At 36.4% G+C, this 72089-nt stretch overlaps 3 protein-coding genes and 1 long non-coding RNA gene across 4 annotated transcripts; 3 read left to right on the top strand and 1 right to left on the bottom strand.

The window, feature by feature from the left end:
• Positions 1–34903: 34903 nt before the first annotated feature.
• On the top strand, positions 34904–35501 carry LOC110935204. Its single transcript, XR_002588950.2, has 3 exons — positions 34904–35051; positions 35248–35346; positions 35425–35501. It is a non-coding gene; the product is annotated as an uncharacterized LOC110935204 (long non-coding RNA).
• A 51-nt stretch (positions 35502–35552) lies between these two features.
• LOC118485025 lies at positions 35553–37202 on the top strand. Its single transcript, XM_035981240.1, has 4 exons — positions 35553–35896; positions 35987–36170; positions 36457–36714; positions 36789–37202. Exons 1-4 carry the CDS (start codon positions 35553–35555, stop codon positions 37200–37202), a joined length of 1200 nt encoding a protein of 399 aa, XP_035837133.1.
• Positions 37203–41251: 4049 nt separating this feature from the next.
• On the top strand, positions 41252–52628 carry LOC110943874 (sugar transporter ERD6-like 7). The gene is made up of 19 exons (XM_022185607.2): positions 41252–41506; positions 43638–43793; positions 44374–44436; positions 45105–45194; positions 45314–45373; positions 45471–45536; positions 45637–45702; positions 46215–46290; positions 47127–47191; positions 48268–48360; positions 48450–48530; positions 48653–48737; positions 49733–49776; positions 49843–49905; positions 49994–50053; positions 50139–50192; positions 51111–51170; positions 51433–51547; positions 52396–52628. Exons 2-19 carry the CDS (start codon positions 43656–43658, stop codon positions 52512–52514), a joined length of 1398 nt encoding a protein of 465 aa, XP_022041299.1. The 5' UTR covers positions 41252–41506; positions 43638–43655; the 3' UTR covers positions 52515–52628.
• A 608-nt stretch (positions 52629–53236) lies between these two features.
• On the bottom strand, positions 53237–58890 carry LOC110943879. Its single transcript, XM_022185612.2, has 4 exons — positions 57745–58890; positions 54489–54696; positions 53889–54018; positions 53237–53792 (listed from the first exon to the last, which is right to left on the bottom strand). The coding sequence occupies exons 1-4, from the start codon at positions 58662–58664 to the stop codon at positions 53521–53523; spliced, it is 1530 nt and encodes a 509-aa protein (XP_022041304.1). The 5' UTR covers positions 58665–58890; the 3' UTR covers positions 53237–53520.
• Between the last annotated feature and the right edge of the window lie 13199 nt (positions 58891–72089).

Genomic DNA, 72089 nt, shown 5'->3' with positions numbered 1-72089 from the left:
GAGGGATTCTCCAAAATCGCTGTGCCGCTTACCGCCCTTACTCATAAGGACAAGCCTTTTGTGTGGGGAAACGCACAAGAGACTGCTTTTCAAACCCTCAAGCATATGCTGTGCAACGCTCTGATTCTTACGCTGCCCGACGGAAGCGACAATTTCATTGTCTACTGTGATGCTTCTAACCTTGGTCTTGGCTGTGTCCTCATGCAACGAGACAAGGTTATAGCTTACGCATCTCAACAGCTCAAGATCCACGAGAAGAACTATAAAACCCATGACCTCGAGCTAGGCGCGGTTGTCTTTGCATTGAAGATTTGGCGACACTACCTGTATGGCACTAAGTGTATAATCTACACTGATCACAGTAGTCTACAACACATCTTTAATCAAAGGGAACTTAATATGCGTCAACGCCGATGGGTAGAACTTCTCAACGATTACGACTGTGAGATTCGTTATCACCCAGGCAAGGCGAATGTGGTTGCCGACGCGCTCAGCAGAAAGAGTTACGTGCTCAGTACCAGAAACATCCAAGCCCAGCACAATCTCGAAACCCTTATCCGCGAAGCTCAACATGCTTGCTTTAACGAGCGTACATTGAAGAAATAAAGGATCTATCACGATGGAGCTCAGTTAGTAAGCAAATCCGATGGGATATTCTATTATCTGGACCGAATTTGGATCCCTAGGCGGACCGAATTGCGAAAGATTATCATGAATGAAGCCCACAAATCCCGGTATTCTATTCATCCCGGTGCAGATAAGATGTACCAGGACCTTCGTTATAAGTACTGGTGGCCGGGCATGAATCGAGATATCGCCCTCTACGTTGGAAGTTGCTTAACTTGCGCAAGAGTCAAGGCTGAACATCAAAGACCTTCTGGCTTACTCGAACAACCGCCGATACCTATATGGAAGTGGGAGAGTATAGCTATGGATTTCATAACAAAACTCCCGCCCACGCCATCAGGTCACGACAGTATTTGGGTTATAGTTGATCGTCTAACGAAATCAGCCCACTTTTTTCCGATACGAGAAGACTATAAGGTGGAACGACTAGCCCAAATCTAGACCGACGAGATCATTTGTAATCATGGTACGCCTCGTGACATCATTTCAGATCGTGACGCTCGGTTCACTTCGCGATTGTGGGAAACGTTTCAAGCGGCCCTTGGTACGTCGCTTAATCTGAGTACTGCATTCCATCCTCAAACCGACGGACAGACTGAAAGAACGATCCGTACTCTTGAAGACATGCTCCGAGCGTGTGTCATAGATTTTGGTGGTAGTTGGAACAAACACCTGCCATTGGTGGAATTCTCGTACAATAACAGCTATCATGCCAGCATCCAAATGGCACCTTTCGAGGCTTTGTATGGTAGAAGATGTCGATCGCCTATTGTGTGGCACGAGATCGGTCACTCACAACTAACCGGTCCCGAGATTCTACAAGAAACGACTGACAAAATCCACCAGATTCGAGACAACTTGGTGAAAGCTCGGAACAGACAGAAAAGTTACGCCGATAGGAGACGCAAGCCCCTTGAATTTGACGTTGGCGACTACGTACTCCTAAAGTTATCCCCTTGGAAGGGTGTAGTCAGATTCGGCAAGAAAGGGAAACTGGCGCCTCGATATGTTGGACCTTTTAGGATTCTGGAAAGGATCGGAAAAGTCGCCTACAGACTCGAACTACCGGAGGAACTCAGTAACGTCCACCCGACTTTCCACATCTCTAACCTCCGAAAATGCCTTGCTGATCATGATCTAATCGTGCCACTCGACGATCTTCAGGGCAACGAAACCTTACACTTCGTGGAAAAGCCTGTCGAAATCATGGATCGCCAAACCAAGCAACTCAGGCGCTCACGCATCCCTATCGTGAAAGTCCGATGGGAGGGCAAACGAGGCGCGGAGTTCACTTGGGAACTCGAAGGCGACATGAAGGCCAAGTACCCGCAGTTGTTTAAATAGATCTGAAGCGTCAAATTGGTCAAACGACTCACGGCGATGTGCAGCTTCGAGCCTAATTTCGGGACGAAATTCCCTAAACAAGGGGAGGCTGTAACACCCCGTGTTTTCGAATGTCAAAGTCAAAGTCCAAGTCAACTTTGAATTCTTTGACTGTTAATGTTTCTTTTTACTTTTTGTATTATGTGGAGTAAGTGTTGTCTAAATGAAGTGATCGAATGTTTAATCAATGCGACCGATTTACGACTGTGAATAGTAGGAAGTAACAATGCGATAAAGTTAATCAACCAACAATCAAGTTAATCGATTCATCAATCAAACTCGAGACTCGAATTATGCGAACTCTGGTGTTATTATACGTGTGTGTGTGCCTTATGTGTTACTTGTGCGTGTTTACTTATTTGTTTGGTGTGGAATTCAAGCGAATCAAACGAAAATCGAATCGAAACTCGAAAAGCAATCGAACTCAATCGAAACCGACATCGAAACGTGACTTATAGAAGATTGTATGTTAGATATAGTAGTTGGGACTAAAAGTAATTTGGCTAGGAACTCTATCGTATTCATATCGTCGTCCATCAAAATCGAACATCGAAAATCGTCGCGAAATACTCAAAGTGGGTCGCGGATCGAACAGGAGGCATCCTGAATGAGCAGGCCAGCCGACTGGCTAGCATCTTCCTAGCCGATCGAGCAGCCCATTCGATCGGAGCTCCTGGCCGATCGGCTGCCACTTTCCTCTTTTGGAGCCTATAAATAGGGCTGTCATTGTCACACTTTCTATTTTTGGAAAGCTCTGACCGAACCAGCCTTCTCCTTCACCTTTTTCTCAGATTTCTCTCAAATCCGGTAAGTTTTCACTCTAATTCTTGTACGTTTTTTATCATTGCATGATTCTACACCTTTCTATCTTTCAAAACTTGATTTCTAACCATGAAATCACCAAGATCTAAGTGTTCTTGGGTGATGTCATCATGGTGTTCTTGAAGAACACCAAACTTTGGCCTCATTCAACCATGAATAGCTTAGATCTGACCGGTTTCCACATAAACGAACTAAGATTTGTAAGAATCTTAACATTTTTATGAATGATTTCCAACTTTCTTCAACCTTTTACACTCAAAACCTTACAACCGGTAGAAACGGAGCTTGAACCGGCTAACTAATCATCCTAACAATTAAGAGGTTCAAGATTCGGATTCTATATACAAGGTTCGCCGATTTCTGTGACAACCCTCACTAAACCAGGTATCCGTACGACTTAATTAATAATTAATTACTGCTTGATTACTGTGCTTACTTGAACTTGTGAACAAACTGCTACTTGAATGCTGATACATGCATATTCCTGCATCATACTTTACATACCGTCACTACATTATTTACATACTGAACCTTAGTGACAAACATGATGCACAAAAGCACAGTAGCACCATAAACGGATAACCTATTGAACATGCTGATAAAGCCAGCATCAGGCAGACACTGCCTCTAAGGCCTGTATGAGCCAGAAATATTTTACTACACTAGTGGTGAGTGTAGGGATACAAGGGTTGTAGAACTGCGTCTCTAGGAATAAGTTACAATGACTGGATGTGCCTAAAATGTACACTATGCACAAAACTCAGCACTTTAATAAACAATTCAGCTTCTAGCTAATTAATAAAGTGCCAAAATATGAGAAAAATATTACTAGACACATTCCAAAGTGTCGGGAATAAGTTGTGTCGCTAAAAATGGTATTAACGACACTCTAAAGCTTTGTTAAGCGCTTTAACGGATTACTATCCAACCGAACAACCGGACTATACCCGGAACATGAAAATATTGTCATTAACATTATTTGTCTTTTTCTGAGCCAGTTGGGGTCCCTGAATGCCCTAACACCCGCCATAAAGCACAACGCACTACTAACCGAGTTAATCCCTAACTTAACTAATCTAACCTAACTATTATCTAACTAACACTTGAAATCCAACCAAGAACCCCCCCCCCCTGGCCGATTTCAGTCACATTGTGACCATAACTTGTACCATCTTGATTATAATAATCCCTAATGTTTAATATCAAGGAGACATAAGGACTTGTGGATAAAGCACTTGTTAATTGTCTATAAAAACATAGATTTGCACATATGATCATAACATTCACAACTCAACTCTCAAACACTCCCTCTCTCTCTCAAAGGCTTCGGCCGAGATCCCCTATATCCATCCATCATATTTTCGATTTTGATCTTCACATTCCAAGTCCATACAAGTATCAAGGATCACATATAAGAAGGCTTGGTGCACTCGGAGCTTAAAGGACCTCACTCTCTTGCTTTTATCCACTCTTTTTGTGTCTAGATTCTTCCCTAGCCTCGAGCTAGTAGTAAGTTGCTTAAATCACCTTCTCGAACTATTTTAAGATGGTTAATATGACTTGTAACGGTTAAAACTCGTAATCTTACAAGATGGCACATAAAAGTCCACTAAAAACACTAATATTGATGGTTAAAAGCTTGTTTGTTGTGTAAATCTTGTAGTGTTTGATTTGTGTGGTTATTTGGACCCGATCTATGTTGTGGTAGCTCGGATCATCATTTAACCCGGATTGGTCGTGATCATAGATCATGACATAAGGATGTTTCGGAAGTAACAAGGGTTAAAAGATGAAACTCTACCACACGCGAATCATGAACTTGTGTAAAAGTGATTTTACTTACAAAATAGTGTTTAAAACTAGTAGATCTACGGATCTACAAGTGGTATTTTCAAGGAACCAAGTATAAAAGAAATCATGTTTTCCTAAAGATGGATCTTACGTTAACAAGAATGATTTTTAGAACACACAAGTGTGTAAACACTTGTGTAGCACAAAGTTTCGACAAAATAACAATTTTTGTAAAATTTACAAGAGGATGTAAAGACGAGATTTCTTTAAAAGCAAGGTTTTTACGAGATCTGATTGCTTTATATAAAGATCCGTTAAAAGTGATGGGATTTACACCATAGTTTTGGAAAAACTACAAGTTCATGTAATTTTTGCGATTTACATGTTTAATAACTAGTTGATGCGTTGAATATTGTTTTGATTGAATAAGAAAATTGTTGATTTGATTTATAAAAGAAAATGATACGCTTGAAAGCGTGGCCACCTCCAGTTACAGAGGAAACTCTGGCGAAATTTTTCCAAAAACCTAACACTTAGAATTATTTTCACTATAAGTGTTAGAAATACTTTTCGACATGTTTTCAAAATATAAGTTTCGCCACAACTTTATTTACAAATATGGGGGGTGGGATTTTCACAAAATTAAACGTGATAAATATATATTTAGTAAATACATTTTTCACAACGTCACTTGTCAATTATTTTGTGAAGTGTATAAATATTATTTTTAGGGTAAAAATAATATTATCAAACGTTAACGAATCCAAAATAATATGAACACTTTCACGATAAACATATAAGTTACACCGGTAATTATTATTACCACTCGATCGTTAAAACGTAACTTACGCATTTTACGGAAATATTTATGAACACGTATTTTTGTTAAGGTATTATTTTGGGAAAATCTTATATAATAGAAAATATAATATTTTTGAGAAAAATAATTATATTTTGGAGTTAGGAATAAATATATATTAAGTGAGACTTAATAATATATTTCAAAGATATACGAACACACATGTATTAAATCCCCCATCCTTGGGAAGGAAAAATAATTACCAAGTATGCACAGAATGTAAACACGAAATAGTTGTCTAACTATTTCCCAAAACTTAAACCATAAAGCTAAGGCATGGCCGTCCGTCTAATAGAGTTAGTACATGTAGGTCGTTGCACAGCTGCTTGACTTGGAGACATACTTGGTAGAGACGCACCGCTGTGAGTTCATGTCCCCCTTTTCTCTTAACTGTTTTCAGTTTTCTAAACTGCGGGGGTGAAATACATGTTACTATATTTATGAGTACTTTATACATGGTATGGTTAGCGTAAGGAGGTTTACTACTTAGATCATGTGAGTGGGTAGGCGGAAACTTGAGGCCATTAATCCTCAGGGTAGGACCGAGGGACAGGAGCGGTAGATCTATCTGGGTGTAGCGAGCCCAGCCCCAGGCCCAACAGTACGGACCTCGGGGTGACTTTGTGCCCAACGCATAAATCCGCTAGGTTTGAGTCTTCCTACTTGCACTTCACACATATCAATGGCCTTGCAAACCATTGGTGATCTCTTTTCCTTAATTGCTACATACCAGGATTTTTATACATACAAAGGTTTATTTACTCACTTACGCATGAACTCGCTAAACATTATTGTTGATTTTTCAACTTACATGTATTTCAGGGAATTAAAGGATCTGGCGCGGTATGACACGTTTTCCCGCTGCACTATTTTCGAGGTCATCCGGGTTTAGGGATGTGACTCTTTCCTGGACAAGTCACAGTCCTTAAACTGTGTTTATGTTATGTTTGTTGAACAATGTTTTTAGGATGTGTTTTCGTTAAAACAATGTTGTTGTATTTGGTTTTTAAAACTTAATTAAATGGATGATCTTGCATGATTTTATTTCATATAGCTTTGTTATGATTAAGCTATGGTATTAAGAAGTCACACCAAATTAACCACGCTTCCGCAAAGCCAGGGTGTGACAGCTTGGTATCAGAGCTCTGATCATAGCGAACTAGGATTCCTTCTCGAGTCTAGACTATGATCACTAGGGCTCTCACGAAAACATTTTTACTGCATACCACTTAAGTCCAGATCCAAAACGTTTTTACAAACAAATGTTGAGCACATTTTATATATTATTTTTAGGCTCAGTCTTGGAGGCTGAGGCTCGGTCTTGGAGACCGAGGCTCGATCTAAGAGATCGAGGTAGATGGCTAGTGAGACTAGGAAGAGTAGGCTCAATCTTGGAGGCTGAGGCTCAGTCTTGGAGACCGAGGCTCGATCTAAGAGATCGAGGTAGATGGCTAGTAAGACTAGGCAGAGTAGGCTCAGTCATGGAGGCTGAGGCTCGGTCTTGGAGGCCGAGGCTCGATCTAAGAGGTCGAGGTAGATGATAGAGCAGTCTTAGAGACTGGGAGGAATTTGGCTAGTGGGCCTAGGAGTGTCAGTCTAGGAGACTGGGAGGCTAGTGGGACTAGGAGAATTATGTGATTTCTTACTTGGTGACTAATGTGTTTACCTGATTGTATGACTGATTATTTGTGCATATTTGTGTTTATGTTACAGACACATGGACTCGCCCGGCACTGGCGACTCAGACACCACAGGCCCTAGACCTATAGTATCAGATGACCTAGCATCTTCAGAGCACGAGGTGCACACGTCGGACGTTACTAGCACGGACGAGGACGACTTTCAGCCCTTCGCGCTACCTGACGAGGCTGATGAGCTCGCTGATGGCCCTCTTATTGGGGACTTACCGCTTGTAGAGATCCCTGCTCCCATACCCTTAGTTGTTTATCTTGCTTACGATTTGCTTCTTGACGCCGATGCTGATGGCGATATTGATCTGTTTGACGATGATCTCCTAGAGGACGATGAGGAGGGCGAGGCCCTTATAGCCGACGGAGGACTTTTACTGCTCGCAGATGCTCCCGCTGCGGAGTCACCTGCACACTCACTTGCTCCAGACTCCTTCGAGTCTGTGGCCTCCGCACCTTCCCACACTCTGAGCGCACAGCACTTTTCACATGGTTCAGATCCTGACCAGGCATCCTCTGCTGCCCCTATTCCTAGCTTTGCTTTCGACCACGATGATGTGGAGGATTCCGATCCTATCTTTCCCCCAGGATTCGACCCAGATCAGGATATAGAGTTTATACCTATGGATCAGCTTATGGAGGATCCAGTCGACCCAGCTGATCCCATTGACCCTGAGTTTGATCTTGAGATGGCCTTTGATGATCCCGAGCCTGCCATCACCCCTGAGCAGGCAGCCGCTCTAGACCCTGTGCTTGAGCATGACCCCGTTCATGTTGGCATGCCTATTGAGCCTGTGATTGCTGACCCACCTACTGATGATCACCCTGTGGATGCTCCGTTGTTGGAGGGCGATCATGACATTGCTGCTGATCACGTTGATCCTCCACTTATTGCTGATGCACCTGTTGACCCTCTTGTTGCTCCCCCACCTGATCCCGTTCCACTAGAGCCCGAGCATGCTCTATTCGCGACCCACATGGATCCACGAGATGAGCACGCCCAGCACGGGTGGATTCCTGCTGATGATGAGGTTCCACCTATTCCCCCTCAGATCACTGATACACGTCACGTTGATACCTCTTTTACTTTTCCTCAGTTTACACCTCCAGCTAGACCTGGAGAGGGTTCTTCGGCCCATCCCTTTGGGCATGTGCCGACGTCTGTTCCCCTCATGCCTCAGTTTTCACCTGTTTTACCCCCTGTTTCTCCATTTCATGTGGCACCTTTTGATCCCACCAGTGAGCCATTCCTTTGGTCGTCACCACCTGCCATGCCACCGACCGACCCTTACCATCGTTTCCACATGGGATACTCCATTGAGGATGTTTTGATGTCTTTTGTCGCCCAACACGAGGCACACACACGGCGCATTCAGGAGCTTGAGAGAGCTCAGCCGCCGCCGTGTCAGTGCCAGGGTCAGACCCACACTCCTTTGTAGCCCTCTCGACCCTTACCGTCGGATTATGCTGCACGCCTCTTTGCATTAGAGCAGCAGGTTGCTTCTTTCTTGCGTACTCAGAGAGCCATGGAGGAGGACTGGCTCCAGTTGCATCGTTTGTTTTACACTCACTTTCCCCCTCCTCCACCGCCATCTGTGTAGAGCTCATCAGTACCGTATGGGTAGACGTTGGTGAAAAGACGGCGATTGCTTTTGACTGCACAGCATTTTTGGAGACTACATTATGATTCTAACTTTTGATGACATGTATTTGATGTATTGACACTGATTCGATATAGTTTTTGGACTAGGGTGATGTAGCCCTTAGTCGACTGATGTTGTATGACACTGTGATGTACTTGTACACTTACTATGTGGTCTCGATATATGGCAATCGCAGTATTCTCATCATATTTGATGCTTGATTTGGTTGTTTATATTTTTATGACATGGGATGTTATGTGGATGATATATTGATAACATGAGATGTTATGTACTATTACTATCATTATATACGTACATTCTACTATGGCCTGACCAACGTAAACACATCTTTAGAAGATGCCACCGAGACGTCAACAACCGCAAATGCCTACCAATGAGGCAGAACTCCAGCAAATCATCGCTGCTGCCATCGCACAATACGCCGCCTCTCAAGGAGGGACTAGTGGAAGCAACTCAAGCAATACTGGCAACAACAACAACCCACCTCATGGTAATACTAAGTCGTTAAGACATACCATGACCTAATTGGATATCTGTAGCAAAGATGTTAATGTCGTTCACATGTTATACTGTACGTGCAGGGTGCACCTACAAGCAGTTTCTAGACTGCAAGCCGGTCAACTTTGATGGCACAGGAGGTGCTGTCGCCTTTGTTCGTTGGGCTGAGAAAACTGAATCTGTTCTTCGCATGAGCAAATGCGCACTAGATCAGAAAGTCACCTATATCTCTGGGCTATTCTTGGATGGAGCCCTATCTTGGTGGAATTTGCAAGTACAGACACTTGGTGAAGCTGCTGCCTACGCGCTAACCTGGACCGAATTGAAGGAACTTATGCGCAAAAAGTACTGTTCCCGCGCTGAAATCCAAAGATTGGAAACAGAATTCTGGCATTTAAAGATGGAAGGTCCAAAGATCGCAGAATACGTTCAGAGGTTTCATGACTTATCGCATGTGGTACCCTACATGGTCACTCCAGAGTTCAAAAGGATTGAACGTTTTATTTGGGGATTAGCTCCTCAAATCATAAGCATGGTGACCTCCTCCAAGCCTGCGACTATTACTGAGGCAATTGATTTGAGCGTGGCTCTCACAGAGGAGGCTATTCGCCTGAACAAGTTCGATGATACTGAGCCTAAGAAGAAAGAGACTCATGTGGAGTCATCAGAAGGTAACAAGCGAAAGTTTTCAAACTTCAAGCAGGGCACCAGTGGTGTTGTCAAGAAAGGAGAAGCAAGCATGCCAGCTCAGGTTACAGCTGGTAGCGGAAGGAGAGGAAAAGGATACATGGGCACCCAGCCCAAGTGTAATACCTGCCAGCGCCACCATTCTGGCCGTTGTGGGTTGAAGGTATGTGAAGCTTGTGGGAAATCTGGCCACATGAAGGATTCTTGTTGGGCCATAGCTGGCCAGAGAGGCCAGGGAGGATAACAGAAACACCAACCGGGGCGGAAATGGAAATCGCCCACAAGGGAACAATGGAGGTGATGGAAACCGAGGCAACAATGCTAATCAAGCGGGCGTTGTGAATCGTAATCAGAGGAATAATCAAGCTGGTGGAAACGGGCAGAGATCCGGATGCTTCAACTGTGGTGATCTTGGGCATTACAAGAGGAACTACCCCGAGTTGAACCAAGCTCGTGGAAGAGTGTTTAATATTGAAGCAAGGGAAGCGCGCCAGGATCCCAATGTTGTTACTGGTACGTTCCCTATAAACCAATGCTATGCATCCGTTTTATTTGATACTGGCGCCGATTATAGCTTCGTGTCGTTAGAGTTTAAGAATATGCTTGGTTTAGCCGCTAGTAAATTAGATGTTCCGTACTCAATCGAATTGGCTAATGGAAAGTTGGTAGAAGCCAATGAAGTTATCAGAGGTTGTGTGATCGAATTGGGAGAGCGTGAGTTTGCTCTGGATCTACTACCAGTCCAGTTGGGAAGCTTCGACGTGGTGGTAGGAATGGATTGGTTATCAGGCAACAAGGCTGAGATAGTTTGTCACGAAAAGGTAGTTCGTATCCCAACTAATGATGGTGAGACCATTGTGGTTCACGGAGAGAAGCGTGATACGCCGTTAAGAATTATCAGTTGCTTGAAAGCGCGAAAATGTTTACAGAAGGGATGTGCTGCCTTTCTGGCACACATTGTGGATAAGAAAGCTGAAGAACCGAAGATCGAAGACATCCCTGTCGTGAGGGAATATCCAGAAGTCTTCCCAGAGGACTTGCCTGGATTGCCGCCTCAGAGGCAAGTGGAGTTTCGCATCGACTTAATTCCAGGCGTCGCGCCTGTGGCTAAGGCACCCTATAGACTTGCTCCGTCTGAGATGCAAGAACTGTCGACACAACTTCAAGAGTTGTTAGACAAGGGATTTATCCAACCAAGCTTCTCGCCTTGGGGAGCTCCAGTTTTGTTTGTCAAGAAGAAGGACGGTAGTTTTCGAATGTGTATTGACTATCGGGAGTTGAACAAGCTGACGATCAAGAATAGAAACCCTCTGCCAAGGATTGATGATCTGTTTGACCAACTGCAAGGCTCAAGCTTTTATTCAAAGATCGATCTTCGATCTGGATACCATCAGTTAAGGATACAAGAGGAGAGTATCCCAAAGACAGCCTTCAGAACTCGTTATGGACACTACGAGTTCCTAGTTATGCCGTTTGGGTTAACAAACGCACCTGCAGTGTTCATGGATTTGATGAATAGAGTCTGCAAGCCGTACCTGGATAAGTTCGTGATAGTGTTCATCGACGATATCTTGATTTATTCAAAGACGAAGGCTGAGCACGAACAACATTTAAGAGCTATTTTGGAGCTGCTGAAGAAAGAACAGTTGTACGCCAAGTTCTCTAAGTGCGAGTTTTGGCTACGAGAAGTACAATTCCTTGGGCACGTGGTAAATGGAGATGGAATCCACATGGATCCCACCAAGATCGAAGCGATCAAGAATTGGGAAACGCCAAAGACGCCAACCGAGATTCGACAATTCTTAGGTTTGGCTGGTTATTATCGAAGATTCATTGAGGATTTTTCAAAAATCGCTCAACCATTGACGCTCCTCACGCAGAAAGATAAGAAGTTTGATTGGGGAATCAAACAGGAAGAAGCGTTCCAGATATTGAAGGATAAGCTCTGCAATGCGCCAATCTTAGCACTACCGGAAGGTATAGATGATTTTGTGGTATAATGCGACGCTTCGCGTCAAGGATTGGGTTTCGTGTTGATGCAACGCCAAAAGGTTATAGCTTACGCATCGCGTCAGCTGAAAGTGCATGAAAAGAACTATACCACACATGATTTGGAACTTGGCGCAGTGGTTTTTGCTTTAAAGATCTGGAGACACTACCTTTATGGTACAAAGTGTACAATTTTTACAGATCACAAGAGCCTACAGCACATATTCAACCAGAAGGAGTTGAATATGAGACAAAGACGATGGGTAGAGTTGTTGAATGACTACGACTGCGAGATAAAGTATCACCCAGGGAAGGCGAATGTGGTCGCCGATGCCCTAAGTCGAAAAGAGAGGATCAAGCCCATAAGGGTTAGGGCTTTAGAAATGATAATTCAGACCGATCTTTCCTTGCGCATTCGTGCTGCGCAGAAAGAAGCTCTCAAGGAAGGGAACCTTGAAGAAGAATATCTCCGTGGGATGGAGAAGCTATTGGTACCAAACGAGGAAGGAACGTTATGTTTTGAGAAAAGGATTTGGGTTCCTTTGTTTGGAGGTTTAAGGAAAGTTATCTTTGATGAAGCTCACAAATCGCGGTACTCTATCCATCCAGGAGCGGATAAGATTTACCAAGATCTTAAAGATTATTATTGGTGGCCTAGGATGAAAGGCGATGTTGCGGTTTATGTGAGCAAGTGTTTAACATGCGCTAAGGTGAAAGCGGAATACCAGAAGCCTTCGGGACTTCTGCAACAACCGAAAATTCCCAAGTGGAAGTGGGAACAAATCTCCATGGATTTTGTTACAAAGCTGCCAAGAACGCCAAAAGGCCATGACACTATTTGGGTAATAGTGGACCGATTAACAAAGTCAGCACACTTCTTACCTATCAGGGAGAAGGATAATACGAGTAAGTTGGCCGAAATTTACATAAGAGAGATTGTTACACGCCATGGAGTACCTCTCTCAATCATTTCTGACAGAGACGGAAGGTTCGTATCAAGGATTTGGCAATCCTTCCAAGAAGCTTTTGGCTCGCAATTGAATATGAGCACCGCGTTTCCCCCACAGACTGACGGTCAAAGCGAGCGAACGATACAGACGTTGGAAGACATGCTGAGAGCGTGTGTTATGGATTTGGGCGGTAGCTGGGATAAGCATTTGCCTTTGGTTGAATTTTCATACAACAACAGCTACCGCACCAGCATTGGTGCCGCGCCATTCGAAGCTTTATATGGACGTAAGTGCAGGTCACCGCTTTGTTGGTCTGACGCAGGTGATAGACAGTTGGTTGGTCCTGATGTGGTCCAGGAAACCATAGATAAGATTGCACAGATCCGAGATCGCATCAGTGCGGCTCGTGACCGTCAGAAAGCCTACGCGGATCGAAAAAGGAAACCTCTAGAGTTTGAGGTAGGTGATATGGTTTTGTTGAAGGTATCACCCTGGAAGGGTGTGGCACGCTTCGGGAAGCGTGGGAAGTTGAACCCGCGGTATATTGGTCCGTTCAGAATTTTGGAGAGAATTAGGCTAGTAGCATACAAGCTGGACTTACCTGCTGAACTAAATGGTGTTCACGATACATTTCATGTATCCAATTTGAGGAAGAGTCCAACGCAAGATACCGTTGTCATTCCTACCAACGAAATTCATGTTGATGACACGCTCCACTTCGTTGAAGAACCTGTTGAGGTTACGGATTGGAAAGTGAACAAGACTCGCCGGAGCAGTGTCAAGCTCGTCAAAGTTCGTTGGAATGCCCGACATGGTCCTGAATACACCTGGGAGCGTGAGGACTGGATGAAAGAGAAATACCCCCACTTATTTCCCAAGAACCCTGCGACTAGAAGCAGAACTTAAAATTTCGGGACGAAATTTTTCTAACGGGGGGAGAATGTGACAACCCTCACTAAACCAGGTATCCGTACGACTTAATTAATAATTAATTACTGCTGGATTATTGTGCTTACTTGAACTTGTGAACAAACTGCTACTTGAATGCTGATACATGCATATTCCTGCATCATACTTTACATACCGTCACTACATTATTTACATACTGAACCTTAGTGACAAACATGATGCACAAAAGCACAATAGCACCATAAACGGATAACCTATTGAACATGCTGATAAAGCCAGCATCAGGCAGACACTGCCTCTAAGGCCTGTATGAGCCAGAAATATTTTACTACACTAGTGGTGAGTGTAGGGATACAAGGGTTGTAGAACTGCGTCTCTAGGAATAAGTTACAATGACTGGATGTGCCTAAAACGTACACTATGCACAAAACTCAGCACTTTAATAAACAATTCAGCTTCTAGCTAACTAATAAAGTGCCAAAATATGAGAAAAATATTACTAGACACATTCCAAAGTGTCGGGAATAAGTTGTGTCGCTAAAAATGGTATTAACGACACTCTAAAGCTTTGTTAAGCGCTTTAACGGATTACTATCCAACCGAACAACCGGACTATACCCGGAACATGAAAATATTGTCATTAACATTATTTGTCTTTTTCTGAGCCAGTTGGGGTCCCTGAATGCCCTAACACCCGCCATAAAGCACAACGCACTACTAACCGAGTTAATCCCTAACTTAACTAATCTAACCTAACTATTATCTAACTAACACTTGAAATCCAACCAAGAACCCCCCCCCCCCCCCCTTGGCCGATTTCGGTCACATTGTGACCATAACTTGTACCATCTTGATTATAATAATCCCTAATGTTTAATATCAAGGAGACATAAGGACTTGTGGATAAAGCACTTGTTAATTGTCTATAAAAACATAGATTTGCACATATGATCATAACATTCACAACTCAACTCTCAAACACTCCCTCTCTCTCTCAAAGGCTTCGGCCGAGATCCCCTATATCCATCCATCATATTTTCGATTTTGATCTTCACATTCCAAGTCCATACAAGTATCAAGGATCGCATATAAGAAGGCTTGGTGCACTCGGAGCTTAAAGGACCTCACTCTCTTGCTTTTATCCACTCTTTTCGTGTCTAGATTCTTCCCTAGCCTCGAGCTAGTAGTAAGTTGCTTAAATCACCTTCTCGAACTATTTTAAGATGGTTAATATGACTTGTAACGGTTAAAACTCGTAATCTTACAAGATGGCACATAAAAGTCCACTAAAAACACTAATATTGATGGTTAAAAGCTTGTTTGTTGTGTAAATCTTGTAGTGTTTGATTTGTGTGGTTATTTGGACCCGATCTATGTTGTGGTAGCTCGGATCATCATTTAACCCGGATTGGTCGTGATCATAGATCATGACATAAGGATGTTTCGGAAGTAACAAGGGTTAAAAGATGAAACTCTACCACACGCGAATCATGAACTTGTGTAAAAATGATTTTACTTACAAAATAGTGTTTAAAACTAGTAGATCTACGGATCTACAAGTGGTATTTTCAAGGAACCAAGTATAAAAGAAATCATGTTTTCCTAAAGACGGATCTTACGTTAACAAGAATGATTTTTAGAACACACAAGTGTGTAAACACTTGTGTAGCACAAAGTTTCGACAAAATAACAATTTTTGTAAAATTTACAAGAGGATGTAAAGACGGGATTTCTTTAAAAGCAAGGTTTTTACGAGATCTGATTGCTTTATATAAAGATCCGTTAAAAGTGATGGGATTTACACCATAAGGTTTTGGAAAAACTACAAGTTCATGTAATTTTTGTGATTTACATGTTTATTAACTAGTTGACGCGTTGAATATTGTTTTGATTGAATAAGAAAATTGTTGATTTGATTTATAAAAGAAAATGATACGCTTGAAAGCGTGGCCACCTCCAGTTACAGAGGAAACTCTGGCGAATTTTTTTCCAAAAACCTAACACTTAGAATTATTTTCACTATAAGTGTTAGAAATACTTTTCGACATGTTTTCAAAATATAAGTTTCGCCACAACTTTATTTACAAATATCGGGGGTGGGATTTTCACAAAATTAAACGTGATAAATATATATTTAGTAAATACATTTTTCACAACGTCACTTGTCAATTATTTTGTGAAGTGTATAAATATTATTTTTAGGGTAAAAATAATATTATCGAACGTTAACGAATCCAAAATAATACGAACACTTTCACGATAAACATATAAGTTACACCGGTAATTATTATTACCACTCGATCGTTAAAACGTAACTTACGCATTTTACGGAAATATTTATGAACACGTATTTTTGTTAAGGTATTATTTTGGGAAAATCTTATATAATAGAAAATATAATATTTTTGAGAAAAATAATTATATTTTGGAGTTAGGAATAAATATATATTAAGTGAGACTTAATAATATATTTCAAAGATATACGAACACACATGTATTAAATCCCCCATCCTTGGGAAGGAAAAATAATTACCAAGTATGCACATAATGTAAACACGAAATAGTTGTCTAACTATTTCCCAAAACTTAAACCATAAAGCTAAGGCACGGCCGTCCGTCTAATAGAGTTAGTACATGTAGGTCGTTGCACAGCTGCTTGACTTGGAGACATACTTAGTAGAGACTTACCGCTGTGAGTTCATGTCCCCCTTTTCTCTTAACTGTTTTCAGTTTTCTAAACTGCGGGGGTGAAATACATGTTACTATATTTATGAGTACTTTATACATGGTATGGTTAGCGTAAGGAGGTTTACTACTTAGATCATGTGAGTGGGTAGGCGGAAACTTGAGGCCATTAATCCTCAGGGTAGGACCGAGGGACAGGAGCGGTAGATCTATCTGGGTGTAGCGAGCCCAGCCCCAGGCCCAACAGTACGGACCTCGGGGTGACTTTGTGCCCAACGCATAAATCCGCTAGGTTTGAGTCTTCCTACTTGCACTTCACACATATCAATGGCCTTGCAAACCATTGGTGATCTCTTTTCCTTAATTGCTACATACCAGGATTTTTATACATACAAAGGTTTATTTACTCACTTACGCATGAACTCGCTCAACATTATTGTTGATTTTTCAACTTACATGTATTTCAGGGAATTAAAGGATCTGGCGCGGTATGACACGTTTTCCCGCTGCACTATTTTCGAGGTCATCCGGGTTTAGGGATGTGACTCTTTCCTGGACAAGTCACAGTCCTTAAACTGTGTTTATGTTATGTTTGTTGAACAATGTTTTTAGGATGTGTTTCCGTTAAAACAATGTTGTTGTATTTGGTTTTTAAAACTTAATTAAATGGATGATCTTGCATGATTTTATTTCATATAGCTTTGTTATGATTAAGCTATGGTATTAAGAAGTCACACCAAATTAACCACGCTTCCGCAAAGCCAGGGTGTGACAATTTCGGGTTAAACGTCGACTTACCGTTCCGAGCAGTTCACCGGCCGGATTTGGGTGATTCCTGTCCGAACCGGTGCAACAAGTAAGAACCCACGTTCTACAGTTTAATTCGCCGTCAAGTTACCTTAAAAGCATGACGAATAATCAAAAAGCCAAGTGTTAGACGAAGGCCGACTAGGTCAGAAATGCTGGCCGAACGGCTAGGCTGTTCAAACAGCCCAGCCGATCGGACATACCAGCCGATCGACCGGGCCAACCGATCGGCTAGCACATGGTCTCACATTTTTCAAACTTTACGAAGTATGCTATTGACGAAGTGATGTTTGATCGAGTATGCTACTCGATTGGTAAACATTACTCTTCGGATCATGAGATACTATGCTTCAACACTCAATTGATTTTACAACTCGTTCGTAGTAGGGAATGCCAGCCGATCGAACAGTCTGTTCGATCGAGCGACATCCTGTTGAGAATCACTTCTAAAGTTCCCAGCCGATCGGTTAAGCCGGCCGATCGAACGGACCGATCGATCGATCGACCTGAAAGGTAAGGACATTTTAGTGTTCTCATATACTACAACGAAAACTTCAAAAGTTTAAACCATCATACACAAACACACCAGAGGAAGAAACAATCCACTCGAATGGCCCAGCCAATTGAGCCTACCGGCCGATCGAACAAGACTGTTCAACAGACATACCAGCCGATCGAACAGTCCGTTCGATCGAACCTGCCGTTCGATCGACCAGCATGTTCGATCCATCCGCACTTGTTTACGTTTCCACGTTACTCATTGTTATGCTATCGAACTATTCAGGCTAACCCTACTCCCAGCGCTCCCTTCAATCCACAACCAATCACTGTGAGTATACTCGATCCCCTTTTGCTTTTAGCACTTTTGGGTGTTACATACGTTGCTTATATCAAAATACAATCGATCACCCTACTCAAACTATTTGAATGCTAACCAATATGCATGTATTACGTGACTTAATGAATGCTTGTTGATTTTGTTTACACGTGGAATGCTGTCTACCTGCCTTAGCAACGTAGTACTATAGTTTGGACTCAGCACCCGTTCACACGGGGGTTGTTAAGGACAATTACTTGCATGGATTACGGTGGTAATCATTTATTGCGAACCGTCTCGGACGGTCCACCCGCAGTCATTGGTATCGATAGATCCATGTCGATAATTAACATGCTTCGTTTTCCTTTGTGTACGTGCTGGTTACGCGTAAACTATTCAAACTCTATATGCTATTATCAAACTTGTATGCTCACCTTTACATTATATGTATTGACTTTATTTTAACGTATGTGACAGGTATTTAGGATGCTTATTTGCTAGGAAAGCGAGGCTAGAATAAGTTTCTAGAAGCCCCCAACAAATGGTTGTCTGCCAGGAACAAGCGTCTGGGGCATAATTGTCTGTAGATCTTGTCCTCTGGCAATACAGCCAGAAAGTCAACAGAATAGGGGTCTAGAAGCAGATAAACAATTGCTGTAATAATATTTGAATCTGAGTTGTCGGAACGGAATTTCTTGTTTGGATGTTATCTGTAATGACATATTTGTTTATTCGGGATACGGTATGGGACGTATCATTAACTGGATTGTATGAATAGTTGTTATGGAAACTTCTGAACAATCTGTTTCGCTCAGTGCCATGCCCCGATGATTCCGCCATCGGTTGGGGTGTGACATTAAGTCAGTTAATCGATAACTCGTCTGAGTGGGAGATTGTTGAATATGAGACGTCCGACTCACAATTATCTGAACGTTACTAACGAGGTATGATCTAGAGAGTTACACTTTGGATAACGAACCAAGAATAATATTCATTAGATAAGTATTATTGCTCACACATATGCGTTTTGCAATGGTAATGCGGTTTAGACGTTTACTAATTAATTTTTTGTGAAATAATGATTAGTATTTAGTTGTTTATTTAATTAAATGTCAATTAAATAAATGATGAAAGAATATTATTTATAGGGGTTAGGATCAAATAATAAAAATAAAATAAATAAGAAGGGTAAGAAGGTTTCTAGTCCATTGATCTTAGATTTGGAGGGTTGGGATTAGTTGTAGGGTAAAGAAGATAATAGAAAGGCATAAAGAGAATCTTATATTTATGGATTTTCTCTCTCCACATGCAAGGCACATGTCAATTCCCCCATCGATTTAAAACATCCATAACTTTTTCATGCGACATTTTTTTTAAATTTCACCATAATAACGAGCGTTTTTTTATCTTTAATATGAGTACCATATTACCATATAAAAATAAAATAAAAAATTTCATTTTTACTGGGTTTTTTTTGCATTGTGTTAAAGGTTCACGTCATTGTGTCTTTTAACTGGGTTTTGTTCAGTAAAGTTTCTATACATTGTGCTATTATCAAAACCTATAACACAATGTTAGTTTGGGTTATATCTATTGCGTTTTTATAAGAACCTATAACACAATAAATGACACAATGAAGATGGTGTTATATCTGGGTTTTCTATAAATTGTGTTATTAGTTCAGGTTATTGCGTTTAATATGTTATTCATTGTGTTTTAATATGTTGTCCATTGTGTTTTAATAATTTGTTCAATTTTTTTTATTATCTTTGTTCATTGTGTTTTAGTTTGTTGTGTATTGTGTTTTTAGTTTGTTTTCTATTGTGTCTTCATCTGCTCTCCATTGTGTCTTTTATATGTTGTCATTAATTGTGTCTTTTATCTGTTGTCATCAATTGTGTTTTTATCTAGTCTGATACTTATTGTGTTATATGTTATCGCCATTGTGTTATACGTTATGGTCATTGTGTTTTAGTATCTTGTCCATTGTGTCTTTATCTGTTGTCATTGATTATGTTTTTGATCTACTTTACATTGTGTTTTACATCATGTCCTTGTGTTAATATCAAAACCTATAACACAATGTTAATTTGGGTTCTATCCATTGCGTTTTTATAAGAACCTATAACACAATATATGACACAATGAAGATGGTGTTATATCTGGGTTTTCTATAAATTGTGTTATTAGTTCAGGTCATTGTGTTTAATATGTTATTCATTGTGTTTTAATATATTGTCCATTGTGTTTTAATAATTTGTTCAATTTTTTTATTATCTTTGTTCATTGTGTTTTAGTTTGTTGTGTATTGTGTTTGTAGTTTGTTTTCCATTGTGTCTTCATCTGCTCTCCATTGTGTCTTTTATCTGCTGTCATTAATTGTGTCTTTTATTTGTTGTTATCAATTGTGTTTTTATTTAGTCTGATACTTATTGTGTTATATGTTATCGCCATTGTGTTATACGTTATGGTCATTGTGTTTTAGTATGTTGTCCATTGTGTCTTTATCTGTTGTCATTGATTGTGTTTTTGATCTACTTTACATTGTGTTTTACATCATGTCCATTGTGTAATATGCAACTGGGTTTTTGAATTTTTTTTTTTTTGAAAAATATAACAATATGGTACTCATATTAAAGATAAAAAAACGCTCGATTTTATGGTATAATTTTTTTAAAATACAAATGATGTATAAAAAAAGTTACAGACATTTAAAAATTGAGGGGGAGGATAACATGTGACATGCATGTGCATATTCTCTTTCCTCTTGTAGACAAAATTACCCTTTCCATTTAATTCCTCCTAGGACACTTGTCACTCTCTGGTGGCTTCTTACCCTTCTTATTTTTAAATACTTTAATATATTTTACTAGGTGTAGCACCCGTGTAACCACACGGGTAGGTTTAGTAATGATCGAAATCAAATACTAAAAAACAGATTATAATATATCATTTAAATTTTGGTCTTTATTTCTATATCTTTATAAAGTAATGTTGAAGACAGTATGTGTGACCACACGGGTAGTTTTAATAACCATCGAAATAGATTATAATACATCATTTAAATTGTTTGTATTTAGTTCATGTTTGATATAGAAATTAGCTAACTAACTCAAAATTTCTTCTCTAAACTGAAAGCATGACCTAATTTTATATTGTCTAATAATTAAAGCCGGACCTAATTCAAATAACCAAATGTTATTAAACAGTTCAATAAAGCCCCTTATATTTGATCCAATTAAGCTTACTAATGGATTAGATTTTGTAGGCCAGTTAAAACCCTTCTATCAAATGTGGACTAGATTTGTTAAAGACATGTATGAAATGTCCTTAATACCCTTATCCCTTAATATCCCTTAATATTCCTTAATACCCTTATCGCTTAATACCCGTAACATAGGCAGATTTACATCATAATATAATATATCATTTAAATTTTGGTCTTTAGTTCTATTTATACTATATTAGACCACGTTTTATAGATAAGTATTATTTTAGTTTAATCTTTTCTAATTAATTTAGAGAAAAATGCAATTTGCGTCACTGTGGTATGTCCCAAACATCAACCTGAGCCCCTAAATTAAATTTTTGGTTTTTTGAGCCCCTGACTTTATAAATTCATAACAGTATGAGCCCCTGCTGTCAGTGTTCCGTCAGTTTTACCGTTTGACAGTTGTGAAAAGTCCATAATACCCCCCACCCTTAATATCTACACTTAATAGCAGACAATCAGTTTCATTATCATCATCAATAGCTCTCCCAACTCCCAATACCTCTCCCAACTCCCAAGATCATCATCATCATCATCATCTTCAACAGATCATCTTCATCATCTTCATCAATCATCATCATCATCTTCAACAGATCATCTTCATCGAACATCTTCATCATCGAACAGATCAGGTTCATCTTCATCCTCATACTGATTTTTGGTTTGATTCGATGATTTGAATGTCTTTATATTGTGAAAAAACAGAGGGTTGATTTTGGGTTCTATTCGGTGATTTTGGGTTGATTTTGAATAAAACAGAGGGTTGATTTTGGGTTCCATTAGATGATTTTGGGTTCCATTCGATGAATCTGTTTTGGTTTTGATTCTTGTGGGTTTAGGGTTTAGGGTATCAAAATGCATCAAAACAGAGGTTTTGAATCTGTTTTGTTTTTGATTCTTATGGGTTTAGGGTTTAGGGTATCAAAACAGAGGGTTTGAATGTGGGTTTGAATGTGTTTTGGTTTTGATTCTTGTGGGTTTGAATGTGGGTTTGATGTGTTTTGGTTTTGATTTTTGGTTTGAATGTGTTAACGTATCAAAACAGAGGGTTTGAATGTGGGTTTGAATGTGTTTTGGTTTTGATTCTTGTGGGTTTGAATGTGTTAGGGTATCAAAACAGAGGGTTTGAATGTGGATTTGAATGTGTTTTGGTTTTGATTTTTGGTTTAAATGTGTTAGGGTATCAAAACAGAGGGTTTAAATGTGGGTTTGAATGTGTTTTGGTTTTGATTTTATGTTTGAATGTGTTTTGGTTTTGATTTTTGGTTTGAATGTGTTAGGGTATCAAAACAGAGGGTTTGAATGTGGGTTTGAATGTGTTTTGGTTTTGATTTTTGGTTTGATTCCATGATTTGGGTTCCTCATATTAAGAACTGATCGGATCAGTGGTTTTCAATGTGTTTTGGTTTTGATTCTTGTGTGTTCATCATATTGATTTTTGGTTTGATTCGATGATTTGGGTTCCTCATATTAAGAACTGATCGGATCAGTTTCGGATTGAATGTGTTCCTCATTTGAATGTGTTTTGTTGTATAAAATGGCTGCGAATGTAAAGATACGCAAAACACCAACTACGAAGGCGAAAACACTTGACAACCTCCTAGAAGATGGTTCGGTGCACATAAGGAAGTGATTGATATGAATGAGTATAACCCCAGTGTAGCTCTTCGATTTTCCTTGAAATTCCAGAGCTCGCTAATTACATATCTACCACTTGGGTTATATTCATTCATAACCCCAGTGGCAGATATGTAATTACCTACACTGGGGTTGTATTCATTCATTTCTGCTACATTCCGAAGTGCACCCGTCAGTAAAGATCCACAATTGCTTGTGGATCTTTGACGTTTTGTCTCTGTATTGTATGTTACGATATTTTGTTATCGAGTCTGTAAGTTCCGTCAAGTCTACGAAGTTGGTATGACGTTTTGTCTCTATATTGTATGTATTAAAAGTTTACATTTAATATACAGTTTAGGCTTTAATAATTTGTTATATATAGTATACATTTAATTATTATATTGCATTTATTAAATTGCATTTATTTAAAAATAAAAGAGAATTTAGGCTTTAATAGTTTGTTATATATAGTATACATTTAATTATTATATTGTATTTATTTAAAAAGAGTTAATTATTAGATTGCATTTATTTAAGAATGAAAGAATTAATTTGAATTATTAGATTTCTTAAGAAAGTCGCAAAAATGAATTTAGGGGCTCTCAATGAATGATTAATAGTTATAAGAAAACTCTATAGAGAATACAGTTTGTAATATTTGTTAATGGGCTGCTCTCAATGTTATGATTTGACGATTCAAGTTGTGTGACCATTGAAGATACAAACAATGATAGATTGGTGAATTATACTTAGTGTTGTTAAAAAACTGTTTTGAAAACACTTTTGGTTTAAAACATTAGTTTCAAACACTCTCCTTAAATCAACAGTAGTTTCAAACAGTGTTAACCCAAATATGGTTTCAAAACATATCATTAACAACACTATTTTAACCGAACAGTGACAAACTAAACTACTGCTTCTTCCTTCCATTGTTGCATGTCAAGCACTGATGTTTGACATTCGGTGGTTTCTTCAAAGTTGATCAGTCCTTGAGTGCGCACTACTTTAATCAACAGCAGTACTTATATAGCATCAGTAGATTGAACCAACAGTTTTTAATCGTTAACAGTCTTCAGGGCTTCATCAGCAGTTTGAAGGACAGCAACTGTTGTATTGAGACAGTGGATAGAGGACATCAAATGTTATAAACACTTTCAAGGGGAAAGCCTGGTGTAAACTACTGCTTATGATGAATGATTAATAGTAATAAGAAAACTCTATACACCATACAGTTACTGAATTTAGGCACAAGTTATCAAATCCACCTGAGAAGGTTTCCACGACAGCGCCAAAAAATATCATTAACAACACTATTTTAGCCGAACAGTGGTTTCAAACACTGCTAACTTAACCACTGATTCTATACAATATAAGTGACAAACTAAACTACTGCTTCTTCCTTCCATTGTTGCATGTCAAGCACTGATGTTTGACACCCAGTGGTTTCTTCAAAGTTGATCAGTCCTTAAGTGGGCAGTACTTTAATCAACAGCAGTACTTAGATAGCATCAGTAGATTGAATCACCAGTGTTTAATCCTTAACAGTCTTCAGGACTTCATCAGCAGTTTGAAGGACAACAACTGTTGTATAGAGACAGTGGTTAGATGACATCAGATGTTATAAACACTTTCAAGGGGAAAGCCTGTTGTAAACTACTGCTTATGATAAATCCACTGTTGTGAACCAGTTTTGGCTTTAATTATCTGTTCCTCTAATAGGGTTCAATCCCAACACTCTTTAGATTATTTTTCAGTACTGTAAAACTTATCAAAGTTTGAATTTTCTTCATTCATTCAATAATAAACCATAGTATTACAAAATTATGATTTTGAAAAAGAATAAAAATTAAAAATTAAACATTACAATTAACACTTCCTAGAATATCTCGTTCTCTCGCCTTCTTCCATCCAATTTCATTTTTTGTTTTAATTTGCAGACCAGCTAGCATATCACAGGTCTTCTGATCCTGTTTCAGCAAATTTGTGATAAACTCTTCCACTTTTTCTTTAAATTCTGTTGGAGTAGAAGAGGCAACTTCATCCAGCAGTGCAATGCTACTCCAGGTTTGCTTATAATATTTATCACTAACCGTACCAACTTTTTTGTTGAGTTCTTCAGCGTTTCTCTGTTCTTGGAGTGACCATGTTGAAAATTCGATTTTAAGATCAGTAGTATCCGACCAGTGGTAGAAGGTTTTCCTTGCCATTTACGAAGAATGTGAGTGTTTTTGGACGGTTTGCTTTAGGATGAACGTTTTTTTTTAAATTGAAGTGTTGATGTTTTCAAATAAACTAATAATGATCCTTTATAGTGTTTAAAATGTTTGATAGGATAACTGAAGAGACGTCTCCTAATTATGATGCTTTTTTTTTGAAGGTTTCATTTTGTTCTTTGGTTTTCTAGATATTTAATTTTACTTGTTTTCTCATGAAAACTCATTTTTCAAAGGTTTTGCATTAAAATGTTTGATAGGGTGACTGAACAGGCATCTCCCATATACACGTTTTTTACTGTTAAATCATTAAATGTACATGGTTTTTAAGTATAAATGTTTATTTAATGATTGCATTTAAATCTGACTTTTGGCCTGTTTACATATATTCTATATAATAGCATTGCTAATAAAAAGTTTTTTCATCAAAACAGATTCATTCAGTGAAACAGAAGAATAACTATTATTATTTTGCCTTAATTCTTATAAATATACTAAAATGGAGTCATATACTTCTGCAAAATATGACGATTTCAAGCAACGTTTTATTAAACAAATCGAAGACCAAGTTTTGGCTGATAGGTATACTCTTCAAGAGTTGAAGAGGTGTTTTAACGGTCTGGAAGTTGGTCTGCTGACAAGAGACCAGGTTTCGAGGGACTTGAGGGCAATGCCGACTACTTCCGTTCGTGACCTGTGTGTTGCGAGTAATATAGAATGTGGAGAAAGAGACCTGGAGTTCATGAGAAAGATCAATGAGATACATCGAGAGGTTCTGCGCTCCATGGAGTTGAAGTTAAAGTTTCTTGATTCTTGTTATTAGAGTTACACGTGTCTGATTAGTTTTCTTTTTTGTATGTAATTGCTACCTTCTTAATACTTCATATTTTAATCGTATTAATTTGTCAGCAGTTTTTACATTCCACTGCTTCATTCCAAGCAGGGCTTGCTCTTTAGCAGCACTTGAGTTAGGACAGTAGATTAAGTAGCAGCACCTTGTCTTCAGCAGTTGTTGTACACAAGCAGTACTTAATGGACAGTAGTTGTAGTATACAAACAATGGATGAGGGCCATCAGATGTTATAACCATTTTCAAGGGGATAGTCTAATGCAAACAGCTGCTTATGATGAATCCACTGATGTGAACCAGTTTTGGCTCTTATTATTTGTTCCTCTGATAGGGTTCAATCCAAACAAAAGAGGCGTGTACAAAAGAGGCGCATCAAATTCAGATTATAATATATCATTTAAATTGTGGTCTTATATCTTTATAAAATAATGTTAAATACAGTATGTATTAGTATTATAATAACCATAATGATAAAAGTTTTTGTCTATGTAAACTATCATGTGAACAAATATTTGATGAATTGACATTCGCACAAACTTTCATTAAAAGCAGTCTTATTTGGCCCAAACAAAACTTGTTCTTAGTTAAGTGTAACAAACGGATTTTCTTTAGTGGAAATATCAAAATACATCTAACATTCTATAAAAAAACATCATTAACAACACTATCTCGATGGTTAATAAAAATATTATGATATTGAAAAATAAGATGGTGGTACCTCTTCTTCTAATTTGAAAACTTTAATATTGAGATGCTGATGAAATTGTTCTTTTGCATAACTGCTATATTAGCCATAACATAAGAGTAAATACACCCCAAATAGAACAAAAGCAACAAACAAACTACACAGAAGCCTATACAAAATCCAAGTTTTACAAAATTGTTCCAGCTATCTAAGGTGAGATCCGCAATTTTTCTCCTTTTAACCATCCACCAGTATGATTTCATTCTGCCTTTATACTTTCCAGGAGATGTGTTGATGTATCCATATACTTTAGTTCAAAAACCCTCTCGTCTCGGTTCTTCCAATAAAGCTCTAAAAACATTTCATAAATTCAGCCAATTTCACTACATACAAATAGAAAAAAACGTAAATGGAAAGAACTACGTTGATATGAAACCACCAAATCACAAAACCACTTTATTACCCTTCGCTTCCACGCTTTCAACACATCCAAACACTTTCAACACACATCCAAACAGTGGTTTCAACAACTGTTTTAACCCAACAATGGTTTCAAACCTCCGTTTTAACCGAACAGTAGTTTCAAGCAGTGTTTGAACAAATATTATTTCAATTTTTAAACTCAACTAAAACAAATTAATAACGTTAAAAATTACGATCATTAATATACCTTCATGATGATAGCATACGCATGATTTTTCTTTGCGTTGTGGCATTCATCAAATATTAACACCTTGATAATATCCAACGTTAAGAATCTATGCCTCAATGCATTCCTTAAAATGTCAGGGGTCATGACCAATAGCTGTAAGAATGATGTATAACATATACGTGTGTTCAGTTTAAATTGAAAAATAAAAACTACATGATACAACAAAGGTAAAGAGTAACACAATAAAAGTTTATTACTCAAGACTGCATTTGTCTGCCTCAGAGGTACTTTACGTGTTTGATCATTAGTCAAAATTCTGATGAGATTGTATGTGGTCAACAAAAAAGTCAAATGTTGACTTGTCATACCTGATTCTGATATCGTTGTTTCTTCCAATCAGCAGCATTCCAAAAATCAACACCTTTTTCACCCCAATACTCCTCCACTTTCAAATCAAGGTGCTTTCTCACATACTCCGCTTGCTAATAAGACAGACAAAGCTTCCATTAGTATGCTTTAACCACATGTTGAAAACATGTTCAAGAAACAACTAAGTCAACCGACATACCTGTTTGACCAATACAACAGTGGGTACCAACTACCAAGAACACAGCAATACACAGGGAGGGTTTTTTCAGCAGATAAGCGTAGTGACATAAAAGCATAATCGCGATCAACATCTTGCCTGATCCCGTCTCCAAGAACACTATAGTGTTCTCCTTAATTGCCTGAGCTAATGCTTCTATCTGATAACTGCTATATTAGCCATAACATAAGAACAAATACACCCCAAATAGAACAAAAACAACAAACAAACTACAGAGAAGCCTATACAAAATCCAAGTTTTACAAAATTGTTCCAGCTATCCAAGGTGAGATCCGCAATTTTTCTCCTTTTAACCATCCACCGGTATGATTTCATTCTGCCTTTATACTTTCCAGGAGATGTGTTGATGTATCCATATACTTTAGTTCAAAAACCCTCTCGTCTCGGTTCTTCCAAAAAAGCTCTAAAAACATTTCATAAATTCAGCCAATTTCACTACATACAAATAGAAAAAAACGTAAATGGAAATAACTACATTGATATGAAACCACCAAATCACAAAACCACTTTATTACCCTTCGCTTCCACACTTTCAACACATCCAAACACTTTCAACACACATCCAAACAGTGGTTCCAACCACTGTTTTAACCCAAGGTTTCAAACCTCTGTTTTAACCGAACAGTATTTCAAGCAGGGGTTGGAACAAAACAGTGGTTTGAACCACCGTTATAACCCCAACAGTGGTTTCAACCACCGTTTTAACCCAACAGTGGTTTCAACCACTATTTTCTACACAAAACACTGTTTAACCCAACAGTCATTTGAAACATCTATTTTATATTCTATCATCTGTTCACAACAAACAGAGGTTTCAAACATAAAACAGACCTTTGCCAAATACATGTTTCACAACAAACTTAATTTATACTATCTATTTTTCTGAACCACAAGTGATGATTGCATAAGGATCCAACATTCCATTCAGATTAGCACCAATAAGATTCTTCGCTGCTAACAGTTCCATTGAGAGTAGCATAAGGATCAGTCTTAAATTAACTGAACCTCACAAATTCAGTCTTCATTTAATTTACCTAAACCGCTTTTCTCAACAACTGCTGTTGCTGAACCTCACAAATTCAATCTTCATATTCCTGAACCTCACAAATTCAATCATTTTGGTTTAACAATGGTGAATACAATAAATAATATAATTTCAATCAGTCGATTATTAACTGAACCTCACAAATTCAATCTTCATATTCATGCATCAACAACTAATGCTGCTGAATTTGCCGTTGATTCGGCTGCAACACAACTGGAGGTAGAAACCCAACTGTCTATTTCTTCTCTATTCATGGTGAAGTTGCAAAACATTTATATTTTCAGAGGGTCACGCTCAGATTAGGAGGTCGGTGACATTGTCGAGGGTTGTCAGGAAATGCTATCACTTTGCATTTCCTGACAACCTCGACAACGTCACCGACCCCTCCAAGTTTTCCACCAAAACACTCTCACTGGTTGCTTCTTCAACAAAGTTACATACAGCCTCAAAAACTTGGATTTCTTACAGTTACATCGCTTGCAAGCCTCCACCTCTCCAGCACTTTCCGCTCTACGCCTATAAAATTCAACCAAAACATTAATAACCATTACGTTCTACGCCTATACACCGACACTATAATGATCTATATATCTATATATAAAACTGAAACTCATACCTGAAAGTCTTTCTTCTTGCCACCAGATCTTTCTCCGATAACGTTGTCATCAATTCTAACTTCACCTTTATAAGCAAAAACATATCTTCCTTTATAATAACTAATAACTCTTAAGTTGGTTCTCATACCTGAAACTCTTTCTTCTTCTACCATAGATACATACTGATGACACGGAAATCCCCATAACCTAAAATAAAAATCAACTTGTTACTCACAACCATAGTAATTAGTAATTTCAATAAAAAACTCGTTCACCAAAGAGATGGAATTGTACCTTTGTAACGAAGATTTCGTAAGGATGAAGGACGGCAGACAGAAATAGGGCAGAAGATTTCGATATGAAGAAGAAATTGAAATAATTCCAGATTCTTGCCAAAGAAGAAAGATTTATCTTTCAAAAGAGCGGTCTGCTACTGTGAACCGAATGATTTATCTTTCAAAAGACTGTGAATTTTAGAGAGAGAGAGTTGAGAGAGAAATTGATTAGAGAGGGTAATTGATTGAAGAAGATGATAAGTTATATATCTGGAGCCATAATTTTGAATTTTGAATTTGGAGCCATAATTTTGATTTTGAATCATCAGTGGTTGATTTTGAATAATCATTCGTGACTTTTGGAAAGATTTATACATACATTTCTAATATTGAAAAGGAATTATGACATCAACGATTACATGTGGCATACCTTAGAAATTGACACATAGGCAGTTTTACATCAGCTCATAATCTCTTATTATAGATAGTATAGATTTATTAGATAAATAGAAAATAAAGGAGATACTTATATTAGTTATAATATAATATAACTAATATAATATTATCTTTATGAGTAGGGTTGTTCACGAGTCGAACCGAACCGATCAGACCTTTGCTCGTGCTCGGTTCGTTTACAAACCGATCCGAACCGAACCGAACCAAGCGTTTTTTCAACCGAGCCAAAGTCGAGCGAGCGTCTTTCGATCCGAGCATTTTTCAAACGAACGTCGAGCGAGTATCGAGCGTTGCAGAATAAACAAGGAAAGTGACGATGGGAGTGCTAGTTATTAGAATAAAGCGCAGTTTTCGTCCCTGATGTTTCATTCAATAGAACACATGTAAAAATTTAACAAATAACAAGGAATACAAAAACACTCAACTAGTTCTATCGAGATTAATTATGCGGGAAGATAAATCGTCGACCGATTGAAACATACCCTTGTTCTATCGGAAGTTTGAAATTGAATGGATCGATTGAAGCTAAACACTGGCGAGTTGGCGTCTTGGAGAGTGGCGATGGAGAAATCGAATAATGATGGCCAATGGGGGTTTTGATTAGGGTCTTGCACTTCTGAATCAAATGGCGGGTTGAGACTTGAGTATTGATCAACGTTTCACATTTTAGTATTTGAAATTTTGACTCAATTACTCAAATGGACATTTAAGTATTGGATAATGAACTATTGGTATTGAATTTCAATTCTAATTACCTTAATGAGCTCTATTTGGATCTTGGACCAAATATTGTTTATGTTGGTTTCTAGTCATTTCATTAAAAATGATACACACACAAACACAAATATATATGTATATATATATTAAAAAATAAATCGAGCCAACCGAGCCGAACCGAACTGAGCGGACCTTTGCTCGTGCTCGGTTCGTTTACAAACCGAGCCGATCCGAACCGAGCATTTTTTTAATCAAGCTGAATCGAATGAGCAAATTCCGAGTATTTTCCGAGCAAGCATCGAACGAGCGTCGAGCTCCAAGCAATTTGAACAGCCCTATTTATGAGATAAATAAAGTATTAGAGTTAGATTATAATACATATATAGTGGAGGGTTCAAATGAGAAGAATTTTTTTCTAAGAAGAAAAAAGAAGAAGTTTCAACCAATAAGAATGCTTCATTTTAGTTCATTTAATATTTGTATTTACTTTTAATATAAGGGTATATTGGTAAACTTACTAAATCATTAATGTGTATTCTTCCTATTTAATAACTAGCTAAATTAAATTTGTAACTCCTTTTTAAAATATATTTTTTTTCCAAATTAAAAAAACAACTTAATTTAAAGTGTAGAATAAATTACTAGTTGTGTAGGATAAATCACGAGTTGTGTTGGATATATTTCGAGGTGTGTAGGATAAATTTCGACTGTGTAGGATAAAAATCTATAATGTGTAGGGTATATGTAGAAAAATTTTGATATGTGTAGGTTTTGTAGATTATATGTAGGATAATTAATAATTAGTTGACTAATTAATTAAAGAGAGAAAAATTAATGATATGAGTTATAAATGAAATGACATTTTACTAATATGCCCTTTCTTCTTTTTCTTCTCATATTAAATTTCTTCTCAAATTAACTTTCTCCTATATATATATATATATATATATATATATATAGAGAGAGAGAGAGAGAGAGAGAGGCCGGTTATCATACAAATGCTCTAATCGTACATTATGTACGCTACAACAACAACCGTACGATCATCTCATTAAAAGCGCGTGTTTAAATAATTAAATTAATCAAAATAAAATTAGTAAAAGAAACCGCCAAGGTTAGAATCGTCCATAGCGAGAACAAAACCCCTGATTATCAGCACACAATAACTCAAAATCATACCGTAAACCCAAAATCAAAAGCATTCTCCTTCTCCAAAACATCACCTGCTACTCTCCAATGCTATTACCTGCTACTCTGCATTGCGATTTCAACTACGATTCCATGAATATTGAGAAAAGAAGCAAAGCAAACAACGACAGACCACAATCGAAGAAGATGAATCCAGGTATCAATTTACATTTGCGATTTAAAGTGTAATATATAGGTGCTTTAAAATCAAATGCGATTTTGTTTGTTTATTAACGTTTTAACTAAACATATAAGTTTTATAACATTATATATTGATAACAACATCAATTTTGCTAGGGTTTGTTACTGGTATATTTATTTGTTAGGTTTTGAATTTTTTATGCAGTTGTCTTAATGATACTGATGGATGTGCGATATCATATAGGGTTTTATTGTGCTTTTTTTGATATTTGCGATTTCATATGATAAAAGCTGGTATGTATAAGGTTTTTTGTTTTAGGTTAAATTAGATTTGCGAATTGCTATAAATGCAAATGCGATTTTATATCAGAAGTTAGTTGTATTGTTTTTTTGTTTTAGGTTAAATTAGATTTGCGAATTGATATAAATGCAAATGCGATTTTATATCAGAAGTTAGTTGTATTGTTTAGGTAATGCTTATGTAACAAATGCGAAATCATAACACTTAAAAGCAAATTGATAAAATAAAACGTGCGAATTGATATCTAACACATGCGAACTGATGACTTGTTGTGCATGATTAGCTGACAAATGCGATTTTGTAAGTGTTTTTTAACTATAGCTTGCGATTTTGTAGAAATAGAATCTGATGAAGACTTTGAAGGACCAATATCAAGTCTGATAAAAATTAAAAAGCATAGAAAGAGATTGGTGATTCAAGAAAGTTCAGAAGATGATGAATTTGTTAAACCACCACAAAAAAAGAAAAAGCATGAGAAGAAGGAAGATAAAAAAAAATCAAAGATAGTCACGAAAAAACATTCAAAGAAGGGGCAACAACCAAAAACAGAACATAGAGAGTTTTTCAAATACAGTAATGAAGCAATACTGCTGCGATGCCAACCTAACTCATATATGGATACTGTTAGAAGATTTTCAAAGAAACAGATAGATGATTTTAGGGATATGGGGTTTGGAGCTATTCTTGATATCAACATCAACCATATTTCGACAAGATTGGCGTATTGGCTAGTGAGAAACTTTGATGAAAAGTTGGATAAGCTAAACGTAGGAAACCACCAAATCAAAATAACATCGAACACAATATATGAGGTATTTGGATTACCAAAAGGTCCAAAGAAGGTTGAAATAATAGCCGATAAGAGGAAAGTCAAAAAGCAAGACAAAATTGAAAAAAGTCAAGAACCGGGAAATGCGGTCCGGGATACATTCATCCGCCAGTGGGGACAAAACGCGAGACTTACCCATGGCTTAATAGCAAATACAATGGAAAACCAAAGAGACGGAGGGCATCTGTTTAAATTAAATTTCCTTGTATACTGGATGACTTTCTTTGCAGAAATTACAAAGGCAACACTTGCAAATGATAGATGTTTGCTCGGTGTAGAAGATGTTGAGGAAATAAAAAATCTAGATTGGTGCTCATATCTACTAGAAACCTTGCGCCGGACACGAGCGGGCTGGAAGAACTATAAGATACAGTTCGTAGGACCAGTTGCCTTTCTTACGGTATACATTACTACATTTAATAACACATTTAAAAATACTAGTTTGTTCTTTTATATAATTAAATGATCTTGCGATTTATACAGCTTTTGTACACGCATGAATACAACAAAAAGCTTAACCTGTTTGAGAAAGCCGTGGAGATGCCGGTTATTCGTTATATAACATCTTCAGAGATTGATAAAGTCGAAGAACATATTTCGGATAACGGACCTCTATGGATATCAAGTGAGAGTGAAGAAGAAGAAGAAGAAAGTGAAGAAGAAAATGAAGAAGAAAATGAAGAAAACAAGGAAGAAGAAGAGGGTCCTCCGGATGATGATTATACACTACGACCACCGGTTGACACGACAATAAGCTACAAAAGAAGGACTGCGCGTGCAGTACAAAACGAAGAAACCGGGGCAGAGCCAAAAGATAACGAGAACATCGATGATTTCATGAATTTCAGTTTTGAAATAAATGAAATGTCTCAGATGAACATTGACTTTGAAGTTGGAACGCAGACGCAGAAAATGATGGATTATTGCAACACTCCTGCTCCACTTTCACCGTCAGTAATCTATGACACGGCCCACGAACAACAACTAGAGGCTTCAAGAGCAGCCAAAAAGGTAAGTGTAAAAAAAATACTAAATAAACTTATTTAACTTAATTAATTATATTTAACTTCTATGTTGATATTACAGAATGTGTTGAAAAAGATGAAAGCGAATGTCAAAAAATACCTTAAAATGGTTCGAGATGTTCAAGAGATGAACAACTTAGTGTCAGAGGCAAAAACTAAGTGTTTTTGGGATGTTGAGGTTATGAATGCTTGTAAGGAGTGGGATCAGGCGCTTAAGAATAATCTCATTTGTCTGCCACCTGAACGGGTTCAAGAGGATGAACCTGCAGCCTCTCCTGTTCATCAAGAACCTGAAAACCCAACTTCTGAGGTTCATCATGAAGTTGATACAAACAAAGAAGGTAGAGAGGATGAAGAAGCACAAAAAGTAATATCCAGTGTTTTGGTACAATTGGCATCAGAAGGTAACACATGCGAACTCATATATTAACACATGCGATATAATGTAAAAATTCACTAAAACTTATGCATTTGCGAAACCTATAAAAAACACATGCGATAATATGAAAAAACATTTCAGATTTGGTTTCGCACACAATGTCATGTATACTCCTGCGATTTTGATTATGCTGTATTAAATAAAATAATTTGGATCTATAGGTACACTGCAACCAGATGATGGAGGAGTCACAGACACCCTCATTGCAAATATTCAAACAGTGGAACCGGGTGTATATGCTTACCAAACAACTGCCAATGGTAATAAAAACCCTTTACTTTTTGAGAAAAATTAAACATCATAAATTATTGTATATCTTAAATTACTCTGGCATGCAGAAACTGGTGAAAATGAAACTGTTGACGAAGAGACAGTGAACTTGGCAGAATCTACACAAAAGGTCCAGGAAGAAGTGCTGGAAAAAGACCCCCCACAACTCGATACGGACGTTGAAGTTGAAAAGGAAATGGAACCTGAATGCCCTCAGGTAACAGCTGAAGAACTGCATTCAGTTGAGTTGGTTTTGAGCGTAGGGCCAACATTGGAAGAAGATAAAGGGAAAAAACAAACTAGGGGGAGAAAAAACACAAAGCCAAAGCAAGTTCCAAAACAAGTCATACCAAAAGGTTTAAACGAACTGCTTTACAAGACAATAGAACAAGCAAGAATAAGAGGTGAAAAAAGATGTGCAGAACTTGGAGACAAATTTTGCTCACCTTACTGCAATAGAGTGGTGAACATGCATGAAGCCCTCTTGAACCAAGAATTGAGTGTGATCCGCTTCACATTTGCTACCTTTGCAGACTTGCAGTAAGTAGCAAAAAAATATATCAAACAAACAAGAATATAATAAAAATATACACAAAACAACAACTAATTATTTGTTTTTATGACTGGCAGAGAAGAGTTTTACCGATCAAAAACTAAGGTTGCAACATTCAAAGCTGTGTTTGAAAGCTTCTTCAGGGAACAATACGTAGCATCGAACGGGATAGATGCATTTGTAGATATTCTAAACCTTGAAGAGAAGAAAAGGGATAGAAAATCATCACCACACAGATTCTTCTTGTTTTCCACAATGATGGTATGTTTTCATGTACATTTTGTCATTTGAAATTCTAAAAGGTAAATGCATACTAAATGATTTCGCAAACTATTTATATCTAAATCGCATGTATTATGGCAGAATTTTTGCTATTGAAACTTTTTCATACTGTTGTAATTTCGCATGTGTTGTATATACTATTCGCATGTGAAAAAAATCAAATGTTTGCCTTTCTCCTTCTGTTGTAATTTCGCATTTGGTACATACACTATTCGCATTTGGTACATTGTTTTCATGGATTTGACTCTTGTTACATAACATACAGCCGGATATCTTTTACGACGAGGAGAAATACACAGATGACCAACGACTCAAAATATTTGCCTCAAATTTTGAAGACATGTTAAATAGATATGAGGTAAAAAAACTTGAATCGGTTGACCTGGTGTTTATTCCGGTACTTCAAGGTGACCACTTCTATGTGTTGTGCTTCAACTTAAAAACCGGCGTAATTGAGCTGATTGACAATTCAGCTGCAAAACAAGAGTTTAAGGAAAGATACAAGGGGCTCCCAGACACACTGGTAATACAAAACCCTATACTTATACATGTTATATTTTATGTAAAAGCTACTAACACAATGTTACAATGTTACAGAGAAGGGTATTGGTTTTATACCTACAAAATGCTTTAAAACCAACACCGGCTATACAACAACTTGCAACCTCAGTGATAGAAAGAAAAGAAATGGAATGGAGGACGAAGAATAACTGCGTAGACTGTGGAGTGTTTACGATGCGTCACATGGAAACGTACAAAGGTGACCAAAAACCATGGGCGACAGGATTTGTGAATGAAGATGAAGTAAACAACAGACAGAAAGCACAACTTCATCTCCTAAGGACAAGATATCTCAGCAAAATCATTCTGTCAGAACACAACATGCATCGTCTTAAAATAATTAAAATGGCCAATGCTTTCGACAAAATGCCAGACAAAGAGAGATATATGAAAGATCTGGATAAGGAAATCCCAGAAAGGATGAAAATATATTTTGACAGGGGAAACTAAACTACATTTGATGATGTATTTATGTTACATATTTCAACTGTTACACCTGTTTCAAACTGCTTTAGTTCTCTTCTTAATATCGCATATATTGGTGTTTCTTAATTGTCAATTTTGTTTTTATTTCGCATGTGTTTTGTATGAAAGTCGCATGTTTCACATTGAATTCTTAAAATTTGCGAAATACAAAGTCCATTACATAACAAAACATGCAAATTTATTGGAACAAAACATACATAAAAAAAAAACAAAAGTTCAATCAAAAGATGAAAGAAACTCTATTTTCATCTTCATAGAGCATCTTAATACAGTTATTGCACCAGCCAACTCTTTCAACTGTTTCTCATCCCTCTCATCCAAATCCACCATAAACATAACTGCAATTTCTTTAAGACTACTCACTTGCATCTGGGATAACATGTTCAGAATTTCTTGTCTTCTCTTCATGTTTTCCGTTACACGAGAAATGTTGGCCTCCAACATCTCTTGACAAGATTGATCCTCTTGAATCTGTTGCTGAATCCTTTTCCTCAAAACCTGCTTGATACTTGGTTCAAAAGAAGAAGAAGATGATGTTGGTAGATCTGCCATTTTTTAATTGCATGTCTGCAATAGTGATGAAAACATAGAATATATAATAAAAAAAATTATTGATATGAATTATTGAAATCAATTATTGAACTGAATTATTTGATTTCAATAATTGAATGACACAGTGCAAAAATAAAAATAATTACTCATAAAAGAATGCGAAATCAAAAGCTGCAATTGATAAACATCTTTAAAGTTTGCGAAATCTAGAATTACATTTGCGAAATTATATACCAAACTTCATTGTGTGCGAAATGACTATATTTAAACATGCGAATTTATGCAACCTATCCAATCCTTTACTAGTCGGTTTATTTTAACACATCACATGCGATATATAAAAAAACACATGCGATATAGTAACCCAACAATTAGTTCCAATAAACACTTAACTTCTACCTCTGATTATAAATCTAATAATAAAAAAAAACTTCAAATAAAAAAAAACCCCCAAAACTTAACTAAATGACGATTCAAGAAATCTCTGCAAAAATGGCCGTTCTGTGTGGAATCAATCAATCAAACCCCCGCAATCGAAATTGAAAAAGAAGAATACTTATATGGAACGGTTATGAAACGAACACCATAATTGACGGGATTCAATGATTAGCTGTCGTAAAATGATAGAATAGAATGTCTGATATACCCTTATTTGTTAAAATTGAATCAGGACATGTGTATGGCTGTAGTTGTAGCGTACATAATGTACGATAGTGGGATTTGTACCATACTCTTTACCTATATATATATATATATACATAAATAAGAGCTCAAAAGAGTTTTTGATTACACCACATAACTCACACAAAACAACCAACACCTCCACCCACACCGCTAGCCAACCTCCTACGCCGCCGGATCACAACTGCCACTCCGCCTCCCTTGCCAGAATCCGCCTCCCCGCGTCGTGGAACCCCGCCACCGTCCGACAACCCAATCGCACCACCACCAACTCTTTGACCAATTGACTATAAAGGAGTGTGAAGCTTAGGTTTTTTTTAATCTAAAGGTTAGTACTCGTGAAAAAACGTCAATTAGCCTGACGGTTCGTTGGATCAAAGTGTGAAGCTTATGTTTTTTTTTTTAAATCAAAAGGTTAGTTTTTGAAAACCCCCTATAGTTATGTTTGTTTTAACGGTTGCAAGTGGATCACTAGAACTGGTTAGTCGATTTTACTGTACACGCTTCCGCTTTATGTATTTAATATGAGATATTAACTGTTAATAGATAAATTTAAATTTTATTTAAGATTAAATTGTATACCGATGAATCCCTACACATAGTTCTTAGGTTTTTTTAGATTTCAGTTTAGTAGTTTTTCATTAGATTTGAGTTTTTCAGGTTTAACATGATATGTCCATTTATACAATAATCTAAACCTTATATATTACTATATATTACTATATATATATATATTATTAATAAACGAATTGAAATGAATAGTGATTTTAATATTATAATAATATATAGTTTTTAATACTTTTATTATTTTAATATTACTATAATAGTTATTTTCTTTACTTTTTTTATTTTAATCTTTTTTTTAATATCATGGATTGGGATAAGTTTGGTGTCAACCGGTATTGAACCAGTACTGGTATCGAAAATACCGGTACGATCCGGTTCGGTATCAGTACATGAAGGTACAAACCGGCACTAATACAGAAAACGCTAAAAGTTGGTGCCGAATTGATATTGGAAATCTTTTGGTTCGGGAAATTCAGTGCTACTACCCGGTACCATTTGCTCATCCATGATCACGGTTACCGTACGAACAACGGTATCGTACAACTTCTTTTTTTGTTGATTTTCTTCAACTTTTATTTATTTATTTTTTTTTGTTTCAAGGGTAGGGATGAACTCGGTGCCAACCGATACAGAATCAGTACTGATACCGAAAATACCGGTTACAGTACCGGTATATAAAAGTAAAAAAGGCAGTGAACCGGTACCAGGAACGCCAAAAGTCGGTATCGAATTGGTAGTTAATATCTTTCGGTTCGACAAATTTGGTATTTGTACCCAGAACAATTTGCTCATCTCTGACCACGAGTTTCATACGAACAAAATCGTTACCATACGATTTTTTAGTTGATTTTCTTTCTGTTATCTTTTAGTGTGTTTTTCTACATTTTCTTTTTATTCTTATCAGCAGTTCCATTCGCAACACGTTCGTAGTGATTTCAAAACACATGTAAAAACAGACTAAATAACAAAAGAAATTCGCCGCAACACGGCTAACTTCTTTCATAAAATCACATGATTTAACCGATTCAACCCTCTATATATTCATAAAATCACACATGATTTAACCAACTCATTTAGGTGTGGGCCATATGTCATGGCAGCCTCCATGGACGTCAATTTGTCCCCCTCCCCACTTCTTTTGGGATATGATTTAGAAAGGCATGAGCATGACATGACATGGTAAGGTGATTAAAATAATATATAATTATCATTACAGAATCATTGAAAGAATCTAGATCTAGAATAATATAGTATAAAAAATAAGGAGTACAAAGATTTTAAATATAAGTGGCATCGTTATCTCGAAGAGTAATATGTTTAGGATGTGTAACTATATAAACTACATGGTAGCTCAAATATAAATGTATAACTATATATCTAGAGTTATTTTAAACTTCTTTATTCGATTCGGGTTTAAAACTTTTAAAATTTCACTTAATTCCCATTCGGTTTTCAAATATTCGAACTCGAGTCAAGTGACCAAATTTGAATCAAATTCGAATATATGATCTTCAATTCAATTCGGATTCAAATTACACGTATATATACACACACATGGAAAAAAACCTTCTACATTTGGTCCAAACTCCAAAAGTCCTTATAATTTTTTTTTGTAGTAGTTTAAAAATAAAAAGTAAAATAATTTAGTATTTAGTGTGAAAATAAATTAAATCGAATTTGTTCGAATTCAAGTTTCAAATACGAATCGAATTTCGAATTTGGCATAAAATTTGAATACCAACTCGAATTAAATAAATCAATCTTAGTCAAATACGAATTCAGGTAAATGAAATAAATTTTGGAAATTTTTTATTTGATTAATTCTAAAATGCATTATTTAATTCGTTAAGAACTATCGTTATACAATACAAAGTGTTCCTTTTTTTAATATAATCCTTCTCTCTAGTCTGGTATGTTGTCACAAGAATCAGAACTAGGCTAACTTAGTTGGAGTATTAACTATTAAGTGTCACATTGTAGCTTATAAAGATATGTCTCACGAGGTATGGTTTTAGATTATTCTTTTCTCGTACTCATTGTGAAAAACACATAGTTTAAGAATGTATAATTAGTATATTATTTAATAGTCTATATTCTTATGTAAATCTTGCCCAACTTTTTTTTTAAGAATGTGAGTATATTCTTTTGTGAAATTCAATTATATATATATACATGTATGTATGTGTGTGTGGTATCCTATAAAACATGCATTATTTCATCAAGTTGACTTTTTCCTCACCATTCCTTCTTCAAATCTTCACCATTCCTTCTTCAAACAGTCTACAATTGTCTTTGCAATTCATCCCAACACACACAAACACAACACTCAAATCTGAGATCCAATCATTTCAACAAAATTTCATATTCTAATTCATGTACTTACATTTTCAACATAATCTTTGAGAAAAGAAGTAGTTGTTGCTCTGAATGATATCGATTTGAATCTCTTTAATTAAACGGAAACAAAGGTACGTCGAAACTCAAGAAATTAATTTGTGCTATAACTCCTTACCAATGTGCTTGCTTGTGTGTTTAAACATTTCAAGTTGAATTATATGTAGTAATGAAAGATAAAATATTTTAAACATTTCAAGTTGAATTATATGTTGTTCTTAAGGTATTATAAGCAATGTTTTGAAAACCGGACAGGCCGGTCCGACCGGGAACTGGAGGTCTGATCAGTCCTGTCCACCTTATCAAACCGGATTTAATCTTAATCCTCAATGGTTTAATAGCGTATCACATGCATGTTAAAATGTAGGGAACTTAACAGGAAAGCAAACCTAACCTATAAGATTAACTAATTCCAAATTTGGAAAAACCTAACATGTGTATCATGTGATATGAAAGCTGTATCCACCTAGCTTTGATATTGATAAGATAATATTACAAGTTGTAAGGAACATCACATCCCTATTTTGTAATAATGAAGCGAACTATTTGTATTATAAATCATTAGTTATATTCCTCTCGTTCTAAAATGGAACTTGTATTATTGTATATTGGGGTGCTAAACAGGTCGTGTTCATGGGTTAGCGGGTTTAATCCGACCTGAACCCGAAAATTTTAGACGAATCTGAACCAAACCCGAAAATCGTGTCATAAATATATGAACCCGAACCCAAACCCGATCCAAATATTCGCAGACTGACCTGAACCCGACCCGTTCAACCTAATTTTTTTTATTTTTTTTTCAGCAAATTAATATATTAAAATTAACATCTACTACAAAAAAACACAAATTCATATAATAAAATTATATTAAAACTATAAAGTCTTATGTCAATTTCCCTTTTAAGTTATAATTATAGCATAAAATATACACCCAATTTAATTTATGACATAAAACATATTGCAAAAAAATATAATATAATAGAAATGGGTTAAACGGGTCGATCCGCCAACCTGACCGGGTTAACACGAACCTGACCAATTTAGCTAAACGGGTTTGTGAGTTCAACCTGAAACTGACCCGAACCCGTATAGACTAAACCCAAACCCGCATATTTCGTGTTAGGTTTGTGTTGTGTTTTCAGACCGTGTCAAAAATTCACACTCCTAATAGTACATATTTGCAATGTCCCCAAGAGGTCACAAATTTTGGAATTACTGCGTTTAACTTTGAAGTTCTCCTTTTAATCATAGTCAAGCGTCGTATTACCCTTAATGGGTTGGCAATGTTATTAAACAAGGTCTCGGAGGCTGAGTAATAGCTACAAGGTAGGCTGCCGAGACGATCTTCTTTAACTTCGCCCAAATACTCAGAACCGATTAAACACAGTCAACCTTGACCATAATTGGATCTAGTTGGTTAACTCTGCTGAGTTTGAGTTAAAAAAAAACACAAAACACAATTTCTTTGTCTATCATATTAAAGAATTAATATTATTTTGCAAGAAATGAATATTAATTTTTGAAATACTTTACTATTTGAACATGTATTTTTTTATTTGTATTGAGATTCACGCATTTTGTTATAAAACTTATGATATTTGACATATATAATTTCTAAAATAAAACTAATTTCTTTACAATTTAACATGTTTGAGTACTTGCAACTCCCACGTCGACCGACCTGAGAGCACCTAGCGACTTTCGCAACCATGCGCGTTGGTGATATTTACAACATTTTCTTTATGGATGGTATTTAGACATTTTACTAATTGTCACACAAAGTAAAGAAAATAAACTTAGATTAATAATCTATGCTGAAATATTTGTATATTATTGAATGTCCAAAAGTATTACATCAAGCCCTTTTTATAGATAGTATAAATATGGCAAGTCAAGCTAAATTTTAAAAAGTGAAATTCAATCCCAACTTATGAATTAACTTTCTAAATAAATGTGTGAGTTACTCAAATCAAACATTCAAAGTTTTTACTATAAAATGGAGATAAGTAAACTCTTATTCAAATAATCAAGACAATGACATTAAGCTACATATAGTAAACTCTTGCAATTTTCATGGGAATATAAATTTGCTATTGACTTATTGTTCTACTTCAACATTTAATCTAAACATATTTGTAAGCATTTTACGGGTTCTTAATATAGTTTTCTTCGGTACTTAACGGATGCTAATATTATGCAAAACAGGCGATATACGCATAAAACATGGTTACAAAAGAGAACAAAGGCCAAGATGGTAGAGCTCCACTTATTGGTCAAGATGGAAGAAGAAAGGAGAATAATTATATGGTCTATCTTAGCACATTTGTTGCAGTATGTGGTTCATTTTCATTTGGAACAGGTGTAAGTGCTAAGTTGTTAAGTTCATCTAATTCAAATCCAAAAATTAAAAGAGAAAATTAGGAAAATAGCCAAGACCAAGGTTGAATTATGAAAATAGCCACCTCATGTGTCCTTGGAGTGGCGCATCACGGATTCAAATTCGCGGGATGCGTCTGGAAACAATGGGATGCGTCTTTGGAGCGAAACCCAATAGAAATTGGACATGTGGCGGCAGACTCCTCCAAGGGCTCTTCCAATGGGTCAGGCAGACTCTTCCAAAGGGTCAGGCCTGACGCCTTGGATCTCACACTCGGAGGAGTCTGCCTGACTCATTGGAGGAGTCTGCCTGACCCCTTGGAGGAGTCTGCCGCCACGTGTCCATCTTCTATTGGGTTTCGCTCCAAAGACGCATCCCATTGTTTCCAGACGCATCCTGCGCATTTGAATCCGTGATGCGCCACTCCAAGGACGCATGAGATGGCTATTTTCGTAAGTCAACCCTGGTCTTTCGCTATTTTCGTAATTTTCTCAAATTAAAAACCATTGTTGACTTTTATATCAGGTTACCAACACAAGTTTGACTATGGTTTTCACTTTTCAGGTTGGATATTCATCTCCTAGTGAGGCTGGCATCAAGAAAGATCTAAATCTAACAATAGCACAGGTTAGTTTGATCGGTAGCTAGCCCAAGTGCATTATAATTTTTGTGAAACATAGTTTTTAGAGCGACGAGACGACATCATACATACAGAGCATACCAACCAATATTATCCGTTTTGCCCAAAATGAGTAGCGTTATGTGTTTTGCTCAAAAGGGTCCATGCATATTGTCCGCATTGCCCCCAATGAGGTCACGACTTTGTTTGTGGTTGTCCAAGCAAGCTTAACTGTGAAATTCTCTTCTCATCCACAGCCAACGGTGTCACTATGGTTTTAAAAAACGCCTGAGGCGTGTACGTTGAGGCGAGGCGCCCAAAAAACGAGCCTGAGGCGCCTTAGGGGGTTATAATGTACGAGCGTCTCAAAGGGCTGAGGTGCTAAGAAAAGTTGCGCCTCAGGGGGTTTTGATGTTTTGGACTTTTTGTGTCAGTATCAAACATTTCATGTCTTTTTTATGTGTGTTTTTGATGAATTTGATGATGAAATTAGTTAGTATTTTATTTTTTATAAAATATATAATTTTTATATTTATTTTTTAATTCCGCCTCGTGAAGCGCGAAGGGAAAACGCCTCGAGGCATGATTCCGTACTTTTAAACCTTGCGTGTCACAATAATAAAAGATCAGTAACATAATCTAAAGTATTAACTAAATGATTCTGTTGTCTTTGTAGTATTCATTGTTTGGGTCCATACTGACATTTGGAGCGATGATCGGCGCCGTCGCAAGTGGGCCCATGGCTGATTTCTTCGGTCGAAAAGGAGTAAGTTGATACAAGAGTATAAACCATCAGCCACTGTCATTACAAACTCCCCCCCCCCCCCCCCCCCTCCCAAAAAAAAAAAAAAAAAAAACTGAATATTTCAATCCACATTCATACAGGCAATGAGAATATCTAGTATTTTCTGTATAGGAGGGTGGCTAGCAATTTACCTTGCTCAGGTATTTACCAATTTACTCTAAATGTTCATTAGAGTTTTAAACTCTCAAATTTATAATAAAAAAACTAACCAAATAATGTGCATTTTAATGATAACAGGGGCCTGTGCCTCTCGATACCGGAAGGTTAGCAACAGGATACGGAATGGGAGTATTTTCCTACGTGGTAGATCACTCGATATTACTAAACTCGTAGACTTCTACGTTTCGGTTTACACAGTAAATATACTATATAAATACTGAATAACTATGTTTTGTGTTGTAAGGTACCTGTGTTCATAGCCGAAATAGCACCCAAACAGTTAAGAGGATTGTTAACTGCAGCAAATCAGGTTATATTCGCGTTAATATTTGGATGAGTTAATTGCCATTTTAGTCCCTGTGGTTTGGGCCATTTTGCCAGTTTAGTCCAAAGGTTTCATTTTTAACATCTGGATCCAAAAAGGTTTCATCGTTGCCATTTTGGTCCAACTGACTTAACTCCATCCATATCTGTTAAGTCTGCCAAGGGCATTTTTGTCATTTCATTTTTCTTTTTATTAACCGTTTTTTCTTTATTGCTTTTTCTTTTAAATGAAATGACAAAAATGCCCTTGGCAGACTTAACAGATATGGATGGAGTAAAGTCAGTTGGACCAAAATGGCAACGATGAAACCTTTTTGGATCCAGATGTTAAAAATGAAACCATTGGACTAAACTGGCAAAATGGCCCAAACCACAGGGACTAAAATGGCAATTAACTCTATTTGGATTATATATATTGAGCATTAAAAAAGATAAGTGTGTGTATGAAACAGTGGGATATATTTGATATTTTTGAATGGTTTTAACTTACTTTTGCAGCTCTTGATCATCGCTGGAGTGTCGGTTTCGTTTGTAATAGGAACACTGCTACACTGGAGAACCATGGCTTTGGCAGGTTTTTGAAATTCGTTATAGCTACCGCTTTTTTATTTGCGTTTTCTCTCTAGTGGCATAGTTATTTCTTTCGAGTTGTATTCAAAATAAAATACTTTTTGATATATTACGATGCCGAAAAATACTTTATTTTGGATATGATTCAGTCTCCAGGATAATTTATACTGAAGAACTGTGTGTTTAGATATTTTAAAAAGAGTAAAATGCCATTTTCGCCCCTAAGGTTTGGCCGGTTTTGCGACTTTCGTCCAAAGGTTTGTTTTTCCGCATCTGAATCCAAAAGGTTTGAAATCTTGCCATTTTCATCCGGCTCGTTAACTCCATCCATTTTTCTCGGTTAAGTCCAGGGTATTTCCATCTTCTTTGTTAACTTAAAGGGTAATTCTGTCTTTTTCACTTTATGTACAAGCATTTAGAATAATGTACAAGTATTCAAAATACCATTACTAAATAAAAAATAATAATAATATAGGCAAAAAGACGAAAATACCCCTGACTTAATGGAGAAAAATCTAGACGGGGTTAACAAACCGGATGAAAATGGCAAGATTTCAAACCTGTTGGATCCAGATGCGGGAAAACAAATCTTTAGACAAAAGTCGCAAAACTCATCAAACCTCAAGGACGCAAATGACATTTTACTCTTTTAAAAATATTACATTAAACGATGAATTCGCTATCTCAAATAGCGAATTCAACTTTTCGATTTTCAAACTTTTGAATTCGCCATAAAAAGCCCTATTTCTGAAAAAATAAAACCCATAAAATAATTATAAATATAAAAAATAATACCATATTATGGCCATTTAACATTTTAACCTCTTGATTTGGTTGCAGGACTGATTCCTTGTGTTGTTTTACTTGTGGGCCTATCTTTAATACCCGAATCTCCTAGATGGCTGGTAAGGTCTTACGAAAAACTAGACGCGCTAATTTTAACCTTTAGATAAAAAGGGAACACGTCAAATGGGTCGAGTGGGTTGAAAGTCTAATATTAAGTGCATACAACCTCCTAAATCTTTTTATTTAGAAACTTAGATACTTGTTTGTAATGATAATGTTTAGATAATCTTAATTGACGCATTAGTTATTTATAAATTTTTAAAAAAGAACGTGGGACGACCCGTCCCAGCCTGACCCATTTTGACTCATACTAAACATGACCTGTTTAATCCTGACCCATTAGTCATTAGTTAATCTATTTTATTAACCGTTCGGTTTTTGGGTTAATTGGTTCGGTTTATTCTGTTATTTTGTCGGTTTTCGGTTCAGTTTGGTTTGGTTATCTTCGGTTAATAACCGAAGCCAACTTGGGCTAATGTTTTTTCTTAAAAATACATGTAATGCAGATATTAGTACAAAAAATAGAGGAAAAATTACAAGTTTTGTCCTTTATCTTAATACCACTTATCAGACGGTGTCCTTTTTAACGAATTTTGACAAATTTTGCCCTTTAGAAGGAATTTTGTTGCACGTTTTGTCCTTTAGGCTTAACCCAGTTAGATTTTCTTGTTAAATCTTGTCACCCAAGGGTATTTTAGTCTTTTTACCCACTTATTTCAAAAGTGTACCCTAAAATATTTTGTTTTATTCTTTTAAATAATATTAAATAAATGGGTAAAAAGACTAAAATACCCTTGGGTGACAAGATTTAACAAGAAAATATAATTGAGTTAAGCCTAAAGGACAAAACGTGCAACAAAATTCCTTATAAAGGGCAAAACTTTTCAAAATTCGTTAAAAAGGACACTGCCTGATAAGTGGTATTAAGATAAAGGACAAAACTTGTAATTTTTCCAAAAATAGATGTATAAATACATGAAATGGAAGTATAAATAAATGAAATGGTAGTATAAATACATATAGTGGTGGTATAAAACATGAAATAGAGGTATAAAAACTAGAAATTTATGAAAATATGAATGGTCCGGATCAGTTCGGTTCGGTTGATTTCGGTCAACCTACTGCATCAATGCAGGCTAAGATAGGAAAACAAGCAGAGTTTGATTTTGCGTTAAGGAAACTTCGCGGGACGGATGTTGATGTATCCGAAGAGGCAGCCGAAATCAAGGTTTGCCTTTCAATGCTCTAACTTTTTTTTCACAGTAACATTTTTTAATAAAAATATAAAAATTTATGAAATGTTGCAACTTTTTACAGGATTATATAGAAACACTAGACAAGCTCCCGAAAGCCAGACTATTCGATTTGTTCCAAACAAGATATTTGAAATCGGTTATCGTAAGTTTGTCATCTTGTTCAACATTCTTGTTACTGGATCTTTAAAATGACACTGAGGCATATGTTATGTCAAAGTTTAATGTTAACTTTTTTTTTTTTTTTTTTTTTTTTTCAATGAGAAGATAGGAGTTGGATTAATGATCTTTCAACAATTTGGAGGAATAAATGGTATCTGTTTTTACGCAAGCAGTATTTTTGCGTCTGCAGGTATGTATCTTGAATAATTTTCCAGAAATTTAACAACTAGAGGCGTCGGCTTCAACCCACTTAATTATAAACGGGTCAGTTCAGGTTACGGTTCCTCGCTAACGGGTCAAATGTGTCAAAAGTCGTCCAAAATGTATTTTTATCTAAAAGAAAAATTCCTGTTAAATAATATAATTTTATAACATCATACCTGACTAGTAATTATTTAAGGAGTAAAATGTCATTTTTGTCCCTGAGGTTTGGCTAATTTTGCGACTTTCATCCAAAGGTTTGTTTTTCCGCATCTGGATCCAAAAAGGTTTGAAATCTTGCTATTGTCATCCGGCTCGTTAACTCCATCCACTTTTCTCCAGTAAGTCAGAGGGTATTTCCGTCCTTTTTTGTTGACTTAAAGGGCAATATGGTCTTTTTCATGGGATTTGGTCTTTTTCAGGGGGATTCGGTCGTTTTACATACAGTGAAAAAGACCGAATTGCCCTTTAAGTTAACAAAAAAGACGGAAATACCCTTGACTTAACGGAGAAAAATGGATGGAGTTAACGAGCCGGATGAACATGGCAAGATTTCAAACCTTTTGGATCCCAGATGCGGAAAAACAAACCTTTGGACAAAAGTCGCAAAACTAGCCAAACCTCAGGGCGAAAATAGCATTTTACTCTTGTTTAAATATAATCAGTAATTTTCGACAAAAGTGTTCCACGCCAACCTGACCCGTTTCCACTCGTACAAAAACTTGCTTGTTTTGATACGTTACTTGATCCGTCCATTTTGCTTCTTTTGTAGCCTACAAAAAAAAAAATTATCATTATAGCATCCCTGGATATTCCTTTTGTTATGTTATGTTACCGAATACCTGACTGAAAATCGAAAACTCTATACGCGCCACAAAATTATAGCATATTAAATTAAACATAGTAACCATGTGCACAGCACCAAACGACTATATAGATACAACCTTATGTAACACTTTCAATACATTTGATATATACTTTCAGGTTTTGCAGCTGATATTGGTACAATAACCTATGCTGTTCTTCAGGTACTATCATGTTAAGTTCAAAAAAAAAAAAAAAAAATATCTATTTTAATGAAAATTGTTTTTCAGGTTGTGGTTACCACCTTAAACGCGCTATTCATCGACAAAGCCGGTAGAAAGCCACTGTTACTGGTAACCAACAACACACTATATAATAGTCTTTTAGTAGTTCATTAATCAATACCAGGCTACCAGCCTTAAATCACATGTGTATTTCAAGGTTTCCGTGACAGGGATGGCTTTGGGCTGTTTATTAGCAGCCGCTTCATTTTACATGAAGGTAACCATCAAACACTAAACGTTTATATTGTTTTTTTATATAACGATAATGAAACGAATCATTTGGCAATCTTCTTGTGTTCCAGACTTATCAAATAGCTCTAGCGGCAGCACCTGCGCTAGCTGTAACCGGCATACTGGTAAACATATACACACATATATATATATACAGTGAAAGTTTTAAATACAAAAGGCTCTTAACGTGCAAGGGTACGCGGCCACCAAAATAACGTGCGTGTTTTAAAAATGAACATGCGTAATTTATTCGTGCACGTCGCACGTTAAGGGATTATTGTACGTAGGGCTGTAAACGAACCGAACGTTCAGTGAACCGTTCAGCGGGAAGTTCGTTCGATTAGATTAACGAACGAACACGGACAAAAAAATTCGTTGGTTAGCTTAGCGAACGAACACGAACACAGGTCTCATTCGTTCGACTGCGTTCGTGAACGTGAACGTTCGGTAATATGTTCGTTTGATTATATTAAAAAAAAATAATAAATAATAAACCTTTTATCTAAACATGTTGAAAACTTGAAACCCTATTTTTTTCTAAGTTAGCTAAAATTTGGACATTCTAAGACATTTTTAGGGATAATTATGTCTAAGTTAGTTAAACTTTATTCATCTTTGGTGCTGTGGTAGACTTCTTGTGTTTTGATTTATCATTTGATGGTTGTATTTAACTACTTATATCCAATGTTTAAGGATAACAATGTTTTCATTTTTTTATTTCAAGTTAAATGTTCGTATGCGTTAATTTTATTTGCTTGCGTTCATTTGTATTCGAGACCACTGTTCATGAACTGTTCGTGAACAATTGAATTTCCTTAACGAACGAACACGAACATAAACTTATGTTCGGTATGCGTTCGTGAACAGTTCGCGAACATGTTAATTTCCTTAATGAACGAACATGAACATGGCCTTGTTCGTGTTCGTTCGGTTCGTTTACAGCCCACGTTAAACTTCCCCTATATATATACGTACACATCTCTTACAAAATTTATACTTTTAACATAAAAAATGGATTCTGAAATCATTTTCCTCTTACACAGTTGTATATAGCAGGATTCTCATTAGGAATGGGAGCGGTTCCATGGGTCATAATGTCCGAGGTATATAAATGTATTAACATCAACACGAGTTCAACTTTTTTTATTAAACAACAGGTCGATTCAGGTTATGTTTTTATCTCTAACGGTCAAACGGGTAAATTTAAAAGCAAAAAGTCATCCGAAAGTATAAAAGGTCCACCGACCCGAATCCACCCTTTCAGTCCGTACCAAAAGTACCCGTTTGACCCATTTACCGACCGTTACTCAAACATGTTACACCTCAGACACTTGATAATTTGATGAGTGTATATGTTGTATCTAGATATTCCCCATTAACATCAAGGGCACTGCTGGTGGGCTTGTGACATTAGTAAATTGGGCCGGTGCATGGGCTGTTTCCTACACTTTCAATTTTCTCTTAACATGGAGTTCCTATGGTAAGCATATTGTGTTAATTATGTCTTGTTTTAAAAAGAGTAAGATGCTATTTTCGTCCCACGGGTTTGGCCAGTTTTACGACTTTCATCCGAAGGTTTGTTTTCCAGCTTCGGGGCTGTTTGTTTAGCTCTTAATGGGGCTCTTAATGGTTCAGACCTCTTACTCGTTCAGTAGTTAATGGTTCAGACTGTTTGTTTCGTAAACAAATGTCTGAATGGTTCAGACATTTGCCTCTGAATGGTTAAGCATTATACTAAGTCTGAATGGTTAAGACCTCTAATCTGAAATGGTCAGACATTTGCCTTTGAACGTTTAAGCATTATACTGGCTTATAATGGTTCAGACCTCTTACTGGTTTAACACTTAGTGGTTCAGATCTCTTACTGGTTCAGCACTTAATCATTCTGATGTTGCCAAACAACCCCTTCTTCTAGATCCAAAAGGTTTAAAATCTTGCCATTTTCATCCGGCTCGTTAACTCCGTCCATTTTTCTCCGTTAAGTCAAGGGTAATTTCATCTTTTTTGTTAACTTAAAGGGTAATTCGGGTCTTTTGAATACTTGTACATTATGCTAAATGCTTGTACATAAAGTGAAAAAGACCGAATTGCCCTTTAAGTTAAGAAAAAAGACGGAAATACCCCTGACTTAACGGAGGAAAATGGATGGAGTTAACGAGCCGAATGAAAATGGCAAGATTTCAAACCTTTTGGATCCAGATGCTGAAAAACAAACCTTTGGACGAAAGTCGCAAAACTGGCTAAACCTCAGGGACGAAAATGACATTTTACTCTTTAAAAAAAGTATAGTTATGGATATTAACATAATAATATGGTATGTTGTTTCAGGCACTTTCCTCCTTTATGCAGCAGTAAATGTAGCTTGTATTGTATTTGTGATAAATTTGGTGCCTGAAACAAAAGGAAAAACTTTGGAAGAGATACAAGCTGCCATAAATCATCACTGACACAAACGTCGCACGTTACAAGTTCGTTATATTATAACATTACATTCTTGAACGAGTATCAAATCGACTTATAATAAATCGATAATCATTTCTACTATGTGTGTTGTGTTTGAATTGCTTTGAAGTCTACATGTACGAAGCATTCGACACGTAGATAAAAAGGGGTAGGTTTTAGACCTGTCAAAAGGTCAAAACGCTAATTTGCATGAGTCGGATTAAGCTGACCCAAAACACTCGTCGTACAAAATTTTATTTTCTATTGATAGTTTATGCGTCAATTCTAATAACAATCTAAATTTATATAAAAGGTTTAATGCATTTGGGGAAGGTTCAAATGAAAACCACTAGTTATTGTGAAAACTCGAAAACTAATTAAAAAAACCAAAAAACATACCAATTTTTTTTTTTTTTTTTTGCATACCTATTTTCGCCACTTTTTATATATAAAAAAATTTTTCAAAAAAAAAAAAAAAAATTGTAGTGCACATGTGTATGTGTAGTATTACACATGTGTACTACAAATTTTTTTTTTTTGAAAAAAAGTTTTTTTTATATAAAAAAACCTGTGATTTTTATAAAAAAAAACTGAATAAAAAAGAAAAAAAATTGTATGTTTTTTAGGCTTTTTTTAGTTAGTTTTCGAGTTTTCACAATAAAAGTGGTTTTCATTTGAACCATCCCCTAATGCATTTAATATACATTTTGGACGACTTTCGACTAAATTCAAGAAACAAAATCACAATACTTACAATAAAAAGCTAAACAAATATATAAATTTTTACATTGGTAAGATACTCTCAAGCTTCCTCTCAACAAACACAAAACTCATTCCAATCAAAACAAAAAAAAAAAGAAAAGAAAAAAAAAGGAAAGAATAGACGTATACGTATATATAAAGTTGGGCGTGTTCAAATGAGAATCACTAAATAACTAGGAACCGCCTATTTATTCAAAAATTCTCATCTGAACCCTCTTCTATATAAAGTTAATCATCTCTATATCGCTACTATCTATCTAAAGTTTGCATTTTCCATGCCCCTTTTGATGAATTAGAATTTGTTATCTTCACAACTTTTTGTTTAGGATGTCGATGTCTTCTAACGTACGGTTGTTGAATCGGTTCATCTACCTTTGTTACTTCAACTTTGACTATGTGATGGTCAGAAGTTCCTTTAGATGATAAAACCATATATGATCCGGGAACAAACTTGTAAGGTGAATCGGGTGACACCAATATATAATCTACTCTAGTACCGTATTTGCATGTACCCTGCACATCTGCGTTAAATAAATAAACTTGTTATTTTTAAGGTTTATGCAAGAAACAAGAACCATAATCGTTGTGAAACGTAGAACGAGTGTTTGTGTTCATACTTTGGCCTTTAGCGATAATGACTACAGATTCACATTCGCCTGCAAAATCCTTAGCATCGGTGTACTGTTTGCTCTTTAAGTACTTCATCACTTCAACTTTTGGTGTCGGTTTTCCCATTTCTTCATAGTACTAAAAGAACATGTTCGGATCATATATAACGCATTAGTTATTTTTAAACAAAATTTAATAGACAAGAAGTGTTTGTCGGTCAACCCGATCCAACACGGCTCATTTGACCCGATGAGTGGATTTTTATTTAGAGTAAAGTACACAGATGGTCCCTGTGGTTTACCTAAATTTTGGATTTGGTCCCTAGCTTTTCAAAAGTACACAGATGGCCCTGTGCTTTGCATTTTGTAACGCATTTAGTCTCCAGCTTTTTCCAAAGGTACATGGATGGTCCCTATGATTTGCACTTTGTAACGCATTTAGTCCCTGACTCGGATATGCTAAAACCTTTAGATTTGTGGGCTATGGACTAAATGCGTTACAAAGTGCAAACCACAGGGACTATCCATGTACTTTTAAAAAGCTAGGGACCAAATCCAAAATTTTGGAAAACGACATGGACCATTCCTGTACTTTACACTTTTATTTACCTTAACAATGTCGGTCCATCTTTCGGACGAATAGTCTGTTTCATCAAGAGAGTTGATACCTCCGGCTAAGATGTGTGGTCTCTCATTAGATTCGATGATTGCATTTATTTGCTTCATTCGCCAATTTTCATCAAGATGATCAAGAAGGGTACAATGAAAATCAACTTCTCCGGTTTGTGGAACATCAATTGTCGCCTTTAAAACGTTCCTGCATTCGTGTTAAGAAACTGTTAAATTACTCGCTTTATCTTAAAAAAAAAAAAAAAAAAAAAAAAAAAAAAAAAAAAAAAACTACATACTCCAATATAGTTATGAGTTTATTTGAGTTGTGATTCATCTTTAACCAGCCATATGGGAAAAGTTTAAAAAATGACTAAAAGAAAAGGGTCGAACGGGTCAAAACTTGAAAGTCACCTAAGGCATGGTCTTGACTTATAATGCATACAACCTCCTGAATCATATAAATCACGTTCGTTGTTTATAAAACTAAAAAAAAATTAACTGGACCACAAGGCCCGATCCGGACTAAAAAAAATTAACTTGCACGTGTTAGCATAACATCAAACTAGTGTACATTTACGTTAAACGTCACCATCCGAAATATTTTTAATAAAAGTTCATAGACGGTTGTGTTTATCGATCCCAGTAGGCCTAAATGAGTATCATTAACAAAAGTCTAACCACTAACAGACTCCGTTTATTCGGTAATTATCATACCAAACCCGAAACTAAATCGATCAAGAATTTCCAACCACAAAAAAAAAAAAAAACCATGGACCACCAGAAAAACACTGTCATTACTAAGAACACTTCAAATTTCAGCATCAGACTGTGCATAAAACAAATGACATTCATACAAAAATGGAAAATGATTGGACACTTTCCTACATAGAATTATTGGTCCAAATTAAAGTTTAAAAAATGCATTTTTAGTAGTAGTAGTAGTTGAACCTTTTCTTTACCTTTTTTGCATACAGCTGTTCCCAAACATTATACCAAACAGCACTAATATTCAACTTGTTTTTTTTTTAACGTCCAATATAAGAATCGTCGGGTACTCTGTACGCGACACCCATTGGCCGAAAGGTAGCCCGTTACAGCCCAACCTGCACGCACGGAGCCCCTAGCCCACCATGCCACCAGTTCCGGGGAAAACCCGACCCTGGATCCAGTGGCGGATCTAGGATTCACGCCAAGCCGTAACGTTTTATAAATAAGCCGTAACAAAATCGAAGAAACATCAAATTTTTCCAAAATTTACACTAAAAACGTCAAATTTTTCCGAGCCAAGCCGTAGCGGAGGTTACCCCCCGGTAACCTCTAGGTCCGCCCCTGCCTGGATCCGCCCGAGGGCACGACAATGCAGAGCCGTTAAAACCCGGGTGGATCGAGAATCGAACTCGAGACCTTTCAGTCAGGAGTCTTCCTTCGTTTCCATAACCACTGAGCCAAAGCCCGAGGTTTAATATTCAACTTGTTATTTGGGTAAAATGAAATATTGAGTAGAAAACTGTAAAAGTTAGGTGTGACAGAAAGATTGGTTTCTAATTTTTGTAAGTATCAAGAAAACAACCCCACCATACCCCACCCCATCCTAAATGCAAAGAATTTAAAACCCTTCATCCCTATGTTACACATTCATTTTATGGGTCCCACTTGATTTTATGGAATTTGTATTTTGTATCTTTAAAGAGGTAGTAAAATGGACGGATTAGACTGGTTGAATAACGAAATAATACGATTTAAGTAAAATTAAGTAGACCCGTCGATATATTTTTATTTTATAAATAATATAAATATTAAGTAGAGTAAAGTACATAGATGGTCCCTATGGTTGATCAAAATTTTGGATTTGGTCCCTAGCTTTCCAAAAGTACACAGATGGTCCCTGTGGTTTACACTTTGTAACGCATTTAGTCCCTAACTTGGACATGCTAAAAACTTTAGATTTGTTGGCTGCGACTAAACACGTTACAAAGTGTAAACCACAGGGACCATCCGTGTACTTTTGGAAAGCCAGGGACCAAATCCAAAATTTTGATAAACCATAGGCACCATCCGTGTACTTTACTCTATATAATATTTATATTATTTATAAACTAAAAAATTAAAATATATATTCACGGGTCTACTTAATTTGACTTAACTCATTTCGTTATTCAACCAGTCTGATCCGTCCATTTTACTATTGCTTAAGGATATGAATACAAATTCCATAAAATCAAAGGGACCCACAAAATAAATGTGTAACATAGGGACCCACAAAATGAATGTATAATCTAAGTTAGTTTATTTTCACATAATGAAATTGCATTTTAACTTATATTATTATCTTTTTGAAGTACTAAAACTATGTGAAGGATCCATTTATGGCTTTTCACAATTACTATACTATATTGTACCATATGCCCTTTCTTTGTGGAATTCTAATGCCATTTGCTTCTTTGAAAATGAGGTGTCATGGGGTCCCCTCCCCAAGATAGAACCCATGACTTAAACAAAACATTTATTTCTCTTTCTTGTTTTAGACACAACTAATACTAGTAAAAAAAAACAAGATTATTGATTTAAAAAATATTAATCCAAACTAGAAACCATGCAGTATTAAAGAATCTTGCTTTGATTTAATGTGTATCTTTTTAAAGATTTTGTACCATATTGAATAATCGGAATCAGATAATCAGTTGTAGTAAACACATGGTACAAAAGATAATGTATAAACACACTTTTATTGTTTAAAGTTGTATTAAAAAGATAGATTTTAGAGAAGTTATACTCGTAATACTTGGGGGCTGTTTGGCAACATCTGAATGGTTAAGTGTTAAACCAGTAAGAGGAGTAAGAGGTCTGAACCATTAAGTGCTGAACCAGTAAGAGATCTGAACCATTAAGAGCCTGTATAATGTTTAACCGTTCAGAGGCAAATGTCTGACCAATTCAGATTAGAGGTCTTAACCATTCAGACTCTGTATAAATCTTAACCATTCAGAGGCAAATGTCTGAACCATTCAGACATCTGCTCGTGAAACAAACAGTCTGAACCATTAAGTACTGAACCAGTAGGATGTCTGAACCATTAAGAGCCTCATTAAGAGGTAAACAAACATCCCGTTAGTTTTTTTAATAGTAGGATCACACTAATTATTCAAAAATGATATGAACAACAAAAGTTGAAAACTAACCATTCTGATATAGTTTCAATTAACCAAACATCTAAAAACTACTAAATTGAACAAAGGGTGAATGAAACTCAAACCTGAAATCCGAATCATCGAAAATCTTCTGAACTTTCGATCTTTTAATCGGCCATTTTGACAAAACCGCGTTACCATATTCGGGTGCCCAACTCTCAGCAAAAACATAATTCATACCCAAAGCAGCAGCCAAATCAGATAAAGGTTTCATATCTTTTTCCTCTTCAGCTTTCACATCTTGTAAAGCCAAAATATCAGCATCCAATTCTCTCAAAACCTCAACAACAGTCTTGGTTGACCTATAACTCCCCCTTTGACTTTCAAACTCTCTTGCAGAAAAACTATTCTGTGATCTCAAAACACCTTTTCCTTTCAAAATCCTACTTATACCCTTGGAACCACCACTTTTCGAATCCGGGTCGGGTTCATTTTCGTCCGTAACAAAGCTCAACTGCCCGCTTCGCTTCAACGAGATCTCATTATCCGGTAAATTAATCGATACCCTTAACTTTGACTTTGCAAATTTCTGCTGTTTAGTCAACATTTCTGAACTACTCATTGAACTTGAATGTAAAGGTGATTGCTTTAATATACTTTTAGGCCTATCAACCATAGATTTTGACCTTGAATTAACATAAGACACTGTAGAATTAAAAACTACCTTTGGGTCATCTTGATTATGTTGATCATCTTCTAAAAGGTCAAAGCTTTGACCTTTTTTGGTCAACTCTGGGACTGCAGGAGCCATGGAGAACAAAGCAGCATTAAAAGTTGCAATTCTGATTGGATTTTGTGATTTTGGGATACCCAAATGGTTATTTGGGTGAATTGTGGCTGACCCATTTGAGTTTAGTGAATCTTGATTTCTAGAATTTGATCTTCCGAATCTTTTGATGATAACTTTAGGCTTTGAACGGCGGCGCACCGGCCACCGGAGCTTTGAGCAGAGTCGCCGGAGGTTTTTGTTGAAAATGTTGAGCATTTTGAGGGTTTGGGGTCCTGTTTTTGGAAGTTGTGATCAAGAAAGTTTGAAACTTTGGTGGGATTCAAGATTCAAGAAGCGATTTTGAAGGGTTTATGGAGTGTTTTGAGTGGGGATTTTAGTAAGGTTTTGTTTAATAGTTTGTTTGTTTGTTTGTTTGTGGTGGGAAGTTTATAACAACCGAGTCTCATGGGAACAAGCTGGCTGACATTTGGCCATAATTCAAAGGGTGCTCTTTCAAGTATGAACTTCTTTTATTTATTTTTTAATTATTTATTTATTATTATTTTTTTAATCGATGCTATGTAAAATTAAGAGGCGATTGAGAAATTGTATCCTAGTTTTCTTATTCAATATTGTAGTTTAGTGGTAATGGTAATATGAGATTGGTATAGTACTCGTACATGTACTGAAAATACTGGTATTGAATTTGAATAAAACTGAGTATCAAATATTGTACTGAATATATTGGTATGGTACGGGTATTTTGGTACAGTACCTGTTTGGTACTATTTTGTTTTTATTTTATTTTTTGAGCACTTGTACGGGTACTAAATAGGTAAAATCGGCATGAGTACCAACACAATATGAGTACTAAATAGATAAAATCGATACGAGTACCAATATGATACGGTATCAAATAGGTAAAATTGATGCGAGTACCATAAATACCATAATATGAAATAAAATGTAATATAAAAAAACTTTTAAAGTTCTATATAAAATTTGGTACCAATACCTGTTTTTACCCGTGCCCGTACCAATGGTGGAAGTACTGGATACCAAAATCAATAAAACTGGGTTCCAATAAATGTACCGAATACCTAAAATCGGTACGAGTACAAATATGGGTACAGGTACGAGTAAATTGTATAGAGGAAAGTATTTGTTTTTGGAAGAGTATATGTAGTTAATTCACACTCCTCGGTGTTACTACGCCCACGTCAGAGCTACAACTACCAACCCTCACCTTGCCCTCTCACGCGTACCAAGTTAACACCCAGCCTCTTCACGCCCATTAACATGGTGACATTTCTTGGACACGCCTCCCAACTCTTGCAAATTAAAGTGGTCCCACGCCAGGGATGATGGCCATGGGCGTTAGCCTACGACGCTAAGATAGAGGGGTGAAGTCTCATGTTAGACAAATATGGAGATTTGAAGTAGATTAGAGGGTGTGTAAGTTAAGTTGGTAAAAGAAATTTGCTTATTCGTTCTTTTAAAACATTTCAACTTTAATTCAGAACCTTCATTTTCTTTAGAATAATCAACTAAATAACTTTAAGTACATTAAAAAAGTTTATATGTTTAAAACTATATGTTACAATACACAACAACTTAAGATATTATGTGACAACGATAAAAACTATATTTCTTTTACACATGGTTATAAAATAAGATCTTGGAGGCCGAGTACTTGCTATAAGGTAGGTTGCCGAGACACAAGTACTCTTCGTTTAGGCCAAGTACTTTTAACTCCGACTAGGGAGTGGCTAGTGACTTTTACGACCATGATTTTATTTTATTGCATCCGACTTTAGTTTGTATGTTATGTTAATGTATCAAGCAATACTAATTTACTGAATATTTTTAAATAGCGATGCTTAAAAAATCACATGTTTGTTTAAAATTTAGGTGATCACACCTTTAAAGATTGTACTAGACTTTTATATTTATTTCGATTTGTTATTCCAAGGTTCGGTTTACACGCTTATTTAATATACGATGACGTATGTTTTATATTTTATATTTTATTTATAAACTTGGTATTTAATACTTGACCCTTAAATTAATGAAGTTATGTCATATACCCGAATTTTTGTAAAATAATTACAAGATATATTCATAAACAGTAATAGAAATTAATACTTGACCCTTAAATTAATGAAGTTATATCATATACCCGAATATTTGTAAAATAATTACATTACAAGATATATTGATGAACAGCAAAAGAAATTAATATTAATAATACAGAATAAAATGGAAGCAAAAGAGGTACATATAATAAATTTCATGGGAAAAGGGTGGTTGGATAAGATTCTTCCTGTTGTCTTTGTGCTGGATTGAGACAAAGAAAGAGAAGATGCCAACTGCTCCCTAAGATAAAGAAATAACAACCCTAGAAATATGTATTAATTATTGATCAAAAAAGTAGTCATTTGAGTATTTTATTCCTTTATAATGAATTAATGATATGAAAATAATTTCATGTATTTAGTCATAATTTACTTAAAACACGGTTTCATATTAATGTTCTTATTATTGTGTAAGGTGATACGTAATAGGCATTATATGGGTATGAAAGGGTTTGATAATGCTTTCAAACCGTCCATCATGGACATTATAAGACTATCCGCATCAGTGAAAGGCTATCTTTCTACAAACAGCCTAATCAGCATGCCACATCAGCTTTTCACTTATTCTTCCCACAAATACTTTTTACCCACAACAATAACATATATATCCTTCCCACAAACAACCTTATAAAAAAAAAAGGACCCACCATTAGCCCATTCTTCACCATTCTTCCCCAAGAATTGTGAAGAATGAACACCCTCCATGTCATCCTCTACAACACCCACTAATCCATCCCTCTCACAAATGCTCTCCACATAGGAATGAACACCCTCCATGTCACCTACAAACATCCTTGATGTGGATAGTCTAAGACTGTGAAGAAGGAGGAACATATCTATAATAATGCCCAATAAGGAGAAAAAACATGGAAAATAATAAATGAAAAGACATCAAGAGGCCTTAACCATTACATGTGGCGTTTTAATGCTCATGGTTAACTATTACATTAACTATTACGGACGATCTAATCGTTTATGTGGAATGATAATATGTTAGCATGTCAGGGGATTATCCTTATCAATAAAGTTATGGTTGTGTATTAGGTTTATATACTAAACTTCGCGGTTGTTTGGAAACCTCTGAATGGGTAAGTATTGAAGGTAAGAGGTCTGAACAATTAAGGGGTTGTTTGTTTCAGCTTTTAATGGGCTCTAAATGGTTCAGACACATCTTAATGGTTCAACATTTAATGGTTCAGACTGTTTGTTTTGGAGCAGATATCTAAATAATTTGCTTCTGAATGGTTAAGTATTATAATTTATATTAAGTCTGAATGGTTAAGATCTCTTATTTGAATTGGTTAGAAATTTGTCTGAATGTTTAAACATCATACTGGCTCTGAATGGTTCAGATCTCTTAGATCTCTTACTGGTTCAGCATATAATGGTCCAGACCTCTTGCTGGTTCAATACTTACCCATTCAGAAGTTGCCAAACAACCCCTAAGTGTTGAATCAGTAAGAGGTCTGAACCACTCGGATAGGGGCAGATATATGTGGGAGCTTGGGGTAGCCCGAGATACCCCTCAACTTTCTTGGTGAAGTGTAATTTTTTTTTACATTTTCGTTTTATTTATTGGGGATACTTTTGAGCATATGTGAGGATACCCCTGAGTATAGATAAAGATGAGATGATATTATATTTTTCTAGTTGTCCGAAACGAAAATTCTGATCGACCAAATTAGTGGCAACTTTAAAGAAGATGAAGTTAATAGATAGATAGTGAAAGAAAAAGCAACAAGAACTGTACGCTATATTATTAAATGAAGTTTGACTATGTTAGTTTTGAAAATAATATTAACTTTGGTTTTCTGTGGACTAATTTAAAGATATAAAATAATAATCATGAATTTTTTTATTAAATCCAACATGAGAATTTCTACTTAGATGTTTATCAATAACTTTAACTAGCTTTATTTCATACTTTAAATGTTACAGTATAAAAAAATTCAGCATATGATGTTTATATATTTATAAAAACTAGTTACTTTCTAGTCGCGCGTTGCGGGGGGACCCAATGACTACAAAAGACGTGTCAGCAATGGCAAACAGATACCGAATATCAAATCATAAATAAAATGACGTGGTAAGGATAGTCACTCCGTCATAAAAAACGATTTTAAATAACCTAATATATAATAATAGGACCCACACGTCCTACACGTTGGAAATTCAGTTGTTTTCAGTTCAGTTAGTTATTACGGTGCTAACACGTTAAAATATGGATGAGCTCGGTATCGGTAACGGCAGCGAAAGTACCGATCCGGAAAATCATCCAAATTAGGTACCGGCATCGAAAATGCTCGGTACAATACGGTATGGTATTTGAAGGTAAAAATCAATAAATACATGTATGGTGCTAGACCGGTGTCGAACCGAAAGTAACGATTCTGAAAACGCCAAAAGGTGGGTACCAAATTGGTACCGAAAATGATTTGGTATAGTAAATTTGGTACCGATACGATACCGGTTCGTTTACAGGATTTGATACGATTTGCTCATCAATATTCTAAATATCCAAGTTAATTTTACATGCTACAATTCATTCATTACAAAAAAGAGACAAAAAAGAAAGCAAAATAAGTTGTTGTGTATATAAAACCTCATTCAAACGAAATACAGTTTACTTACTGTGTGTATGAAAAGTAATCTAAACGGTGCAATTACTTGCATTGCTGCGTTGCTACAGGATTTGATGAGCTCGGTACCAACCGGTACCGAAAATACCGTTACCGAAATCCCCAAAAGTGGGTACAGGTACCGAATATATCTAGCATGGTACGGTTCGGTACCGGTCGGTACTGGTACGACACTAGTATTTGAGGGTAAAAACCGGTGAATACCTGTGCAGAACCAGTACCGAAAATACACCGGTTTGATAAATTTGAGATCGGTACCTATACCCGATACCATTTGATCATCTCTTAATGATGTTACTATTAATTGATCATTTTAATTTTAATTTAAAAAATAAATAATGAATCACTGTTCAATGAGTTACAAAAAAATACAAAAAAGAAAGCAAAATAAGTTGTTGTGTATATAAAACCTCATTCAAACGAAATACAGTTTACTTACTGTGTGTATGAAAAGTAAGCTAAACGGTGCAAGTACTTGCATTGCTGCGTTGCTACAGAGCTCGGTACCAACCGGTACCGAAAATACCGTTACCGAAATCCCCAAAAGTGGGTACCGGTACCGAATATACCTAGCATGGTACGGTTCGGTACCGGTCGGTACTGGTATGACACTAGTATTTGAGGGTAAAAACCGGTGAATACCTGTGCAGAACCGGTACCGAAAATACACCGGTTTGATAAATTTGAGACCGATACCTATACCCGATACCATTTGATCATCTCTTAATGATGTTACTATTAATTGATCATTCTAATTTGAATTTAAAAAATAAATAATGAATCACTGTTCATTGAGTTTCTTTTTTATCATATATAAATAGTGACAATCATATTTTTTTGGGTTTATATATCAATACTTAAGTATTATCACTGTATCTATGTTTCTATTATATTTTGTTATAAATCGACGGTGTAAATATCCGGTTGCGCTGCCTTAGAGCACGGTTGTAACCCACTAGTATACATTGAATAGTCAAACTTCATTTAATATTTCGCCATTTAATAAGTATAAGTATTATATATAAAACTTATAAATAAGTTTTAACGTTCTATACAAAAAAAAGTACTTAATAACATTCTCGTGTGTGTGGTGCACCTATTAATAAAAAAAATGATAATCGACGTATGCTTTAAAATGTAAAAATAAAATTCATTCTCTGATTTATTAGAGAGTGGGAATATATTATAATATATGGATTAATAAAGTTTGATTAACAATATATCACAACACATGTATCTATACCTGATTAATACGTAATTTTACCTTATCTCAAAATATCATATTGTAATTTCTAAATCTTATTACTAAGTGTTTAATATTTTTTATTCAACCGGTGGGTCTCTAACCTAGTAATTATATATTTACTAGCCGCACATTAATGACCAGGCAAAAGAATATTTTAAGGGCCTATTTTTCCTAGCCGCACAGGGCCCCAATGTCACACCCCAATTTTTCCACGTGTCACCGGTGGGCCCGGTGGGGAGTACGTGACGTAGTTGTTATCGCCATAGTCAAACCACACAATTTAAATGCACAGCGGAAGCAAAATATGAATATATTACAATCCGATATAAAGTAATATCAAGGTATTACAAACGGAAAGTAAAGGATCCACAGGCGGATCAAAGATAAATGAAACATTGTTCAACAGACTTCAGGCATCTAAGCTTGCGAGACTTCTATATGATGCTAGGATAAACCAGCCTATTTTGTTTAGCACCTGCACTTAGCCTTTTTGGAAAATACGTCAGTTTTCACTGGTAAATACAATTTAACTGACTCATTTTGAAAATGTTTTAAAAATTGATTTGAATGCACATGGCACAAAACTTTTTATAACTTGGGAATAATTAATCGAAGTTAAACTAGTAAAAGAATTACATGTTCGTTATGCGTTCAGTCGCCCGGGTCGTGCCGGGTTTAAGGTTAATTGACACACCACTCAGTATAAGTCCGCGGCGGGAAGCCAAAGTTTATACCTTAATAAATATGGACACATTACCGGGTGTACGCCTACACCTGGGTGTCAAGGTCGTGGCCATTTCTTAAAATGATGCCAAGGATATCCGGGACATGGTCATTAAGCTCCCAAAGGCGTAAAACAAACAAAACCAGTTTTCAAACGGGTCACATTGATAATACCCAACTACTAATGAGTTAGGGTCAATTGCCCGACCAAGCGGTATTTTATATACCGTACCCCCAAGCCCATATAAGGGAAAATAAGTTAAAAGTATTTACCTGAGCTAAATATAAATTTAATCCCAGCCGTATACCACCAAGCAAGTACAGATAGCTTTTACTGGGCTCCTAAATCTGGAACGAAGGTTTTTAATAACCTATTAGATTTCTAACGGGTCTTTAATTAAGCCTAAGCTCAGACCGGTTAGTTCTAATAAAGGAAGACACTGTTCAAACGCATGATAAAGCGAAGACCGGTTTAGAATGTGGTTTTGACCCAACAAGCTTGAATACTTGTTTAATATGGGTAACTTAATCACATTCTGGATTTTGAGACGAAAATGATTTGGTTTGACCCGTTTCGGCTAATATATGCACAACTAGTTACATAGGCCGATCCGAACGCGAAACATGCGTAACGGGTAACCATAAGAGTCATGAACATGTTCCATAAGTTAATATGCCTTTGATATGTTGTGATATCAGTAGGATATCTTCCATTATGCCCAAAATGAAATTAAAACCAACTTATGCCTCGAAGGGGTATTTTGGTTTTATAAGGTTATAAAAGAGGTTAAATGGTAATCTGAGTTATAGGTCTTGATTAAATCAGTACAAATACTTAATTTACCAAGTTATATCATTTGGGTATAACCTATAGGTGAAATTTATCACTTATAACCAAACTATACATCTTAAGGGCATTTTGGTAATTTCACATAGGCTTAAAAGGTCAAAACTAGAATTCCGAGTTTAAGACTTTTGCTTACTGCTAAAGTATGAAAGTTTACTTAAAACATCAGTAGGTGTCAAGTCTTATACACCTAAAATGGTTTTGATATATACTATGCGTTTAAAACGCTTAAAATGGCGATTTTGAGCTATTTCCGGGTTCTTAAAGGAAAGTTGATATTTTTACTATTCCAGAAGGCTTAACATATTCTATTTATCATATTATACTAGAAGAAAAAGATTTGGTATCAAAAGGTTTGGTAAAACTCATTTTATGGCTTAAAGGGTAAAACCGACAACTATCGAATTAAGCTTAGAACTCTAGGTTAAGATCAGCCTAAAAATAAATAAAAATCTTCAAAAATCCTAAAATATTATATTAAATCAGTGAGTAAAAGTTTGGTGTCAAAAATTGGGTTTAGATAGGCTATATGCAAATCATACGGTTTACTTACTAAAAAGCTTCTTAATTACGCTAATGAGCATAACTCCTAATCTGAACCTCAAACTGATGTGAAATTTTATGGACATGCTTATAGATCAGTAATAAAGGTTTTAGTCCTTTCACATCTTCAAAAATCTTGTTTTAACATTAAGGGCATTATGGTCACATTTAGGCATTATGGAAACATGCGATGGTCTTTAATTCTAAAGAACCAAGTAGTATAACTTTGGGAGGTTATACTATCATATAACATGGTCACGAAGGACCCTAAGGCATAAATAAACTCGAGCTAATCCGGGTCAGAACTGAAAGTCAAAGCAAAGGTCAAACTTTGCGACTTTCGGTTGCGAACCGAGCCTATACTTAGAATTGCCGGGTTGAATCATGTTTAGACATGTTCAACTAATATTTACCAAGTCATTAAAGTGACAAAACCGATTTTAAAGATTTTATATCATTAGTTATGAATTTTATTTAAAACAAACCCGATTGACTTTAATTTGACCCGACAATTAAACTAAGTAAACGTGGTAATTAGGAGATGCCCTTTAGAGGGTTAAACACCTACCTAATTACGATCACGTAGCCATGTTCAACGCGAACCATGGATCAACCGATTAGAAGTCAAAGTGTTTATCGATAACGCTTGACTTTTCGGTTTAAACGCTAAACAAATAACTAAGCATGAAAGGAATCACTTACAAAAGTCGAAAGGACTTGAAAGAGGTTCTCAAGAAGCTCAAGACCCTCAAAGAATGCAGAGAATTCAGAATGGAGGGAAGGTGCAAGTGAAACCCAAAACAAGGGGGGTATTTATAGGTTTTTGAGAACCGTTAGGATCGTTTATCGAAAACCGAGCTTCAATCTCAACCATCCATGTGGGCACATGGTTTACAAATACAAGGGGCACTTGAAAACCATCAAAATTGGCCCATAGATTGATCAAAAACCATTTGCAAGAGCTGGAATGAGCTGGAAATAGCTGGAAACAGATTTTGCTGGTCTGGGGATGCCTTACGGACCGTAAGCAAAGGTCCATACGGACCGTAAGGGCCTTGCAGGTCAGCAACTTTCAAAAATGGCAAAACAGGCCCCTGCACCCCCAAACTTGGTTTTCGATGCATTTTTTTGACACGTTTAAGCCCTGTTAACCTCATTTCAAAGCTCTAAAATGAAGTTAAAGTATAGGGAACTTAAAATATGTTCAAAAACATCTCGGATGCCGGTTCGTTTGGTCGTACGGTCCCGTTGTTCGACTAATTACGACGAAACACGGACGGACGCTAAAAACGATCCAAATTACGCGACGAATGGAATTTTATCAAGCCAAACACTAAAATAAAATATTTTAGTGCTTACATAAATTTTTGGATGTCCGGGGATATTCAGAATATGAGATATGCGTGAAAATGCAAACTTGTGCACTTTTTGACACTTTTAGTCCCTGCATGACATAAAAGTTTATTTTTGCGCACCGAACACCTCTAAGCCCATATCTAAGCTATATAAAGGATAAATGGGGTATGTTTAACTCATGGTCATATTCCGGAAGGTCCGATACAATACGAATCGATAGACTTTTGCAGTTTGACGCAAATAGCCCCTTTTATGCGCGAACTTGCGTATAGCATCGTTTAATAGTATCGAAGCCTTATACAACCCATATTAAAAATTATTAGGAGTATTATTAAATATTACAATGCTTTGGGTTCCCTAAAAGGTCATTCATAGGTATAATTAAACATATTGACACTTTTAGTCCCTTATACTTACAAAGTTGCGCGTAACGTCACTTAAAGGCACAAAAGCCTTGGACGGCCAACGATTGGCATTCTCGAGAGCATAATCAAATATCATGAAGCTCTCGGTTTGTTAAAAGGTCACTCAGAGGTAAGAATTAACTTGTTGACGCTTTTAACCCTTTATTGCGCAAACTTTCAATTAAATACACAAACGGCTTCACTTGATCAACAAGTGGCTTATTTGTGAATATAAAACCATAAAAGGTTATTTAAAACTTATTTAAGTTTTGTTAATACTTCTAGTTTGTTTATAATTAAAGTTTTTTTTTGATTTTTTGAAAAATTAGTCCCTAAATTTCACTGTTCGACTTTATTAGGGTTTATTACACGTGTCAATACATCATTGGACGTGATTTTTCGAGGTGTTACATCCTCACCCCCTTAAAAGAAATCTCGACCTCGAGATTTTCTAAAAATGCTGGAAGTTTCTTTTGTCGCATAACGGACTTAATCTTTCATAGCATGTCTGGAGTCTTTCCAAGCTCCCAAGTTGACCTCTATCTTAGGTACATGTATCCCTTTTAAGCATTCTTAACTTGCCGGTCCTTAATCGATACCGGTTTCTCATCATATCATAGATCTGCCTATCATATGAGTTAATGCTTCTTGACTCATTGGTGAAACACATCCTTAAATCCTTAATGTGTAACGTATTACGAGATCCGCCAAGCTCCTTAAATATGTTTTAGCTTATAAGCTATTTGATCTTGATACATTCGATTCCTTCGAATGATTTCATATATTCAGAGCTTAACTAGCCTAACAATTAACAGATTGGCACACCTTTCCAGGGTGATATCTTTTGTTGAACTTTATTTCTTAACAAGAACTTAGGAGGTTTGCTATTTCCATGAATCCTTGATTCTCTGCCGAATACTGGCAACTTATAGATGATTATGGATTTGCACGATCTTATTCGTTGTTTCCAAGGCAACTTTCAGATCCTGATAATTGGACTTACCAATTTTCTGTCTAACAATAGATGTTTAGTATCTCATCTATACAAGGTCTCCCAAGGAGCAGCCTTGATACTTATATAACAACTATTATAGACAAGCTAATCTTAAGGTGAGATGGTTATTCCAATCACTGCTTAAAACTAACCTTAAGGGATAGCTAATCCTTTAAGTCAGTCGAATAAATCGACGATCCTGGGCGGCTGACGGAAATTCTTAATTGTTGCCTAATTAGGGTTGCGGTAATCAATGCATAAACAAATTGAACCGTCTTTCTTAATTAACTATATCGAATCCTCAGAATATTGAGTTAGGCTATATGAATCCTCTATTTTAAAACTTACTTAATCAGGGTTTCGATTTATCCAATGATGGTACTAGTCGTCTTGGAGATTTCATATTAATACAGCCCTAAATGGGATATAAATCTTAACTCTACTTGCCTCTCAGGAGGTAACAGGGTAATCTTAGGAGAAGATAATCATGATACAAGGAGGTTATAGAGACTTTCCATATCTCAGGCTCCAGTTTATCCATCATTGCTCGAGTCAAATAAATGACACATTCACGTTATAAGTCCACGAATTTCCTTAATCGGGAACATTTGCATAAAAACTTCCATTCTGGATATCTTCTTTGAATACCGTTAGCTGACTTTAGTACCATATGACCATCGGAATATCTTTGTGGTCCCATGCATTAAACCTCCATACTGATCAGGCATGGAAGCAATCTATGGAACATATTAAGATACATCAATCCTCATATGGCACTTTTATCATACTGTCTGGTATTCGAAATCATTAGAGATCAAAGAGATATCAACTGTATATGCCGACGCACTTCTTCCATAGAGAAGATACTTCAAAAATTTTACGGCTGAAGGTTTCTGATGGGAACAGAAGAAATGGTTCTTATGATTTCGCTTGTAAGTTTTACCTTACACTTAATATCTGGGGTTCTTACGGGATATTTTCTAAAAGTTTGCTAAGCTTATGGTTTTATGAGAAACTTATCAGTACCCGAAACCAAATGAAATTCTTAGTACTAAAATCACAACAGGGGGTTTATCTAGTATCATTATTAATGCGAACTGCCTCTAATCGTGCATCAGGAGGGTTCAACGCCTCTATTCTTAATCCTTTTAAACTCAGCTGCAGAATCTTTAACAAATTTTGGGGCAGTCTCAGCTTGACTGGTTATTTCTTATTCTATAAAACGCGAGCGGCTGAGGTAGATCCATAATGGATTCATAATAAGCAAGCTTTGAGACCTATGAAATTAATTTATCTAGGAACAACCGGCTAATTTATCGGACATTTATAGTATCGATTCATGGACTTGGGATTTACATCTTGGGTCGCTCAGAGGTATTTTAATAACATGTCGCCCATGGGTCGTTCAGAGGTATTTAAATAACATGACGCCCCTTTTTAAATCCTACCACACGTCCGTATTTGATCCGGGTCCCTGACACGTTTGTCCCACGTGACACGTGTCTTTATTTTATTGAACACGAATTTTCGTGGTGTTACCTCTGCTAACCACCATCAATTGCTTGCATTCAAGCTTAGATTTTTTTTTTGGTAATTGGAATAGGGTACTATCTTAGTCAAAGAATTAAAATTTGCGACATACTGTCGACATCCTAGAACTTTTCGATGCGAATAACAGATCTTTCTAATAAGGTCCTTAACACTTCGTCCATCTCATAGTGTACAAGAGGATCTTTCTTGTGGACTTCATTAATGTCCTCATTAATTAAGGGTATTACCGTCGAAAGGCTGTGATGCATACCTCACAGTGTTCTTTTCAGCGTAACCACTGATACACCTAGTGGATTCTACTTCATTAATTAATTTCCTGCAATCGATGGTCCCCTTTTTACTATTGAAGTCTCTTGACTCCCAAGAGACGAAGGACTCTTAAGTACATCCAAAAATAATGGACTTATTGCCATGTTAGCTTTCGCTGGGTTTATTCTTCGTATTTGAAGCATGAACGAAACTCTTCTCATAAGCAGCGACATGGGTTTTAGAGCAAACATCATCCAGCTTCTTGAACCTTTTTATGACTTTTCTCATAGCCTTTCCGACAATTGCGTTAATCACAGTTTTGGAGATTAGCTCCATAAACATCGAGGTTCACATTTGGTGCACCATTAACATTTGTCGCATCTCTAACATCGCGACTTTTGTTTGTCTCTTCCGAGTTTTCCATACTCGAAGCTTTGGTATTAAATACCGAATTCAGCAGATACATAGGCAATCCATACCATATGTCTTCTTGAATTTTCAAAGGCTCACCATAAGGAGTCTTGTTAACTACTTGCTTCTCATCACCCATAATATGAGCTTAGCTATAAGATGACCAATCCATTCTTATCACTATATCGAGTCCCTCTATTTCAACGGAAACAAGGGTAGTGGAAAAGAATGGTTCCTAATGGATACAAAACATCCATCTAACATTGCTGAAGCAGTCTCTGAGGTACCATTGGCTAATCCTGTTGTGACGTTGTCATCCTGAATAGCCTATTGAGCATCCATTTGAGAGCTTCCAGCTTTGGTCTTCTTAGCCACTCCAGGCTTTTTGGTTTTAGTTGGGCATTTAGTTTTGATGTGCCCTTTCTCATTGCAACCATAGCAGGTTGCATCTTCCAACTTCTTACAATCCAAGGTCTTGCAAATTCCACACAATTTAGCACGTGGGTCTATCGCGCATTTTCCAAAATGTTGCTTTTTGCAGTTACTGCATTTGGGTTTTGCCTAGGGGTGTTCAAAACCGGATATCCGAAAATTCGGATATCC

The sequence above is a fragment of the Helianthus annuus genome, chromosome 1 (genome assembly GCF_002127325.2).
Source record: "Helianthus annuus cultivar XRQ/B chromosome 1, HanXRQr2.0-SUNRISE, whole genome shotgun sequence".
NCBI classification, from domain to species: Eukaryota; Viridiplantae; Streptophyta; class Magnoliopsida; order Asterales; family Asteraceae; genus Helianthus; species Helianthus annuus.
Note: the sequence above shows the minus strand (reverse complement) of the source record. Positions and strands in the feature narration are given on the sequence as shown.

What these genes read in the sequence shown, in the direction of transcription:
- LOC118485025 (XM_035981240.1), top strand. Translation starts at nt 35,553, where the DNA reads ATGGAACCTGAATGCCCTCAGGTAACAGCTGAAGAACTGCATTCAGTT. An exon ending in GCTACCTTTGCAGACTTGCA is followed by an intron (nt 35,897 to 35,986) that starts GTAAGTAGCAAA and finishes TATGACTGGCAG; the next exon opens with AGAAGAGTTTTACCGATCAA. An exon ending in AGGGGCTCCCAGACACACTG is followed by an intron (nt 36,715 to 36,788) that starts GTAATACAAAAC and finishes ACAATGTTACAG; the next exon opens with AGAAGGGTATTGGTTTTATA.
- LOC110943874 (XM_022185607.2), top strand. Translation starts at nt 43,656, where the DNA reads ATGGTTACAAAAGAGAACAAAGGCCAAGATGGTAGAGCTCCACTTATT. An exon ending in ATTTCTTCGGTCGAAAAGGA is followed by an intron (nt 45,195 to 45,313) that starts GTAAGTTGATAC and finishes ACATTCATACAG; the next exon opens with GCAATGAGAATATCTAGTAT. An exon ending in TAACCTATGCTGTTCTTCAG is followed by an intron (nt 49,777 to 49,842) that starts GTACTATCATGT and finishes ATTGTTTTTCAG; the next exon opens with GTTGTGGTTACCACCTTAAA.
- LOC110943879 (XM_022185612.2), bottom strand. Translation starts at nt 58,664, where the DNA reads ATGCTCAACATTTTCAACAAAAACCTCCGGCGACTCTGCTCAAAGCTC. An exon ending in TTCGATGATTCGGATTTCAG is followed by an intron (nt 54,697 to 57,744) that starts GTTTGAGTTTCA and finishes ACACGAATGCAG; the next exon opens with GAACGTTTTAAAGGCGACAA. An exon ending in CATTATCGCTAAAGGCCAAA is followed by an intron (nt 53,793 to 53,888) that starts GTATGAACACAA and finishes TATTTAACGCAG; the next exon opens with ATGTGCAGGGTACATGCAAA.